This window comes from Eschrichtius robustus, chromosome 3 (assembly GCF_028021215.1).
Source record: "Eschrichtius robustus isolate mEscRob2 chromosome 3, mEscRob2.pri, whole genome shotgun sequence".
Taxonomy (NCBI): Eukaryota; Metazoa; Chordata; class Mammalia; order Artiodactyla; family Eschrichtiidae; genus Eschrichtius; species Eschrichtius robustus.
The window spans coordinates 115,484,731-115,556,819 of NC_090826.1; the positions used below are offsets into that span (position 1 = coordinate 115,484,731).

At 38.8% G+C, this 72,089-nt stretch overlaps 2 protein-coding genes and 2 pseudogenes across 2 annotated transcripts; 3 read left to right on the top strand and 1 right to left on the bottom strand.

Moving 5' to 3' along the window:
- The first annotated feature begins 12,102 nt into the window (after positions 1 to 12,102).
- Positions 12,103 to 12,690, top strand: LOC137761352 (large ribosomal subunit protein eL19-like; annotated as a pseudogene).
- Positions 12,691 to 32,464: 19,774 nt separating this feature from the next.
- LOC137761353 (T-cell surface glycoprotein CD1b-2-like) lies at positions 32,465 to 34,511 on the top strand. The gene is made up of 4 exons (XM_068538269.1): positions 32,465 to 32,525; positions 32,780 to 33,046; positions 33,726 to 34,004; positions 34,225 to 34,511. The coding sequence occupies exons 1-4, from the start codon at positions 32,465 to 32,467 to the stop codon at positions 34,509 to 34,511; spliced, it is 894 nt and encodes a 297-aa protein (XP_068394370.1).
- A 4,089-nt stretch (positions 34,512 to 38,600) lies between these two features.
- On the bottom strand, positions 38,601 to 38,957 carry LOC137761354 (signal transducer CD24-like). The gene has a single exon (XM_068538270.1). It carries the CDS (start codon positions 38,955 to 38,957, stop codon positions 38,721 to 38,723), a length of 237 nt encoding a protein of 78 aa, XP_068394371.1. The 3' UTR covers positions 38,601 to 38,720.
- An 8,904-nt stretch (positions 38,958 to 47,861) lies between these two features.
- On the top strand, positions 47,862 to 51,785 carry LOC137760673 (T-cell surface glycoprotein CD1b-1-like; annotated as a pseudogene).
- Positions 51,786 to 72,089: the final 20,304 nt, after the last annotated feature.

The following is a 72,089-nucleotide window of genomic DNA, read 5'->3' on the forward strand; positions in this document are numbered from 1 at the left end:
GTTGTTTGAGTCACTCAGTCTGTGGTAGTTGTTACGGCAACACTAGCCAACTAATACATCCCATGTTGGCAAAGTTTCTTTTAGGTGATTAGCCATTAAGCAAGGTAGACAAGTAAACAAGCATATAACGACCATAGCAGGATAATAATTAAACTTTTAGGCAGCATTTTCAGAACATATGAGGGAAAATCAAAGTCTTCTTAAAATAGTTTTCGTAGAGGATGCTCTTAAGGAGAACTCTTGAGTAAACGTATAGCAAAGAATGGTTTCACCTACTTTCTATCTGATTATGTGTCCCTACAAAATAAACTGGGAAAAAACGATATTAAATGTAATTGGCATGAGAAGAGGCACCTAATAGATGTGTTGACTATTATCCTTCTTATGTAGTGATTCTGAAACAGGTAAGAACCATTAAGCAGCGTGGCCAAGAAAATGTTCTCTGACTGTCCAAGATTCTCATCGGCTTCTTATGGAAGAGTTAAAGTTGATATCTAACACACAAGGTGTTATATGGGTGCTCATTATGTAGGTTCAACCTTCTTGATATCTTCATCAATTTCTGAATTAAAAACCACTTGAAATATTCTCATGGATATATAGTCTCAATGCCTCAGTCCTACGTGATTATTGAAGCCAATATTTGGAGGTCTGAGTGAGCAAGGCCATGTAAGCAGTACAAATATAGATAAAGTGGATTTAATGAGGCTCATTCCACCCCTGTACTTTCTCTCACAGTAGAATCATCAACCTCTACATTTATGGTTGGTTCACAACACTCTACATTTATGGTTGGTTCACATGTTTCTTTTTCTAGAGTGTGAGCTTCTGTCTTCTACTTTTTCTCATCTTAGTGTTCAGCATGTCCCTTGGTATTTATTAAATATTGATTAAATTATTAAGAAAAAACTGAAATCTAAGAGAAAGGAACTTTGCTTTAAATTGATTTATATTCTAAGTTACTTACATCTTTGAGCTGCTTTCTTCACTATAAAAAATTAAGATTATTTTTCAAATCATTAATTTGGAGCTTTTGTTTTTAATGAATCTAAAGATTTATGTCTTTTATTAATTCTGGAAAATTCCCAGCCATTACTTCTTCAAATATTTCCTCTTCTCATTATGTGTTTTGTCTCCTAATGAAATTTCTATTGGGCTTATATTGGATTTCATGTTAGTCTTCATATCTCTTAACTTCTTTTTTTCATATTCAAGTCTTTAGTTCTGTATTGCATTGTGGGAAATTCTTCAGATATCCCAATCTAGATATATTTTAAAATTGCTTTCTCTCTCTTTCTTTTTTTTTTTGGCTGTGTTGGGTCTTTGTTGCTGTGCATGGGCTTTCTCTAGTTGTGGCAAGCAGGGGCTACTCTTCATTGCGGTGCGCGGGCTTCTCATGCGGTGGCTTCTCTTGTTGCAGAGCCCGGGCTCTAGGTGTGGGGGCTTCAGCAGTTGTGGCTCACGGGCTCTAGAGCGCAAGCTCAGTAGTTGTGGTGCATGGGCTTAGTTGCTCTGCAGCATATGGGATCTTCCCAGACCAGGGATTGGACCTGAATCCTCTGCATTGGTAAGCAGATTCTTAACCACTGTGCAACATGGGAAATCCAAAATTGCTTTCTCTTTTTGTTGCTTAATCCATGCATTGAGTTTTTAATTAAAGTGTTCAGAATATTTATTTCTGGAGGCTTAATCTGCCTGGTAGTTTTTGGTAATGTCTCTTTCTCTTCTGGTATTATTCCTTTTATATCTTTAAGCTTTTAAAATAGAATTTCCTCTATGTGTGATTTCTTGAGGGATTTAAACTGTTCTTTGTTTGTTTGCCTACCATCCTTCATGATGGAATATTTCTTTCTGTGTTCTCTAATTTTGGATTGTGGCCTCATGTTAGGAAATGCTTTATGTGTGGGAATCCTTTGCAGCTTGTGTTGAAGGTGCTTCTCTTGAGATCATCTTTTCTTTAAATTTCACCAAGTATCACAGAATATTACAAACTTGAAATCACCTTTTATTTTAATTTGTTGGATTTTGTATTCCAGGATCACACAAGCAGAATATTTTTGAGTTCCTATCTCAGATTTGTGATCAGTAATTCTCAGAATGAGAAACAAACAAACAAGCCAATATTCAGTAAATACACAGGTAAGCTTTCTTCCCTGTATATTTAGGTGTAAATCTTTTCACTGAGATGAGAGTACAGCAGGAAACTCAGCTGCAAATTTCATTTTGTTTGCCTGGTCTCAAGGCCTTGTCTCCTGATCCAAGTAACCACAATAACCAAACCCCTATGGAACCCGCACGATGTCTTATATGCCCAAGTATCGTTTCCTGTTTGCATCTCTGGGTTTCCATTTTTTCTATTTTTTGTTCCCTTATTTCATCGTGAATGCAGCTATGTATTCAAAAAAGAATTAAAAGGCATTTTTTATCTTGAATTTCTGGCTCTTTTCAAGTTGTAATGTGACATTTTGCCAAAAATAGAATCCATAACTGTGTATTATGTATTTATACACAGGAATTCAAGAATCATATGGTAAAACAAGGCTTTAGATTTGCAAGTGAGGCAGAAAGAAAGGACTGAGATTAGATTGAATAGGTAGGGACTATGAGAAGATGGAGAGGAGATCCTGGGAGCTGAGATAAAGGCTTAGTGGAGAATGGCTGGGAAGACACGGAAGAGTGAGAAAGAAGGAGGGAGAAGCAGAGCGGGGAAGGAGGAGAACACACAGGTGGGAAGGAGCAGGAGCACAGTAAGGCACAAAAATGTTAGAGCCATTTCCAACGTTTAGAAATTCTAATATGAATTTCTAATTCATATTAGAAAATACTCAGTTCTTTCTACTCAGTCATTTTACAGATAAGGAAACTAAGGCCAGAATGCTGATATGATTTCTCCAATTCACTGTATCCAGCAGTTGTCCATCCAGGAGTTCATTTTGACTTTCAGACCAAAGCTCCTTTTAGTGGAAAAGATTTGCTGTGAGGGGCGAGAAGCACACAGACCAGATTCATGAAGCCAGAAAGGCAAGCGAAAAACTTGAAGCAGAGAGGGAGAGAAAATGAGGCCAGTAAAAGGCAAATGGTTATAAGAGGCAGTGGATTTCTCTAGCAGGGAAGTTGAAGTTTCTCTTGGTGGGGAGGGGAATGCAAGATGACTGTGTGAGACCATGTGGGGAGGGGAGCTCACATCTGTGTCCTGGGGAGGCAGGAATTCAAGAGCTGTGATGGTGTTTGGAGGAGCACCAAGTAAGAGCTGTTAGAAAGAACATGAGAATGCTGGTGGCCCAAGCACCAATGAGTCAAGTCTTGACCAATGAGTCAAGAAGGATCCCCAGGCTGTCTGGTGACCCAGGGAAGAATGCTGGACTCCCCTAGGATAGCTAGGGTATCCTGCCATCTTGAGTTCTTTTTTTTTTTTTTTATTAGTTTTTATTGGAATATAGTTGCTTTACAATGTTGTGTTAGTTTCTGCTGTACAGCAAAGTGAATCAGCTATACGTATACATATATCCCCTCTTTTTTGGATTTCCTTCCCATTTAGGTCACCACAGAGCAGAGTTCTCTGTGCTATACAGTATGTTCTCGTTAGTTATCTATCTTATACATAGTATTAACAGTGTATATAGGTCAATCTCAATCTCCCAATCCATCCCACCTCCCCTCCCCCTTGGTATCCATATGTTTGTTCTCTACGTCTGTTTCTCTATTTCTGCTTTGCAAATAAGATCATCTGTACCACTCTTCTAGATTCTACACATACGCATTAATATACAACCCATCCCAGTTTTCTCCTCTGGGGTTTCCTGATACAGGGAGCACATAATTATCAGTGACCTGTATAACAACTTCCTTCTCTCCCAATTCTTTTCTTTTTTTTTTCCTGGTCATGGTCACCTTCCCCCTGCCCACATTTTATCCCTTGATGTTGGCATCCAGTTCTGCTCTTTCTCAGCTCCCCGTGTTCTCAGTATTCCTCAGCCAGCTCCTGAGAAGGCCCTGTCTTCCCCTCCTTCAGATCTGTCATTTTCCTACATAGCTGAGTGTACATTCAGGAGTGGAGCTGCCTGGGACGCTGCAAATCCACAGTGGGGTCACGACTCAAGTACCAGCTGCTTCCTGCTCCCTGATGAGGATCAACTCTGCCCACAGGAGCTGAGCTGAACAGCTTGTGGCTCTGCTCCACTTCTCTTTCCAGTCCTCCTCCCCCTCCCCTCCCAGCCTCTTCCCCTCCTCCTCTTCCTCTCCCGTGCTTCCTCCTCTCCTCCTCCGTCTGTTATGTCCCTTGGTGTCTCTGCCCAGCTCCCAACCTCTTGGTCCCAGACTCCATTCCTCGGTTAGTTAACTCTCTTTTCTCTTCTTCCCACTCAAACTCAAACTGCCTTCTCTTCACTTTTCCCCAGTCATGGTGAAGGGTATAAGCACTGGTGGCTACATAATTTTGGGGACCTGTACAAAATGTAAATGTGGGGCCTCATATTTAAAAAGCAAGAAAAAGTGCTTTCAATGGTTCTAAAATATAAACCTATTTCCTTTCTTTTGAAGTCAGCTCCCTTCTCTCTCTCTCTCTCTTTTTCAACCTATCTTAGTGTACTTTTTTTCATTTGTTTGTTTTAATTGGCTAGTGTCACTGTCTCTTGGGCAAAAGAATTCATAGGGCAAGTGCAGACCCTCTGAGGCACCTGGGGGCTTCCCTCTCCTTGCTTTTTTTGTGTGTTTTTAATAACTTTTCATCCAAATGCAGACATCTTGTGTGCAACAATAGACACTGAGGTAAAGAGTGTTTTTATCTTTATTTTCTTGGCCTCAAAATGAACCTGTCTTTTTTTTTTTTTTTGCTAAGCATCGAGTGTGTCGATTTCAGTCAATGAGTTAGGAGTTAACTGGGTTTGAGTGTTTTGTTGTTGTTTCAACAGCCTTCAAATTCCTCTGGCATTACCTTGTTTGTATAGCAGCGTTACTTGCTAAAGAGTTTTTCTTAATGTCTGCTTCACTCTCAGGCTTTGATATTTCCTTTGTGAGGTGCCTCAAGAAGATTTATGGTCATACTGCTGCTTCTCTTGCAGCAGTAGAATGCTCCTATTACTCTATGCTTGCTCACCTGCTTGGGACGGGAAGTGGGAGCATTATCTTTATTCTCACTCAGTCTCATTATTAGGCATTGTCTTTCAGTTTTAGGGCTTGGGCCTCCTAAGTGTTCCTGCCTTCCTCTCAGCAGTATGGAACCTCTAATAGTTGAAGACAGGATGTTTCAGTGTCCCTTCCCCACTTTTTCCTCTTCCTCTAATTGCTGTGTGTCTTCACCTGTGTCCTGAAGACAATAGAGCTTTTTGCCCTCCCCCACTGTCCTCCCCTCCCTCACCAGGTTAAGGTTTTTTTCTGTGTGGGAGATAGTGGAGAAAGATCTGGTTGGGACTTCCTCCCTTTCTCAGATCTCAGGCCTGTACCACGAGGAAGGATTTCTTTGGCCTATATCCTTGTTTCCAATCTTTCAGGAGCCCCTGGTGAGGTCCATGGAAAAATCCTAGAGATATAAGTGAATTTCCCTTGTCTGTGACTCTTAGGGGTTCTGTATACTTATGCTAGCCTTTAGGAATTTATTAACAATTTTAGCTGAATTATTCTTGCTGGCTTATATAGCATCTGGCATCTGTCCCAAGTAAGCAAGGGTTTGCAAATCCTATTTCCTTGGAGGAATCTGTCTTTCCTTAAATTTTGGGTTAATTGGTTGCCCTGATACTTCAGTGCTGTGATGGTTTCAAGAAAAGTTGTGATTTTGGTTATCCAGCTTTTAAAATTACAAGTATTCAAGTGAAGCTCTTTCCAGCTTTCTATGTTCTAATTTTAACTTCCCCCCAATTTTTCCCCCTTGAATTAGCCTGAGATAATTTCTGTTTACTTATACACCAATAAATAACAAAATAAGTAGCCTAAATACATTTATCCGGGTGATAAATAGAATAAAAAAATATTTAAGACACTTTAAACAGTTATAAACACCATGAAAGAGGAAGGTCAGCATGTCCAGCAGAGACCAGTGTACGGTAAGGCAGGCATGGAACATTCAAGCAGGACCAATAAGAAGAGAATCTTGGATAAATAACCCCAGAATATTCTATTAACTTCACTTCCCACATATTCTCACTGGTTTCTTACTATAAATGTTGACCTAAAACAAATAGATGACCAGATATTTCTCCAGCAAAATTGGGTTTATTCAGGATGAGCAGAGAATTGCAGTCCAGCATCTGCAATAATGGCGAGCCACATAAAAGCTTGAGAGCCCCCACTTGGGGCCTCTGACACTATTCAATTGAGGTTTTTATTTATTAATTTTTTACATTAGTAATAGGACATTTACAGCAGGACCCTTTGTAAGCTTCATGCTTATTAGCATATATTTTAATTCTAAGTAAAACTCTAAAGTTTCTCATTTCATCAAATAGGGTTACAAGTAATGCTTTCTGATTTTTTTAATCATCTTTATTGGAGTATAATTGTGTTACAATGGTGTGTTAGTTTCTGCTTTATAACAAAGTGAATCAGTTATACATATACATATGTCCCCATATCTCTTCCTTCTTGCATCTCCCTCCCTCCCTCCCTCCCTATCCCACCCCTCTAGGTGGTCACAAAGCACTGAGCTGATCTCCCTGTACTATGCAGCTGCTTCCCACAAGCTATCGGTTTTACATTTGGTAGTGTATATACGTCCATGCCACTCTCTCACTTTGTCCCAGCTTACACTCCCCCCCCCGCCCCGTGTCCTCAAGTCCATTCTCTAGTAGGTCTGCGTCTTTATTCCTGTCTTGCCCCTAGGTTCTTCATGACCTTTTTTTTTTTTTTTTTTAGATTCCATATATATGTGTTAGCATACGGTATTTGTTTTTCTCTTTCTGACTTACTTCACTCTGTATGACAGACTCTAGGTCCATCCTCCTCACTACAGATAACTCCATTTCATTTCTTTTTATGGCTGAGTGATATTCCATTGTATATATGTGCCACATCTTCTTTATCCATTCATCTGTTGACGGACACTTAGGTTACTTCCATGTCCTGGCTATTGTAAATAGAGCTGCAATAAGATTGTGGTACATGACTCTTTTTGAATTATGGTTTTCTCAGGGTATATGCCCAGTAGTGGGATTGCTGGGTAGTATGGTAGTTCTATTTTTAGTTTTTCAAGGAACCTCCATACTGTTCTCCATAGTGGCTGTATCAATTTACATTCCCACCAACAGTGCAAGAGGGTTCCCTTTTCTCCACACCTTCTCCAGCATTTATTGTTTGTAGATTTTTTGATGATGGCCATTCTGACTGGTGTGAGGTGATACCTCATTGTAGTTTTGATTTGCATTTCTCTAATGATTAGTGATGTTGAGCATCCTTTCATGTGTTTGTTGGCAATCCCAACTAATTTTAGGAGGCACTGTTTTCATTACACCAAAGCCAGCAAGAATTTTTCCAGGAAAAAAACCAAACCAAATATTAAAATAGTAGCCATTAGCAAATTTCATTTATGTATATTTACTCAGAAGTATCTATAACTGACTCAAATAAAATACTTACAAACAGAAACAAGCACCACATAAAGTGGGATTTATCCAGAGAATGCAAGGTTTGTTTACCAATAAAAGTCACTTGATAGAATCCCTTACTTTAAAAGATTAAGGAAATAAAACCATGAAATCATCTCTAGAGTTATAGAAAAAGCATTTGATATATTTAAATATCCATTCTGATAAAACATTACTAACTCAGAACAAAAGGAAACTTCCACTGTATGGTCAAATGTAGCTACACACAGCCTGCTTGAGGTAAATCTAATTGTGAATGTTTAAAAGCATTCCAGTGAAAATCAAATACAAGTTGTCTGCCTACTATAATCTTCACCATTCAAAAGAATACTGAGTCCTAGTTAATCCAGTAAGGCAAGAAAAATAAGGAGGGATTAAAAGAGAAATTAAAGAAAATATATTATTTGAAGGTCATGTGATTGTATATAAGAAAATAAAAAAATAAGTAAAATGTTGGGAATAAAAAGAGAGCTCAGGAATTATCTAGATAAAAATTAACATAAATAAAAACTGAAAGGATTTCAAGAGAATAGGTATTCTTTCAGATGGTATGATTTCTACCTATAAAACTAGTAGAATAAAAAGGAAACCATTAGCGCTAACATGAAAGTTTAGCAACGAATGTAGACACAAAATAAATATTAAAAAATCAACAAACTTTTAAAAAATGTAAGTAACAAACAAATAAAATAAGATACCATTTATAATAGCATCAAAAGCTATAAAATAGCTAAAAATTAGCAAAAGAGAGAATATACAAGTATTCTGCAGAGAGATTTTAAAAACTATTAAGATTATGAAAATATTTCTGATTAATAGGAGTTGTATGGAAGAAATTATTATTATAGGAAATTACAGTTCTCTTTATTCTATAACTTCAGTAAATTCCTAGTTAAACTTCTAGCTGAATTTTTCTAGGTACTTAGTAAACTTGTTTTTTTATATTGTATGGAAGAATAAATGACTACATAGATCTAAATTATTTTTGAAAGAGAAGAGTAAAGGCTTATTCACAATGGAATAAAGTCTTAAATGCAAAAGGCAATACTAGAAAGCCAGCAGCATATAATATGGCAGAATATTGTTATGATCTATTAGTGCAGATAATTATTTCTTAAATTAAATTTCCAAACTGGAAAATCTAGAGCCTTGGGAGAATTGGCCTATGGTGGGTTGTCCCACCCCATTCCCCATCCCATGTATACATGCACAGTTCCAGTTAACCAGTGGGCCCTCGAGGGGGCCTAAGTGCTGGTGTCTTTCCCTCCCAGCCTTGACCCCTAAGGGCTTAGTCCCTCCCAGAGCCTGTAACTAAGTTAGGTCTTGCTGGGCAGGGGTCCTGTGTTCTCCACCTCTTGGGGGACAGGAATGGGCATGCCCAGGGTGGGTGGGGAGAGCATAGATGTTCCACTGTTTTGCCTATTGTTACTTCTGTATCACAAGCTGTATAAAATTGATGTTTTTTTGAAAAAAAAAAAAAAGATTAATTTAAACGTAAAAATTGTTGAATTTTACTTTCTAAAATTAAGGCTTTCTCTTCAATAAAGTATACACCTAACAAAATTAATGGGTGAAAAACTGAAGGAAGTATTTGAAATTTTTAAAACAAAATGTGTGTATGTATTTTGTACATATATAAAAAGAGTAATATGGGAAGCTCTTTAAAAGAATGCTGAGTGAACTACATTAACAAATAAAGAACACATATAATACTATTTGTTGAAATTAAAGTTACACTTAAACTCATTGATAGAGAAATGCAAATTAAAACAAGATCTCATTTTATACCCCTAAATTTATAAAATTAAAAAGCTGCAGCAGCCCGGTCTTTGCAGGGTTGTGAAATAGATGGAAGTCTCCATACATTGATGGTGATGACGTAATTCTGAAGAGTTTGCAGTAGCAACTTGTCTAATGACATACATATTGACCCTGCAATCCCACTTCTGAATATGTGTAATGCGAAATGTTTACCCAGCTCTAAGAGAGAACATATGTAGAAATGGTTATCACAGAGTTTTTATGGTACTGAGGGGTTGGAAGCATGCTAGCTGTTCATCTCAATGGAAACACCTAAGTAAAATGCAGTATATGCACACTATGAGATTTTATGTAACAGGTATTGATAGAAACAAAAACTTGACACAGAATAATAGGGGAAGGTCTTTAAAAGAGTGCTGAATGAAATAATGTTAATAGGTGAAGCATATACAGTATAATACCATCTGTAGAAATTAAAGTTATAGACATCAAACAATACCACATTTTATAAGAGCACCTAGCAGGATAACATATTTATACATTAGAATGTGGGGAAAGAAGGATATGGGGATAAATAAATAAATATTTCACAAAGGAAGTCTGCTTGAACAAATGGTGTCCACGAGCCATAATGGAGGAGAATGATTAAGTCAACAATCTGCACTTAAGATTCCGAAGGCAAAACACAGCATAACAAAATAAATATTGGAAAATGTTTAATGAGTGAATTGGGATGATGGGTTGCACCGTGAGTAGTTCCTTCTCAGGGAAAAAACATAAAAAATGTAATATCCTATAAAATACTTGTTTGTCTAAGAACAGAATCAAAATATCTGCAACATTAAAACACTGAAAACATGAGTTTTTGTAAGCATCAAAGGCTACAGGATTGGGATAAGTTTCTATACTTTACCGCTGGGTGGCAATAGAGACTAAAACAGTTTCAGCATCCTCATTATTATTCAAAAATTAGAAGTGTTAAGGCCCCGAAATCATCAAACAGCTTACAAATCCATGCTTAAATTCACAATAACATGTTATCTCTAAAACGAATTGAAAACCACTTACAAAAACATGCACATAATATTAAAGACATATCAATGAAAATATAGGAATTGAATCCAAAGGAAGATATGGCCAGTAAGTAAGATGAAATCAAGAATGGAGTAAATTAAAAAAGAAAGTGTCATGACACCCTATACACCCTATACATGTGGGTCATGAATTATTGGAGGACTATAAAATGATTAAGGCAGGATCAATTACACATTCACAGTGTCTAGAAGAAACAGACAAACAAGTTGTTCAGGGAAGGTATCACTCTTCCTGGTCCTGAGGCCACAAGGAAAATTCTCCCATCAGTTCTTATAGAGAATAAACTATTTGGTGCAGTGAAAAATGTTCTCAAGGAGTATTCTTTCAGTAAATTTTATGGGGTTCACAGGCCCGTTTTAAGTCCCTTAAAGTAAGGTGATCATGCCAGCCTAAAACAAAAAGTGGGGAAAGTAACTCTACACAACACGCAGGATCTGGTCCACCTGTGCAGCTCTCTGATGTTCTGGCAAACTCGATGGCAGATCTTATATAATCTACAGGAATGAGTAGACTCTAAGCCTCCCATAAATATTGTTTATGTTGAACTAATTTGAGTTTTTTTTTAGCAGCAGAGACTTTCAGATTATGTACTCTAACATACACCATATATATGACAGTTTTATATTATCTGTTAAATGCAGAGCAATAACTTTAATAATCAGTGGAGTTGTAGGTGGAATTTGCAATTGCAAATTTCTTGTGGCTTTTGGAGATCTACTCATGGACCGTTGTTTGAATCTTAGGTTTGCTCCCGGGAGGCTGATAATATCTGCAGTGAGGACCAAGATTCTTCCTGAGATATAATTTAGTTCTGCTCTAATACAGAGGCACTTGTTGGCCTACCTACAACTCCATCCATCCTCAATGCACAACCTATTCTACTTCAGAGAGAATGCCAGATACAACTTTAGAAGGGAAATATTTAAAATGAGTATGAGCCCTAATTTGGGTATAAAGTGTCCTAAGAGAAACACTCATGGGCTTTGAACAATGTTATTTCCAGGTGACCTATTCAAGTTACCAACTATACATTTATGTACCTAAATAGACAGATGAATTACCAAATGGTGTTATATAGCACAGACAACTGGTTGTCTCCCAGAATCTATTTTGCACTTCTTCTAGAATAAATTAGCAACCAATTATTAGCTGGGCAGAATAAAACTACATCTCATAGGGACCCTCTTAGCTGGCTGTGGTTATGTGACTGAGGTCTGATCAATGCAATGTACAGCTCCTGCAAAGTGGATCTGAGCAGTGGGGGGGGGGGCCGGTGAGTGTGCCTGGCTTATTCCTTTTTCCTTACTGTCAGCTAAAAGGTGGATTTGATGGAAGGACCTCTTGCAACCAACTCAGAGAACAGGATGACCTTTGGAATGAGGACCAAGCACGGCAAAGACCAAAAGAAAACAAAAAAAAGCAAAGACAACACCCCCTAAACAAAAGAGGAAACTGGAACCAAATCCCGGACACAATGAGATGCCATAACAACCCTGAATTGCCTTCTTCTAGTCTTTTCACAAGAGAGAGAAATATAACTACATGTTTTTAAAGATATTGTTCATTTGAATTTTCTGTCACTTGCAGCCACATTTGATCCTAACTAATCCAGGATGTTAGCTGAATATCAATTGATAACTTTGGCTTTCCTTTTGCCACTGTGGCCGTGAGTATGCTCAGGCTTCAGAAGAGGCTTGCTTCCAGTGTCCTTTGCAGCAGCAAAAAGAAGGTCTGGTTGGACCCCGTTGAGACTAGTGAAATCTTCAATGCTAACTCCCGTCAGCAGATCTGGAAGCTGATCAAAGATAGGCTGATCATCCAGAAGCCCGTGACTGTCCATTCCCAGGCTTGAAGCTGGAAAAATACCTCGGCCTGCCAGAAGGGCAGGCTTATGGGCCTAGGTAAGTGAAAGTGTACTGCCAATGCTCGAATGCCCAAGAAGGTAACCTAGATGAGGAGAAGGATAAGCATTCCACGCCGGTTGCTCAGAAGATACCGTGAATCTAAGAAGATTGACAGCCACATGTATCACAGCCTGTACCTGAAAGTGAAGGGTAATGTGTTCAAAAACAAGCGGGTTCTCACGGAACATATCCACAAGCTGAAGTTAGACAAAGCTTGCAAGAAGTTTCAGGCCGACTAGGCTGAGGCCCACAGGTCTAAGACCAGGGAAGCACGAGAGCAACGTGAAGACGGGTTCCAGGCCAAGAAGGGGGAAATCATCAAGGCTCTGTCCAAGGAGGAAGAGACCAAGAAATAGGTTCTCCCCCTCTCGTCTGTACATAGTGGCCTCAGCAATTACATAGACCACTCATTCAATAAAATGAGACTTTAACTGCCTAAAAAAGTGTTGATAGCTTTGGTTTATTTATTTTTTGCTAAGGCTAAATCAAAATTTTCACAGTAACACCCATGTTATCTGTATCTAGTTTTATTTTTATCTGTATATTTTTTAAGGCAAAGGAGAAAATGCAACCAGTCATTCCAAAATTTATACAAAAAGAAACATGTTAAAAATCAGAGTGAACTTCTGGGAAAATAGTAGAGAGAAATATTTCATAATTCATCTCACTGAAATAAATCCAAAATAGAAAAAGGAACTTCCTCTGTTCTGAACCTAGAGAAGAACTGTAACCTAAAACAAAACCAAGGAAAGTCTATAACTTATAAACAAGGTTGGAATAAATTTTTAGCATACATTTTCACTCATTTTAAATGAAATGGAAGGTCGGTGGATGCCTGTAGTTTAGGATAATAAGTTGAATTCATAAGAGAATTAATAAGGGCTGCTGGGGCCTTTGTTAGAAGACAAGTACAGAGGGAAAAATTGTTATGGAAATGGAGAACAAATTAATCTGTGAGAAACCTTTGGCTTTAGAAATTAGGGAATGCCCACGTGAGTCTCTGGCCTCGTTAGTGTGTAGTGACCCATATGGTTCAACATGGAGCTTTTTTTTAATTTTTAATTTTTTAAAACATATTATTGGAGTATAGTTGATTTACAGTGTTGTGTTAGTTTCAGGTGCACAGCAAGGTGACTCTGTTATACATATATATATCTCCACTCTTTTTTAGATTCTTTTGCCATATAGGTCATTACAGAGTATTGAATATAGTTCCCTGTGCTATACAATAGGTCCTTATTAGTTATCTATTTTATATATAGTAGTGTGTATATGTCAACCTCAATCTCCCAATTTATCCCCCCTCACCCTTACTGCCTGGTGACCATAAGTTTGTTTTCTACACTTTTGACTCTATTTCCATCCTGTAATTAAGTTCATTTGTACCATTTTTTTAGGTTCCACATATAAGCGATATCATATGATATTTGTCTTTCTCTGTCTGACTTACTTCACTCAATATGACAGTCTCTAAGTCCATCCATGTTGCTGCAAATGACATTATTCCGTTCCTTTTTATGGCTGAGTAATATTTCATTGTATATATGTACCACATCTTCTTTATCCATTCTCTACATGGAGCTTTTTGTATGCCATGTAGTTGCCTTTTTATTGTTGTGGCCTGGGCAGGTTGTTGTAGGACTTTGCTTCTCATGTCCATTTGAGGGTTTACTGTGGCAATTTGCTGCTACTTAGGATGGATACTTTGTCCAAGTCAAGTGGCTATTTTTATACAGATGAGTGTCATAGGTCAGTTTCTAAGGAAACATACTCAGGTAGATGTCTGCATGCAGAAAGCTTGCTGGGGGTGCTTTCAGGAACAGCAGGACTGAGGAGAGGGGGAGGTTGAGCTGTGATGTAGTTTCAGTAGAGGATTTAGTCAAACTCACAGAGAGTTCTGGAGCAAGGATGACCCTTCAGAGACTTCCTAAAACTAGGTAATGGGACTTAACTTTTTACTCACACATTTGGTATGTGCTCTCAGGGAAGGGATGTCCCCTTGGACAAAGCAACTCTCCCACTGAAGGCAATGCCTGGAGAGGGACATGTCTGTGAGCAGTCAGCAGCCAACGCTCCCTCAGGCTGAGGGAAACACTCATGTTTGTCCTGAAGGGGGTACACTGGTGGCTCCATAGCATCCACTAGAGCAAGAGCGTGTTTCTATGGAAGTAGAGATTTACTTGCTAAGACTTAAGTAAACACACAGGCCTCACAAACAAAGTTAGTGTTGAAAACACAGGCCACAAAGCAAATCTTAGGAAATGTGCATGAGATTCTATGAGCAATGACCTTCACCTAGGCTGCCTCAGGAGGAATGGCTGAGACAAATTATCTGTTAAAGGAATCAGAGACTCTTAGATATAGATTATTTTAAAGCATTAGGCAACAAAACAATTAGTGCCAGTTTTTGCCTTGGTTTTCAGTCTGGACTAGGTGTGCAGCTTAGATAAGATGCCTCAAATTTGGTTCCTCTCCTATATTATTTTGAACTGGCTTCATGGTCAAGGAGACCTGTAAAGAAATTCACCTTGAATTCACATGTTTTATACACATGCTCAGGGGTCACTTCCCACTATAGAGTCTCAACTTGCCTATACCAGCTTTGTTGTTGCCTAGATTTCTGAGACATAAATTGAGGCTCCACACATGAACGGATGGTAGGGTTTATTAATGAACAATTAAAAAAAAAAGTAGAGGCCTTCTGCTTCTAGAAATGGTGGACTATCTAATTTGAACCAACTCTCTTGTCAAGGACAAGTAGAAAACGCGAGAAAATATAAAATAAAATCCGCCTGAAGACGTTGAAGAACAAACAAAGGAGAAATAAATTACTGGGTCAATATCTAGGAGAAGACAGAAATTCATAGAATGAGCCCTGTAGTTGGGGCTGCTTTTCCAGTAAGAGCATCTGCTGATTCCATGAGAGGCAGATAAAAACACTGAGAAGCTCAGCAAAGCTTTCACCAGACTTGCAAATCTTCAAAGATATCACTGGAGCCTGAACTTTACGTTATCATCTTAAAGGGCTGCATCTGAAGTAAGTGTGAAGCAGAAGGACAGCAACTTTGCATTCTATATACTTTGATCTGTGCACATTCTTTTTAAAATTTTGGTAGTAAAATATATAGTAAAAGCCTATCTATAAATAGTTTTAAAATATCATACAAGAATGGTACTATTACTTTTCAGTCTCCAACAAAACATTGGAGTGTATTGAAAATATAAATATGAAATTAAAACCATTGTTAAATATAAGAGAAGAAGTGCTAATGCCTTCATGGGATTAGGAATTCAATTTGTGGTAATCTTCAATACTTCTTTGGAAAATTTGAAGATATTAATAAAATTATGGGTTCCAGAAAACAAGCCAAATGTATACTTCCAAAAATATCCTTTAAGTTGATGGACTTAGTACTAGTTTGGCATGGTATTTTAGTAAAATTAATACCATAAGCAGAATGATATTAGAATCCCAATCCAATGTACTTAATTCCTTCCAAGCTTCAAAGGATTAAGGCATTCTTTAAAGAAAAATGAAGTGATATGTCAATAAGAAGATATTATGGATGTTAACAAATTATAATTTTTAAAATTTGACTCCAAATCTTACAATATAAGGTCAGTCTTTGCTTTGCATAGTAGTGTGGGACTCTAAAAGATGATCATGCAAGGTGAAACCAAGCAAAAGACCTAAATAATCAATGGGAAAATTATGATCATTCCATCACCTTTAAAAATTTTTGTCAAAACATTAAAAAACCCTCTTACTGTTGGTTATAAATACACAGTTGACCCTTGAGCAATGTGAGGGTCGCAGTCATAAAATCTGTGTATAACTGTACAGCTGGCCCTCTGTGTCTGTGGTTCCATATCTGTGGATTTAACCAACTGTGGATTGTGTGGTACTGTATTTATTCAAAAAAATCCATGTAAAAGTGGACTCACGTAGTTTCAACCTATGTTGTTCAGGGGTCAACTGTATAGGGATATTGAAAAACAATAGTAACACTAGCATGAATTTAACATGTTGTCACTGAAAACGATAAAAATGTCCAGACTTTAAATGTTTTATCTTCCTGTAAATATTTACCAAGAGCGGTTTGAACCGTGCTTGCCTTATTCTCATTCTATAACTTATAGATATGGAGTATCTTTTCTATGCCTTGGTGAATTTTCATAATTCTTTCTAAGATTGGGCCAGCTTCCAATTTACACTTTGAGTTTTTGATACATTGAGAGTTCTTTAAATGTGAAGTTTTCTGTAGGCGTCACTTCATCTGCGACACCTTCATCCTTCTCATCACAATTATCTTCCTCATTTATATTGATAAGTTTGCCTTCACTAAGTTCCTCTAGGTTCATATCCATAATTTCTCAACCAGTGGTAGCATCAACATTTCCCAGGTCTGCTATTTCTTCTATGACTTCATTTACATTCAATTCAAATCTCACTTCCAGCATTTTCATTTTCATCTTTCTTGGCCGATCCCCTCTTTCTATTATTCTTCATTTAAATGTCACATGGATTTATTATTGGAATACAAGGAGATAGCGCAAGTACGGTTGACCCTGGAACAACGTGGGGTTAGGGGGGCCAACTCTTTGTGCAATTGAAAATCCACATGTAACTTTACAGTTAGCCCTCTGAACCCACAGTTCTGCATGTGCAGATTCAGCCAACCTCTGATCGTGTAGTACTGTGACTGTATTTACTGAAAAAAAAAAAAAAAAAATTCACGTATAAGTGGACTCATGCAGTTCAAACCATATTGTTCAAGGGTCAACTGTACACATTTTGCTGTCCACGCGTGGAACAGAATTAACAGCCACTGACAAACTGTGAAAGAAGTGTTGTGATTGGTCACTGATGTCATTGGTTACTGATTGCACTTTTATTATTTCCATAGTCATTCATAGAATGAAGAGTTACTAGTAAAGTTTGTGCTTTGTTCAATTACTAATCTTTAGTGTACTGTGGCAACTGAAATTGAGCCATGTTGTTGGGGGATTGGCATTATTTAAATAAACCATGGTAACTGAAATTTGTGTATACTGAAATTGTGCAAAGCAAGGACTGCCTATATTAGAAAAAAGAAGATTGTATTGGTCTTGGATCCCTAGAATTCAGGTTTGTGTTTGCTTCTGCCAAGTAACCAGTTTGAAACCAATTTTCTTTTTCAGTTGTAAGATACTTAGTATTTAAAAGACACAACAGAAATGACAATAAATTTCACTTTTTAAAAAGCTGACAAACAAGGATATATTGTACAACACAGGGAATATAGCCAATATTTTATAATAACTATAAATGGAGTGTAACCTATAAAAATTGTGAATCATTATGCTGTATACCTGTAATTTATATAAAATTGTACATCAACTATAGTTCAATTTAAAAAAGCTGACAAAATTCTAGAAATAACACATCATCCAGAGAAATAATTTAAAAATGATCATTTTATTTAGAGAACATGGAAAGATGATCCAGTCTGTTGTCTAGCATAAGTTGATCAGAATTGTTTTTCTTTTTTACTGATTGCTTAGAAAAAAATTTTATGTATTCTATGGGTTTGGGCAAATATAGAGTGGCATATATCCATCATTATAATATCATTTAGAGTATTTTCACCATCCTAAAATTCCTCTGTGCCCTACCTATTCATGCCTCCTCTCCTGGAACCACCTTTTTGATATTAATTTCTTGGATTGGGCATTCCAAATTAATTAGAGTATTTTCAATGCCAAACTCATGTGAGGCAAACCCGTGATTAAGAAATTTCATAAGAATAATTTAAAAAATTCCTAGGCAGAGCATAAGGCAACCATAAGTTTCCTTGTTATTTCCCTGTTCAGTTGGATGGATTTTTTTTTTTTTTTTATTTCTTCTGGTCCAGTTTCACTGAGGGTGTAGTAGAAAGTCTCATGACAACTTGCATTTTTTTTTTTTTTTTTTGGTGAGGGGGGTGATCTCAAGACATTACCTCTTCACCTATGTTGCTACTGTAGACAAAAGCCTTGGGAACCAACCCTCGACAATGCCCTGGGAAGCTTCTATTTCCCACTCTTGTTTTCAATGTCTTATTTGATTTGCTTCTTGAAGACTTTCTTATCATCTTGTAAGGTCAGCATATGCATGTGTAAATAATTTATAAAACTATAGCTTACCTGGTATATCTCTGTTTTGTGGTAGTTTTTTCTTGTTCATTTCTTGGCTTCTATTTTGCAAAAAAAAAAATGCATCTTGCCTGTTGTTAATATATTTACGCAAAGAAATCTAATGGTCTAATGATAAGGCAATGCTTTATGTTTCAAAATTTAGCCAAGGTGGTGAGCAGCACTTAGAATGAATGGATAAATTAGGGAGCAGTGGTGACAAAATAGAGATGAGACCTTGGGGACTCAGATTAAGGGTAAATAGAGAACATTATGGAGCCATAGAAAAGTAAGAAATGAGGCCCAGGAGGCACCGAAAGAAAAGACTATGTAAATAAAAATGAATGTGAACACAGACCGAGTCAAAGAATGTTAAAGTTGAAGCAGAATTGGAGAATGTCAAGTTCTTTTCGTCCAGTCATTTTACAGTGGGAGAAATTGAGACCCAGGGCAGTGATCAGTGCATTCTAGTAAGTGATTTACCCTAGATCTCAGGGTGAGACCCTTCCTACTGCTGTAGGTGTGAGATGGGGGAGGACACAGAACAGAGGCAGGGACTGCTGCTGGGAGCCAGAAAGTGGAGAGAATAGCTTGAAGACGTGCTAATGGGGAAATGAAAGCCCCAGTAAAAGGCGTGTGGTTGTGGAAGGCAGTGGGGTTTCTGGAATAGGGAAGTGTGCAGAGGGTGAGGTTTCTGCTGGCAGAGAGGGGATGAGGGGGTAGAGTGTGACACTGGGGCAGGGACAGGACACTGGAGTGCTGAGGACGGCGCTCTCTAGCAGGAAAACCACCCACTGAGGTGACCTTGAGGGAGGGCCAGTTAAGAGCCCAGGGAAAGGCAAGCATGAGGATGCCTGTGGCCTGAGCACCAATGGGGTGAGAAGAGGGAACTTGGGGAAGACTGGTGACAGAGGAAGAGCACTGGGCTTCCACAGGACAGCCAGGACCCTCAGCCAGGCTGGATTCTAATCAGAGAATGTCCCACCCAACTCAGATTATTCTTTGGGGGTCGTGTGTCTCTAGAGGGCCTATATAAGGGCCATCTCCTTCTCTCTCTATTGCATTTCATACAGATTTCAGACTCTTGCATTTATGTTCATAAGTGTTCACTGGTACAAATAGTCTTGTCAGTTTCCCTTTTTTCACAGATCCCACTCCTTTCACCTCCCCCACCCTTTTTCTTGTGGAATGATATATGTATATATATATATATATATGAGCCTTTTTATATAAAATTGACATACATAGTAGGAGTTTGGATTATTTTTCATGAAAGTAATTGAAATATTTTAAGCATGAGCTTGACATGATCAGGTGTACATTTTTATAGCAATTCTGAACCAGAGTGCTGAACAGATAGGGAGAGGGTTTGGATTGCGTTGCACAGATAAGGGATTGTGGCAGTGACCTGGGTCACATATGATGAAAGCAGAACTAAATGATAGTGAGGTTAGAGAGGAAGAGGAGGATTTTATAAATTATGGAGAGAAATGCTGTGGTGACTATGAGGAGTAAAGGAAATTTAAGTTTGCAAAGAATGCAGGTTTCTAGGTTTCTGCTTGGATGATTGGATGGGTATTACTCTGTCAGGGGATGGGGCTGATACCTTCTAGTTCCCCTGAAGGAGAATTTTCCCTCCATATTTTTTGTTTCTTTTCTCAGTCTTATTCTTTCCCCTGAAAATAGAGTGAATTAGCTCACTGGTGAGTCCAGGAGAGAAACTGGGTTTGTGATATGTCTCAACAGTTTCTTCCTGCCCTTGGCCTCTGGAGCCAAGCTGGTCTCAGAAGTGTCAGTTCTGATCTCCTCCTCCATCCCCTGACTCAACCAGAAACAGGCCCTCCGGTGGGGTGCTTAGAAGTTTTCTAGTACTGCCCGGACTAGGTGAGTGTATTAGTCTGCCTGGGCTGCATAGCAAAATACACAGCCTGGGTGGCGTAAACCACAGACACATTATCTCACAGTTTTTGAGACTAGAAGTCCAAGACAATTTGATTTCTGGCGAAGGCTGGCTTGCAGACAGCCACCTCTTTATGTGTCCTCATATGACCTTTCCTCAGTGCATGTGGAGAGAGAGAAAGAGGGAGAGAGGGAGAGAGTTCTCTGGCGTCTCCTTATAAATTCCCACACTTAGGACATCATTTAACCTCAGTTACTTTCTTAGAGGCTTCATCTCCGAATATAACCCCACTGGGATTTAGGGCTTTAACATATGTACTTTGGGGCTCGCACAAAAAAATCAGTTTATAACAGTGAGTAAGACCACTTCGATATTCAATACCAGCAAGATTACTTGGATTACACACTTAAGGGAAATTCTCTAGAAACTTTATCAGAAATAAAGTTGAATATTTGATCCATACGTCTTATGCTCTATATCTTTATCTCATCTGGTTCTGAATTCAGGAGGTTGGAACTGAGCAGGACTCTGCAGGGCCTTTCTGGGGACAAACCCCCAGTGTTCTCTGCCTCTTGTTTGTAGAAAAACTTTAGCCTTCTAGGTCTCCCCCAAATTCCAAGGGACAAATTTAATCAGAAAAGTGAGAAAATGCAGAAACAAAGGAAAATAGTCAAGAAAGACAAGATAATAATAGTTTAGCCATAAAATGAAGTCAAGGACCTTTAATTCCTCCTCAAGGGACACAGATAATATCCTGAGCCATACATATCCTTGTGCTGTTTTGCAGATACTAAAACCTCTGTCAGGTGGAATAAGTTAACTGCATGCTGACCACCAGCACGTTAACCCCAGACTGGTTGGAACCAGATGGTTGATGATTTTTAACTCCTGAAATACCACCCAGTTATTTCACTGCCAACCCATCAGAAGGATGTGCACAAGCTGATGATGCACTTGGAGACCCTCTCCCTCACCTTGTCTTTAAAAACCCTTCCCTGAATGCCGTCAGGGAGTTCAGGTCTTTTGAGCATGAGTTGCCCATTCTCCTTGCTCAGCCCCATGTTGGGCACCTTACAATAAACACTGTACTTTCCTTCACCACAACCTGCTGCTGGTAGATTGGCTTTACTGCGAGTTGGGCAAGTGGACCCAAGTTCGATCTGGTAACAATATTAACCAGTATAGCTAGTTGTGTTGCAGTTATAAATAAACTTGAGAATCTTAGAGGCTAAATACAACACAGTATATTTCTCACGTGGGCAAACTTCATGTAGGCCAGGCAGCCCTTCTCTGCCTGTATCTGCCATCTGGAACAGGTGACCTCCAGGGTGGCACTGCATGGCAAGATGATCAGTTGCAATAGTTTACATGATTAGGCCTGGAGGAGGCTTACGTCTCCAGCACAACACATTCCATTGTCCAGAACTTAGTCACATGGCCCTGACCCAATTACAAGGGAGAAAGACTATAGCATTTTTAAAATAGGCCCATGGGCAAAAAAATGTGATAAACATGTAGCATTATATCAGCCATAGCTTCCTAAAACCACAAACTAAGTGTTTGCCATTGGCAAGAAGATTCAGTAAAGATGAGATCTGGTGCCTGTGAGTGATTTGGATGGGGCTTAAACTGTGTATGGTTCTTGGATGAGTTTGTAGCTCATGGAAATTGCCAAATATCTGTGGCCATAACAGAAAGAGCTCATTGAGCGTAACTTTGAATTTCATTATTAATGTTGACAAATTTGAAAGACTAATACGTTCACCAAATACATTTTTGACCCCTTTCACTTTCTCTTCTCCTTCTGGGACACCTACAGTGCAAATGTTGGTACACTTGATGTCTCAGAGGTCACTTAAACTATTCTCATTTTTTATTTGTTTTTCTTTTTGCTATTCTGATTTGGTAATTTTATTATTCTATCTTCCAGATCACATATGCATTCTCTCTCACCTAGTCTGCTGTTAATCCCTTCTAGCATGTTTTTCATTTCAGTTATTGCATTTTTCAGCTCTGACAGGTTCTTTTTAATAATTTTTAGTCCTTGTTAAAATTCTCACTGTGTTCATCTATTCTTTCCCCAAGTTCAGTCAGCATTTTTATTACTAAGGCCTTGAAATTTCTATCTGGTAAATTATTTATCTCTGTTTCATTAGTTGTTTTTTCAGGTTTTTTTTTTTTTTTTCTTATTCTTTCAATTGAAACAAATTCCTCTGTCTTCTCATTTTGTTTAGCTTTCTCTGTCCTTATGAAATTAAGTGAACCAGTTACCTATTCTGGTCTTGAAGGGGTGTCCTTATATGGGAACATCCCTGTGCAGTTTGAATGTGCCCAGTGGCTTTGGTGGGAGAGCTTGATCTGAAGTGAGCATGGGTCACATCTCCCCCGAGGGTGTGCTGGCAGCTGTCACATTTTTGGGAGGTTGGGCTGGAGATGGAGGGGCTAGAGCCAAAGCCAGGTGTGGGCTGTGGCTTCTCTTATGTTCAGTGGCTGTTACCTCCCTATGGGGAGTGGGGTTAGGTTCCAAGGTGCTGGAGCAGAAGTTTTAAGTTTAGGGTCCCAGCTGGTTCTCTTCCCTCTAAATGTGCACTTCTCCCCTTCCAGCAAGGTTAACTTTGCCTCAGAGGGGAGTGGCGCTAGAACAAGTGTGCACACAGTGGGGGCTTGGGCGTGTGCCAGGATGGTCCTGGCACGCCAGTCAGAGCTCGAGACAGCTCTTGATCCACCACCTCTGTGAGTGCCAGCAATGACTGCCTGTGCAGATGCAGTGGCGGTCAGAGCCGGCTCTGTTCCCCTCATCTGCATACTCTCCCCAGCAAAGGCACTGACAGCCTTCATCCTAGTGGGGAGCTGTGCTGGAGCTAGAGGGGCTGGGGTGCACGATGGGGCAGTTGCAGGAAACTGGCCAGAGCCCTAGGTGTTTCAATCTGCTTCCGCCACCTTGTTCCTGAGAGTAAGCAAGCATGCTTGAGCTCTTCATGAGCAGAGCCTAGGTTTCTCACAGCCCTCCTCTAAGTCCCAGTGGTTTTCACATCATTTAAGAGCACTGGTGTTCCTGGTGTCAGACCCCAGGGCTGGGGCGCCCAGTATGTGGTTCCAACCTCTCCCTCCCAGGGAAGATCTCTGAGCCTGTGCAATCACCCTCCTTTCCTGTGTGCCCTCTTAGGGGCTTAGGTCCTGACCTGATCACTTCTCTTCCCTTTCTACCTGATTTCGTGTGGATTTTGTTTTACAGCCTTGGTTGTAGAAGAGTCTTTCCGCCCATCTCCAATTTGTTTTCAGTGAGAACTGCTCCACATGTAGATGTATTTTCAATGTGTTCTTGGGGGGGAGGTGAGCTCAGCGTTCTCCTACTCTGCCACCTTGATCTCCTCCCCTGTATGTACTCTTTGTATTTGCCCTTTCCCCACTCCAGCATATGGTTATAAGTCACCCATGTTGTTTATCAGTGTATCAGCAGTCTATTCCTTTTTATTACTGAACAGAATTCCATGTATGTATATACTGTATTTTGTTTTTTTATCCATCCACTCTTTGCTAGTCATATGGTTTGTTTCTTGTTTGAGGCTTTTCAAATCCAGCCATCATTGTTTTGTTTGTTTTACTTTTTGTGTTTTTTTGTTTGTTTATTTTGTTTAGTTACCTGCCTGGACTAATTCTGTAGATTCTGGCTGCTCTACAGCCAGAATGCTGATGTCTCTGCTCATTTTTAAAAGATATCTTTTCTTTCCTTTCTTCCTTCTTTTCTCCTCCTCCTCCTCCTCCTCTCCCTCTCTCCTTCTATGTATCTTTCTGTCACCCTTCCTGTCTCCCCTTTCTTTCTCCTTCCTAGTCTTCTAGGAGTCATTCTTTTTTTGTTTTTGTCTTTTTTTCAGTTATCTGTGAGATATACATTTTAAAGTAATAACTGGAATTATTACTTATAACATTATACCAGAACATGTAAGATTTTCAGAAATTTCATGTAATGTCTGAAACATTTATATTAACATATTTCCATACAAATAACCCAAAGAAAGTTTAGGATTAGTTGGTTTTTTTTTTGTTTGTTTGTTTGTACTTCAGGTTCTTATCAGTCATCAATTTTATACACGTCAGTGTATACATGTCAATCCCAATCGCCCAATTCAGCACACCACCATCCCCACCCCACCACGGTTTTCCCCCCTTGGTGTCCATACGTTTGTTCTCTACATCAGTGTCTCAACTTCTGCCCTGCAAACCGGTTCATCTGTACCATTTTTCTAGGTTCCACATACATGCATTAATATACGATATTTGTTTTTCTCATTCTGACTTACTTCACTCTGTATGACAGTCTCTAGATCCATCCACGTTTCAACAAATGACTCAATTTCATTCCTTTTTATGGCTGAGTAATATTCCATTGTATATATGTACCACATCTTCTTTATCCACTCATCTGTCGATGGGCATTTAGGTTGCTTCCATGACCTGGCTATTGTAAATAGTGCTGCAATGAACATTGGGGTGCATGTGTCTTTTTGAATTATGGTTTTCTCTGGGTATATGCCCAGTAGTGGGATTGCTGGGTCATACGGTAATTCTATTTTTAGTTTTTTTTGTTTTTTGTTTTTTATATTTTTAGTTTTTTAAGGAACCTCCATAATGTTCTCGATAGTGGCTGTATCAATTTACATTCCCACCAACAGTGCAAGAGGGTTGCCTTTTCTCCACACCCTCTCCAGCATTTGTTCTTTGTAGATTTTCTGATGATGCCCATTCTAACTGGTGTGAGGTGATACCTCATTGTAGTTTTGATTTGCATTTCTCTAATAATTAGTGATGTTGAGCAGCTTCTCATGTGCTTCTCGGCCATCTGTATGTCTTCTTTGGAGGCTAGGAGTCATTCTTAAGTCAAAACAGCTTAGTGGTAGCCAATGATTAATCAGAGGTAGTGCCTTTACATTTTAATCAGTAAGGCTTCCACATTTTACTGAGGGGATGTGTGTGGACTGGAGCACACATTTACCATTCAAGCAGTTTACAAATCTACCCTGGCTTCTACTTTTTCTTTGCGCAAGGTGTCATGTTTGGTGGGGGAGAAGTAGTTAACTGTGGTCCTTTTTAGTCTCTCCTTAGTTTGTGTGCAGCTTCCAAACCTCTGGGAATAAGTGGGAACTTATCAAAGTCCACTATGGCTGTCTCACTTCCCAAGTGTCTTTGTTAAATTTTGTTTGGTCTCTTCTTTGCCTCAACCATCATTGCAGCCTCAGGCAGCTGTACTGTTGACCTTTGATTTTTGCCACCAACTGCTGTTTTCTACATCGTACCTGGGCATGGGTCTCTCTATGGAGTTCTAAATCAGGTGTACCCTTCTGGTGACAGCAAGACTACTGGTCCTCAGCCTATGGCATCACCAAGTCAAGGGAAGTATGGGAATAGCCCCATGTTAATTTGTCCCCATAGTTCTTGCTGAAGTTCAAGTAGTTCTTCTTGAATAAGCACTTCTCAATCTGTTGTATGCCTTTGGTCATTTTTCCAGAATTCTGAAATTGATTATTTTGAAAATTTTGTCCAGTATTATCATTGATATTTGGAGAAAGGATTTGCTGAGATCATTACTCTGACATTCAGGATGTCCTGCTGCATGTAGACATTTCATAACATTATAAAGCAAACAAACAAGAGTTTCAATTCCTAAAAATTAAAGCAAAATGCAGCAAGGAGCTTAACCACTTATAAAGTTTGTGACACACCAGAAGTCAGGGACGATTTCAAGTGACTGTAAAGCTTAGAAATTTGCTTGTCTCCAGGGGATATACTGTAGGGTAAGAAAACAAATCTTAAACTACCAAAAATTATATTGTTACTGGTAGTGTTTTTATTGTTATTCTAAGACTATTATGTGTGTATAGTCCAGTGAGATACAGTGTATAGTGGGATAGGTGGATAGTATAGAGTATACTGTACAGTAGGTTAGGTGAATACATAATTTTGTTGATTCATTGGGAACCAGGATTTTCTGTGTGGGAGAAGGGAAGTTGATGTGAGACAGATGAGTAAAACTCTGTAGTTTTTTTTTTTTTTTTTTAATTTTATTTATTTATTTATTTATTTATTTATGGCTGTGTTGGGTCTTCGTTTCTGTGTGAGGGCTTTCTCTAGTTGTGGCAAGTGGGGACCATTCTTCATCGCGGTGCGCAGGCCTCTCACTATCGTGGCCTCTCCCGTTGCGGAGCACAGGCTCCAGACACGCAGGCTCAGCAATTGTGGCTCACGGGCTTAGTTGCTCTGCGGCATGTGGGATCTTCCCAGACCAGGGCTGGAACCCGTGTCCCCTGCATTGGCAGGCAGACTCTCAACCACTGCGCCACCAGGGAAGCCCAAAACTCTGTAGTTTTAAACTAGAATTAAAAGTATAAATATCAAATCATGATATTTAGCCTTAAAAAAAAAAAAGGTCCTGATTACTTAAAAAGCCCAGAAACCAAGACTTAGGACTCAGATTATGGCTTCCACATAGTATTTTCCCACTAAAAGGAAGCAAAGCACCTTGGAGAAATGGCTAATTTCTAGTTCGGGGCAGGAAGTTTCTACAAGAGTCTGGAACAACTTTGCCATGTCAGAAGGTAAAGGAAAGCTCAACGATAAAGGCATGTTGAAAGAATTCATAAGCAACTGGCTTGAAAGGATCCCGTGTCACAGATGGGACAATTTCAGCCTCAAGAAAAACAATGGTTAGGATAGATTCAAGCGTTTCTAATATGCTGAAATTCATGAGTATGCAATAATGCAAAAACTAACTCATTGGAAGCTGTATAAACAATTCATTCTCTCAAAAACTGGTAAATATATGGAAATAATCAAGTACTTATTCTGTCTTTGGTTATCTCAGGGTAATGAGATAGTTATTTAGGAGAATGTATCTTTTTTAGAAATATTCTAACTTAGAAAGAAGATGTGATACCTTTACATATCCCCTAAAGAAGTACCAGATCTAGGCCAGTTGTTCTCAGGGTGTTTTCAGGGATACCTGTGGATTTCTAGAACCCTTTCTGAGGGTCAATGAGTTCAAAGCTATTCTTATAACAATATCAAAATGTTATATTTTAGTGTACAGTGTTTTCCAGAGACTATATGACATGTAAAGTTTGCATGAGATTGTATTTGGAAGCAGATATGAAAATATAGCTTTCTTCTACTAAGTCAAATGTTAAGGAGAAATGCAAAAATATTTAAAACATTCTCTATTATTAGTTTATTTTTAAGTAGTTAATAATACGTGTTTAAAAATACTAGTTTCTACTTCTAATATAGCATGTGCCTATCTCTCTATCTATCTATCTAGAATTCCATCCCTCACATATTGCTTGTGGGAATGTACAACTGTACAGGTGCTATGGAAATCTGTTTGGATGTTACTCAAAGTTAAACACTGAGGTAACCATTTGACTCAGCAATTCCACTTCTAGGTATAACACCCATTACGGTTGAATATAGATGTTCAAACAAATATTTGTACATGGATATACATAGAAGCCCTATTCACAATAGTGAATAGTGAATAGTAAATAAGAGGAAACACACAAATGTCCTTTCATTAATAAATGAATAAACAAAAGGTGGCATATACTTACAATGGACTATTATTCAGCCAAAAAAGGAACAAAGGAGTAATACATAATGCAAACTTGACGTACCCCCAAAACCGTATGCTAAGTGAAAGAAACCAGACACTAAAGGACACACAATGCATGATTCCATTTATATAAAGTATTCTAAATAGGTAAATCCAGAAAGAAGATTATTGGCTAGTAGGGGTCTTAGGTGAAGGAGAAATGGAAGGTGATGACTACTTAATGGGTATGGGATATTTTTGGGGTGATAAAAATGTTGTGGAAGTTGTTAGAGCTGGTGGTTGCACAACATAGTAATGTACTACATGCCACTGAATTGCACACTTTAAAATGGTTAATTTTTTGTTATGTTTCACCTCAGTAAAAAAAATGGATAAGCAATTATGAGATACTCACACTATAATATGAAACTCCAGAGTCTAAGATGTTCCATTATAAAAGAATGGAAGAAAAGATGGAAAACCTTTAGAGAGAAAAAATTGCCTGCAAAGTAGTAACAAATAGATTGGCAGAAGTTTCCTCATCAATAGCAGATACAAGCAAACAATAAAATAGAATTTGATACTAGAACTTGAAATCCAGATTTACCTGAATGTGTATCTATTATTCAGCTATAAGGATCATATGGACCTCTCTCTATGCACTCTTAAAAGATAGAGAACAGCAAGAAGAACAGTAAATGCACAGGAACAATGTCATATTAAAAAAAAACAAAAAACTGAAACCCAAAATCATCCAGTTTGGATTGAATGGTCAATAAGGCAAAAATGCAGTGGGTTTGCCAATCAGTCTGTGTCAGAAGTTTAAATCTCTCTGTGTCCAAGTAACTGGGAAAGCAGGTAAATTTTCACTGAAAAGATGTCCCTTACATATCAACTTTGAGGTTTTCCCAACATTTAAGAATCTATGGATCCTAGGGCTTCCCTCGTGTCGCAGTGATTGAGAACCCGCCTGCCAATGCAGGGGACGTGGGTTCGAGCCCTGGTCCGGGAAGATCCCACATGCCACAGAGCAGCTGGGCCCGTGGGCCACAGCTGCTGAGCCTGCGCTCTGGAGCCTGCGAGCCACAACTACTGAGCCCACGTGCCACAACTACGGAAGCCCGCATGCCTAGAGCCCATGCTCTGCAACAAGAGAAGCCACTGCAATGAGAAGCCCACGCACCACAACGAAGAGTAGCCCCCACTTGCTGCAACTAGAGAAAGCCCGCAAGCAGCAATGAAGACCCAGTGCAGCCAAAAATAAATAAATAAAATAAATAAATTTATTAAAAGAAAAAAGAATCTATGTATCCTGGACAAGACTAAGCCAAGCAAGGTTCCTGAGCTAAAAGGAAGTCTGTGAACTCACTTCCAATTTTGGAACAAGGTAGGATGGGTGATGACAATTTGAATGGTGAAGAGGTAGTTCAGAGCTACTGCAGGTGCAAACAGTAGGCACTCAGTAAATACTTGTTAAAAAATGAATGCGTGTATAAATAAATAAGTAGGTCAAAATATACTTGTCATTTTTGGGTCTATTGTTAACTATTAGCACTTGGTTAAAATCACAAAATTAAAAACAAAAAGTAATACCACAGGCTACTCATGTGCTTCAGTTTTCTCTCTTTAGTTTAACATCTTGTCAAAAATCCAGAAATAGCAAAATTAAACCCACCAAATCAATAAGTAATATTTAGTAAGAGTTTATTGTACATATAAAAACAGTTCACAAACTGGGAGCTTTCAAATTCAAAGCTCGGGAGCGTGAAGTTATAGGATGACTTACAGAGTAAAAATGAGGAAGTTATTAATTTTTACAATGATTGGTTATTACAGTGGAGGTTTCCAGATGGCAGGGGATTGGTTAAAAGTGATAACCTCATGCCATTTTTAGGAAGATGACTTATGTTTCTTTTATGATTGTCAGAGCCATTTACAAAAAATAAACTAGGTTGAGCTTCATGAAATGAAATACTTTCATTTACATTCATGAAGTAAGCTGGATTTAGTTTTTCTTACATGGCTTAAATATTTTTGTCTGTTCAGGAAATTCTTAAATCCAGGCTCCATTTGTATTTAATTTTAATAATCTTAGGTACTGTGACCACCACTCAGACTGTATAGGATTGCACAGAGTAGCAGCTCTCAGGCAACCGTTAGATACCAGCTCACTTGGGCAGCTGCCTTGTACTTCAGTGGAAGGTCCTCTGTCATCCTGCAGAAATCTTACTTCTGGGCCTGATGTGTGTCTTCCTTGCTTTTGGAGTAGACTTAGGATATTTGTTGTATTTATTTTTGTAGGGAACTTAGGGAAATCAGAGGTAAATTTTCACATTTTCAACCCTATCCTCTCACTCTACTTTTCACCAATAAAGGCAGGACCTTTTCTTCTGAGCCTCTTCATTGGAATAATTGGGATTTTGAAATATTTGTTTCCACCCAGGCTTTTGTTTTGGCGGCGTGGGCCGTTGAGAGAGGAGTCTTTATAGTATTAGTGTGGAGTGGCTTGTGAAAAAATTAAGTTCTGAGTGCCCCTTTTCCTGGCTATCATCTTCATGTCCCAGGGAGTGTTTCAGTACCTTTAGTCAAGTTTCAGCCAAGCAGGGGATAATAATGGTGATGGCAACAATGGTATGAAGAGCACAAGTGCCCTTTTTCATTGTCGGACTCCCTGAAATGGGGGCTGGAGTTCTCAGAATCTCCCTTTCTCTGGTGCTTTTCAATTCTCAGATCATGTCTCTCTGTGAACGTACACCAAAATAGTGTGGGCACTCACACTGATCCATTTGGTATTCTTTCCAAGGCTACCTGCACAACCTCTCTTTTGCTGCCACACACTGTCAGTGCTATATTTGCTGTGTGAGAGAATTAATCTACTCATTATGGCTGCACATCGCCAAGTTCTTAAAATTTGTTCTTGCCAGTGAATGTACAGTATATCGTATAAACTGAATCTTGGGTGTCCTACCCCAAACTCAAAGCTTACAAAGTAAAAAAAAATGATACAATGTCATGATGTACAGGCAATTAATATTATGTCTCTGCTGTTGTCTGTGGCCGTTACACAAGAAGTGGATTAGATTATACTATGTACTGGATTCTGGGAATATTGTTCAAACTTGAATACTTTGGAATTTGGAGAGTTATTCTGGAGCTTACAATTAGTCAGTGATAATCTTAAATGAAGTCTATTCTGATTTGTTTCTAGGAATAAAGAATGTTACATTACTCATTTTGCATTTTCTTATCTATGTAAATAGGATCAATTAGTGAAAACCTCTTACACTTAAGATGTTTTACTATCACATTTCTGCTAGATGATACATATCTGCAAATTTGGAATTCTTTTCCTGAGTGGAGAAATCCAAGAATTTTCCTTAACGCTAACATATTGCTTAGAGTCCAATTGTTTCACTCAGTGAATGCTAAATATATTGCTAAAACATGCAAAGGGCATACAAAGAGAAGATAAGAGATAACATCTTAGGACAAACATCTCTGAACTTTTGGTGAAAAAATGCCAGGCTACTTGCTCACCTAGCAATGCTTTATTTGGTGATAGGAAAGACCAAAATGTAGATCGAGATTATAAAATAATACAAAAGAAGAAGGAGGTCCTACCGCCTACTACAAAAATTATCTTTGACTTGGGCTGGAGCCACACATAACTCCTGAAGTTTTACTTGTCTCATGAAGATTTGTTACTGAAAGACCCAAAGGTCAAGAACTACTGAAAAGAAGTTCATATACCAGTAGCAAATGTAATTTTCATCTTCAAAAATTGCTATGGTGTAAGAGAATTTTGCTCAGAATATAAACTGCAGTATTTATCATATTTAATTCTGGCATTTGGGTCCCAGAATCAAATACGATAAAGCAGTGATTTAAATGCTTTGCCTGCATGTAAATGATTGTCAACACACACCCACACTCAGAAACCATAATGTGGGTTAGAGAGACCAGGTAAGAGGGATGAGATAAGAAAGAGGGGCCATTGAGAACGTTGGGAAGAGGTAATGACAAAGTGCCAGAGGAAAAGGGCAGTGAGGAGGGAGGTCCAGTTAGGTGTATAAACCAAAGGAATTCTTCTAGATTAAAAGAGACTGGAAGCAGAGCAATTGTTTAATATTACCCTCTTATTTAACAGATGTGGAAATAAAGGATTAGGGAGGTGAAATAACCTTTTAACATCACACGGGAGCTTTTCCGAAGTAATAAAAATGAAGGAAGCTGAGGTCAAGGAGAACAGCCGGAAGCCAGAGACATTAAAAAAAATCTACAAGTCAAGGGCTGGAGCGGAAATGAGAGGCAGAGTGGGAGCACAGAGCTGTAGAAAACACAGTATTTCTGTGACGTGCGGGTGTGGGTGTGGGTGAGGAAGAGATTTGTCAGTTGAAAGAGAGAGGAAGTCACTATAGAGTACTGAGAAAAAGGTTTGCTGAAATTAGAGATCAAACACCAGCTCTGAGGGTCAGAAGTTCTACTTCCCAATGAAATGCTGCTTCTGCCACTTCTATTGCTAGCAGTTGTCGTCCCAGGTGGTGACAATGAAGACGGTAAGAGTAACTCTGGCAGTTCCCAGAACAGGTGCAGGGGGTCTGGATGAAAGCATGCTGCACCTATCACTAAGGGTCAGGGCCCTCCTGTCTCCAGCCCTCTCCCCCAGTTCTGGAGGTTGGGGATGGAGCTAGAAGCCTTGGGGCAGGCAAATGTCTTAGGCTCTGTGTTGTTGTTCAGACTCTGGGTTCTTTATCATTTCATCCTGATTCTCTCTTCCTCCTCACTCTTCTTATGCTTCCACCACCCACAGCCTTTCAGGGGCCAACCTCTTACCATGTTATCCAGATTTCGACCTTTGCCAACAGCACCTGGGCACAAAATCAAGGCTCAGGCTGGTTGGATGATTTTCAGATTCATGGCTGGGATAGTGACTCGGGCACTGCCATTTTCCTGAAGCCCTGGTCCAAGGGCAACTTCAGTGATGCGGAGTTGATTGAGCTGGAGGACCTATTCCGAGCCTACTACATTGGATTCACTCAGGAAGTGCAGGACTGTGCCAGTAAATTCCAGATTGAATGTGAGTACAGTCCTCTGCTCCGGGGAGATTCTCAACGGCTTTTCTCTCTCCTGGTTAAGGCTATTACTCTCTTGGATCTTGGTCCCGTCCTCCCACTTTACCCAACTGCATGCACACACTTCTCCAGAGTAGTCTCCAACTCTGACTCCACACCTCCACTAAGTATCCCAGATTCTTCCTGTTTCTTGCACTCCAGTGTGATAAATGAAGGTCCCCCTTTGTAACCATCTCCTGGTTTGTTTGTGCATAACTGGCTTCTCTCTAACCCCAAGGACAAAGCCCTCACTTCTCCACTCTGTGCCTGAGTGAACTGAAGTGTGACTTCCTCCTCCTCCAATCCATCTCCTCAAGCATCTCCTGCCTGATCCCTTCTCTCAATGTAACTCTCCCCTTCACCCTGGAATGCTGCACTCCTGATTCCATCACATGCTGCTCTCCTTCTCTCCTCATGCCCACCCTACAGCCTTACAACAGACCATCTCCACCAGTTATGACATGCATACCTCTCCCCAGTGCTCTTCTTTCTGAAAAGGCTCTGAATACTGCAATTGGTTTTTGAGTCATCTCACATCTCAGACCTTTCTCCCACCCCCCAAATCCAAAGCCCCACATCCTCTCCCCATACCTTTCTTTCTTGTTTGCTTTTTAGTAACTTTGTCCCTGTTTTCCTTGTATCCAGACCCCTTTGTGATCCAGGGTATAGCAGGTTGTGAGCTGCATTCTGGGAAGTCCATAAGAAGCTTTTTGAGGGGAGCTTTAGGAGGACTGGATTTCATGAGCATTAAGAATCATTCATGTGCACCTGCCCCAGAGGGCAGCAGCAGGGCGCAGCAGTTCTGTGCACTCATCACTCAGTACCAAGGCATCTTGGGTATCATAGAGACGCTCCTCTCAGAAACCTGCCCTCGGTATCTCCTTGGTGTCCTCGATGCAGGGAAAACTGAACTACAGAGGCAAGGTTTGTTCTTTTCTCTCCACAAGACTTTTCTATTTCACGTCCTGCCACCTTCTTTGAATTCAAGAGTAGGAGGTACCTAAGGAGAGAGGGGTTTAATCAATAAATGATTTGGTTCCCATAGGAGTAGAAGAGGTCACTGTCCAAACTTGTGGGTTTCTGAATGCCTATGCTCTAGGTTAGAGTCATAATCTCACAGTCTCCCTGCCTCTTCCTGCCCCAGTGAAGCCTGAGGCCTGGCTGTCCAGTGGCCCCAGTCCTGGGCCTGGCCGTCTGCTGCTGGTGTGCCATGTCTCAGGATTCTACCCAAAACCCGTGTGGGTGATGTGGATGAGGGGCGAGCAGGAGCAGTCTGGCACTCAGCAAGGAGATGTCTTGCCCAATGTTGACTGGACTTGGTATCTCCAAGTAACCCTGAATGTGACGGCTGGGGAGGAGACTGGCCTGGGTTGCCGAGTGAAGCACAGCAGTCTAGGAGACCAGGACATCATCCTCTACTGGGGTGAGTAAGGCATGGGTCCCAGCTGGGAATGGGAGGAGATGGTCCTCAAGCACAGAGGGAGGGACTGGGAAAAAGGAGGGATTTGATGGATGAGATAGGGAGGGACAGGGGGAGAAAGGAATGGAGAGAGGGAAGGAGAGAGAGACAGAGAGTCAGAGAGAGAAAAAGAGACAGAGAGACAGAGGTTGAGATTTATTCCTTGGGACTACAGTTCCAAGAGGAATGAAAATAGATGATCTAAGGTATAGAAGAGATAAGAATGAAGGACTTATAGACTGGGTAGGATGGGGTAAGAGGGAGAGACAAAGGATGGCTGTGAATATATGATATCCAGGAATATGAGAGAGAGAATCACAGATGCCTATGCATCAGAAGCAGGTAATGGTGGTGCTGACACTCAGGTGGGTAACAAAGCCAGGAGAACTAAAGAATGGGTTTGAAGTGACATCCCTGTGTCCTCTCCCAATTGCCAGGTCACCGCACCTCCGTCAGCTTGGTATTTTTGGCAATATTAGTGCCCTCCTTGGTCCTTTTGATATGTCTTGCATTATGGTTTTTGAGGCGCTGGTGAGTTTTCCTTTCTAATCTTTCTTTTTTGTTCATCCTCTCACTCTTTCCCTCCATTTTATCTATTACATACTTTAGCCTCCGTATTTCCAACAGACCCTTTCCCCTTTCTTCCCCACTCCCATCTTTAGGTAAATCTATTTTTAAAAAATATTTATTTATTTATTTGGTTGTGCTGGGTCTTAGTTGCAGCAGGCGGGCTCCTTAGTTGCAGAATGTGGATTCCTTAATTGATGCAGGTGGGCTCCCCAATTGCGGCTCATGGGCTCCTTAGTTGTGACATACAAACTCTTAGTTGTGGCATGCGTGTGGGATCCAGTTCCCTGACCAGGGATCGAACCCAGGCCTGCTGCATTGGGAGCACAGAGTCTTATCCACTGCGCCTCCAGGGAAGTCCCGATAAATCTATTTTTAAAAAGTCGTGGTAAAATATACATGACATAAAAACTTACTGCATTAGCCATTTTTAAACGTACAGTTTAGTAGTATTAAGTACATTCACTTTTTGTGCAACCCATCTCTAGAACTTTTTTATCTTGTAAACTAAAACTCTGCCCATTAAACCACATTCCCCATTCCTTGCTCCCCTAGTCCCTGGCAACCACTATGCTACTTTCTGTCTATATGAATCTGATTACTCTAGGTACCTCATATAAGTGGAATCATCACTATTTGTCTTTTTGTGACTGGCTCATTCCACTTAGCATAATGTCCTCATAATTCATCATGTGATGGCACGTATTAGAATTTCTTTCCTTTTTAAGGCTGTTTTGTTTATCCGTTCATCTGTCAAGGGACATTTGGGTTGATTCTACCTTTTGGCTATTGTGAATAATGCTGCTATGAACATGGTGTACAAATATCTCTTATGTAGAACAATTTTTTGCTTGTGATCTTAACAGGTCCTATCAGAATATCTCATGAGCCCTCATCATGTCTCCATTTCCATTTGGGATCAGTAACCAGGAGTCCAGAAACTCAATTTGTCAGCCCAGGAGTCAATCTCATCATATTTCATCAAATAATCATCAGATTTGGACAAATCAGAGTGCCCATAGTTTGTAAGATAAATCATAATTTATACACTAGCAGAAAAATAATTAAAAATTGTTATTATGAGACAATATCAATAGTAGGATCCACTCAGATTTCATAGATGTGAGGTGAGAAAGAATGTACCTCGGAATAAGTGAAATGATGTCCATGACTTAACAGTGACATCCCTTTGGCTTCTTATTTGAACTCTTTTTTTGTGATTCTGCTGAAATATCATTTGTTAAAGTGAGCTAGATATAATTATGCCGAGATAATTGTATTTGCAGAGATGCTGAACAATTTTAACATAATATCTCTGTCTCTGCTTGGATGATTTTCTAACCATGAGGGCCAGCTGAGCAGCTTCTTTCTCCAGGAAGCCTTCTTTAGTGCTACAGTGGAAGTAACCCTCCCTTGTGTGGTGTCATGCTGAGATCCACATTACTCTGTACCCACAACATTGCAGGTCTTTTTGTTTTTCTTTTCTTTCTACTTATAAGTTCCTTGAGAGAAAGGCTTGCTCTAGGTGGATCCCAGGCAAGATCTCTCACTCGCATATGTATTTGTTTAGTAAAATAATCTAAGTTGCTATAACTGCCACATTAATGGTCTTTTTTTTTCCTTTTTCAAAATTATCTCCTTCCTTTTTTTCCTCTTTAGTTGATATTCTAGATTTTCCTCTTATTGAGATATTCTCACATAGCAAAAAATATCATACTCTCCTTGTTTCTGCCCTGAACTCCTCTGGAGAAAACCACTTCTGCCCATATTATAACTATAGTTTACATATAAAGATTAATCAGAAAAGGATCCTGTTTCTCATTTTCCAGTGAGAATGCATGAGAGGCAGGATGGGTGAGGGATAATAGTGCAGATGGGTTGTTAAATATTCAAGCAAAGAGTCAAGAGGGTTTTTCTTGCTCTCAGGGACTTTGATATCTGTGGTTTATCAAGTTAGTTATATTGTTGACTCTTGTTTACATTTATTGATTCTTTTGCTTATTCCACAGTTTTCTAGAAACCTCATTAAAAAAATCCAAACTCATTTAATTAAAAGAGTAGGAAGGGGGAAGAGGGGAGAATTTGGGTATATATATATATATATATATTTTTTTTTTTAATTTACTGTTTGTGTTTAATACACATCAATTCCATAACATGAGAAGTTACTATGAACCAAAGCATAAATACACAAACACAATATACAATCCAAAATAGATGTACAGCATTCAGGTATGAAACAAAAGAGAAGGTTCATTCACACACATAGTAGCTTGAGATCTGTTGGATATGGTTGTTCCAGTGTAGATTTCTAAAGATGGAAAAAAAATGACTTTGGTTATCAAGACTATTGTGGCCATATTAGATTTGGAACATCTAAGAATCAGTGTGTGATCATGCGAACAAAAGACGTAGACAGTGTCTATTTTTAAAAAGGTTTCCGTGCATCAAGGCAGTTGTGAAAAGATTTACTTTCCAAAATCAAACCCACTTTAGGCTTAGGACCAGATTCTAACTATCTAAAAATATTGATTGATAACAGAAAGTGTTCCAAATGTGGCTATTCTGATTCAGTTTAAAAAAAAGTATTTACAGAAAAGAGTATAAAAGTTTTTCTGAATTTAATGTAAGCAAGCTTCCAGTCTTCCCTTGCCAAATATATTTGATTTATAGTTTAGCTCCTTCACATATTTGCTTTTTTAATTTCAAGATTTGTCAATCTTACCTGCAAAACAGATCATTTTTTAAACTGTAAAAAGTATTCGACATATGCAGAAATAAAAAGCATTTTGAAATTAGTTGAGATCCATGTAATTCTACTCTTTGTTATCTGTTTAGCTAAATGAATCTAGTGCTCTTTTTGAATAAGAATAGTTGATAAGTATAGAAGCAAAATGTACTCATTATGCTTGGATTTGGGGTAGATTCCAATCCATCATTGCCCTGGTACATATCAATGACTATATAAAAATTCAAAGGCAATGTCAAACCCAAACCCCAAGGGAAAGATTTCAGTTCCCAAGAGAACAGTGATAGCTTAACATAAAATTTTCTCTAGGGTACACCAGCATTAAATTAGTACTGCTGAAACAACACATTGAGGATTTACAGTAGCACCTGGAAGTTCCTTCTAATGTACATATAAATAGAATCACAGAAGCTTTCTGTTTTACCTCATTGTTTTATGGCCCTATAAATTTAATGAGCCAAATGAAAACTGAATCTCTGTTCTGCATCCCATTCTTTATCTCTAAGTAAGATAAAATCTATTCTCGCTTTCAAGGTAGAGTTTTATGTGTCCATACTTCTTAAGCCACATTTAAGGAAAACATCTCTTAACTAATTTTGGATGTTGTCTCTCTTCATCTTGTACAGGAAACTCCAGCAGATTTAATATTAGCATTCATCATCTAGTCGAACGCTTCACATGCTCTTCAAACCAATCAAATTTGGGATCCTCAACAGTTTCTGTCAATAAAATAAGGTGTGGAACTAGCAGATTAATTCAATGAAGACCTGTTTTTTTTTTTTCCCTTGTCACACTGGATGTCTGGATGCCATCTGAATTGGGTTTAGAGGATGGGGAAGTGTAGATGTTTCTTGGCCTGAGTCTCTTAACAGTAGAGATGTAGAAGGGAGACGGAGATCTCCAAGAGACTGGCTGTTGACTGCAGAGCACAGTCATTTGCTTTGGTGGTGGCGTTCGCTGGATTGGGGGCAGCTGAGGTATGCTGGGAGGAGTTACTTGAAGGTGTTACAACAGTTGTTTGACTTGAATAAATCTGCGTAGGTAAGAGCAGTGTCAGAAGCAGCAGCCCCAGTCTGAGCCTGGCCACCATCTCTCTGCCCATGTCCACTCTGCCGGTGCGCAGCGCATCTCACTGGATGCGGGGTGCGTGGAGGACCGCTGGCTCCAGGCGGGCGCAGGCAAGGTCTGGGTATGTTTTTTGAAGGATTTAGGAAGGGAGGTCAGAGCAAGTGGAATTTTTCAGAAGCCAGGAGTACTAGAAGCGGTTCTCCCACCTGGACATTTTAGAACAACATGGACTTTAGGATTTGGGCAGGGTAGGAAATGACTGAAGACATAGTTTTTTTCTCTCTGCATTAACACAGCTGGTTATTTCTCCAGGATGCATTAAACTCCAACTCATAGAGCCGACATGCTGTCCTATGCTTCACTGCACCCTCAGCTACAGGCCAGGACCCTGATTAGAATGTTTCTTGGAGTGTTGACTATGGACCACCAGCAGGAGTAGTACCTGTGAGCTTGTTAGATGAAGACATTTTCAGGCCCCACTCTAGACTTACTGAATCAGAAAATCCTGGAATGGGAACTAGAATGCTGTGTTTTAATTAGCCTTTTAGGTTATTCAGATGAACATTCAATTTTAAGAAACTCTTGTGTAAAGATTTCTCAGGCTTTGGACTGTTGACACTTTGGGATGCATAATTCTTTGTTATGGAAGGTTGTTCAATGCACTGCAGGATTTTTAGCAGAATCCCTGGCCACTACTCACTGGATGCCAATAGTACCTCCCCAGTTACAATAACCAAATATATCTTCAGACATTTCCAAATGTCCCTCAGGGGCAAAATTGACCCCAGATGAGAACCAAGGTCTAAGATAATGAACAGAATTTCACCTCCCACCTCAGCACTTAGTTGGAATAATTGGTGATCCCACTTAAATAAAGCAATAGTTTATAATTGGTGGTTGAGGAAGGAGGGACTCTGTCTCAGGGGTATGATGCCTTCAAAACTCCAAGTTGCTATAGAATTTTGTTCCAGAGGTAAAGCTGGCCCAGGAATGAAGTTCACAAATAGAACAGAATGATGACAGAGCCAAAGACCACATGTGGAGACTGACCTACCTCTGGATATTTTAGTTATATGAGCACAACAGATTTCATTCTTCCTTTTAAAAGAACTGAGTTAGAATATTTACTTGCTTAAAAATTCTGATATTACTATGCTTTCTGATGTCTTGTAACAGCTTTTCCACATTGTTATTATCTTTCCTTGTTTTCTTTACTCTTCTTATTCTCTTTCCTCCCCCAAGTCATCATCCCTCAAAGGTGGTTTCTTGGACTTGTGATTTTCCTCTGTGTCCTTACCTTGGAAAACCTTAATTTACCCATGACTTTAACTATGACCTCTGGATGATTGACTTTCAAAAACAGATCTTCAGTCTCAGAATATAAGGGCTTTTCAACTCTTTTTATATGAGAGTTTGTGTGCATGTGTATGTGTTTGTGTGGTTTTTGCTAATCTATAGGAATATGTTAAAAAATATTTTGTCCTTGTTTCCAGTATCTGTGTTAAATTAACTTATTAAGTTTAATATTTTATCTGTAGGTCCTTTTGGATTTTCTATGCATACTATCATGACAGCTCTAGGTATGAAAATTCCAGTTGTTTCTTTTCAATCCTCATGATCTCTTTTATTGCATTTTCTTGCCCAATGGCACTTGTTATGAACAGCAGTACACTGTTGAATAGAATTGACATCTGGCATTCTTATCTTTTTACTTGTATTGGATAAGAATTATTCAAGAGTTAATATTAGCTATGATAATTGCTGCAAGTGTTTCATGTATACTTTTTATTAGATTAAGAACACTTTCAAAGTTGCTAAATGTTTTTTATTATCATTATTATTATGGATGGCTACTGAATTTCATTAGGGCTTATAATGAAATGACAAAATCTTTTACATATTTTTTTTTCCTTTTAATGTTGTGAGTCACACTTATTGACTCTCAAATGGTAAAACAAAATTGTGTTTCTGCCATTTATCTGTCTTGTTCATAAAGTATTATGTGGATTCAGTTTGCTAATATTTTGTTTATAATGTTTTTTAGTTCTTATAATTTCTTTGGTATCTTGAGGGTTTTTAACCTCCTAAAACAAGTCAAGAAATCTTTCCTCTGTTTTTATTCTCTGGGAGAGTTTCTGTTATATATTTATTTTTAAAATAAATATTTGGTAAAATTCAGTAGTGAAGACTTATGTGTTGGGAGTTTTTTGGGGGGGAGGGAGTTTTAAATTTCACAGTTAATTTTTAAAAATAAAAATAATGGGGCTTCCCTGGTGACACAGTGGTTACGAATCTGCCTGCCAATGCAGGAGATACAGGTAAAAGCCCTGGTCCAGGAAGATCCCACATGCCGCGGAGCAACTAAGCCCGTACGCCACAACTACTGAGCCTGCTCTCTAGAGCCCACGAGCCACAACTACTAAGCCCGTGTGCCACAGCTACTGAAGTCCGCATGCCTAGACCCTGTGCTCCCAAGAAGAGAAGCCACCACAATGAGAAGCCTGTGCACCACAATGAAGAGTAGCCCCTGCTCGCGGCAACCAGAGAAAAGTCCACGTGCAGCAACGAAGACCCAACGTAGCCAAAAAAAAAGTAAATAAAATAAAATAAATAAATTTATAAAAAATAAATAAATAAAAATAACTCTTCAAATTGTCTATTTCTTTGTGTCCTCTTTGGTAAGTTATGTTTTTAAAGGATTTGTCCATGTTGTTCAGATTTCTAATTTACTGTTGGCTTGTGCATAATATCTTCTTTTTATCATGTTAATGTCTATAGGGTTCATAATTATGTACCCTGCCTTTTTTAACCAGATCTTAGAAATCGGTTCTCTCTCTCTTCTTTGTTTTCTCTCTCTGATCTTGACAGGAGATTATCAATTTTATAATTTTTTCAAAAACTATGTTTTGAGTCATTGATTATTTCTATGATCATATCATTTTCTTTATTATCTCCTTCCTTCTACTCTCTTTGCATTTATTCTGTTGTGATATAAGGACTCTGATCACCCAGTTCCAATGTGTGAGGGAGGGGGTTTCCCCACACATCCAAGAAGCAACACTTTGGACCAGCTTGGGTGTCTTATAATTCAATTCAATTCTGACACTATCTACCTGGATATAGCATCAGGTTCCACAGTTTAAGGGTTCAGACCTACAAGACCGTGGCGGGCAATCAGGCTTGCCAGTCACAAATAGATTGGAGGTTCCCATGACCTCCTTCTTAGATTTGATTAATTTTCTAGAGTGGCTTACAGAATTTAGAGAAACATTTACTTATTAGATCACCTCTTATAAAAGGATAGTTAAGAGCTAGATGGATGAGATGCAAAGGGCAAGAAATGGGGCAAGGTGGTGGCGCTTCCATGCCACTCTAAGCCTGCTGTTCTCCTGACCTCGATGTGTTCACCAAACTGAAAGCTCTTAAAGCACCATTCTTTTGGGTTATTTTTGGAGACTTCATTACATAGGTAAATTGATCAAATCATTGGCTATAGGGTTAAATTCAACTGCTAGTCCCTCTTACCTCCCTGGATGTCAGAGGGTGGGACTGGAAGTTCCAACCCTCCAATCACATGATTGTCTCCACTGACAACCAGCACCCACCCTTAGGTTATATAGGGGTTTTCCAAAGTCACTTCATTAACTAACAAACGATATCTTGATTGCTTTCAAAAGTAAGGAAATTCCAAATGTTTTAAGAACTCTCTGCCAGTAGTGGCAGCTCCAAAGGTCAAGAACTACTGAAAAGAAGGTCATATACCAGTAGTGTTACAGAACACAAGTTTGTGTGCCTGATGCACAGTGAGGCCGAACAAACTGAAACATCAGAGTTCGGAGCAGAGAAAGATTTATGCAGGGCCAAGCAAGGAGAATGGGTGGCTCATGCTGAAAAACCCCAAACTACCTGATGGTTTTTGGGGGAAAGTTTTTATAGGCAAAATTTGGGATGCAGGGTGTGTGACTTTCTTCTGTTCAGTGGTGAGGTAACAGGGCAGTGTTCCAGGAATCTTGTGCTCAGTCTGAAGTTGCCATCCTCCACCTGGGGTGGGGGCCTTGCAGAAGAACTTAAAGATATTTTTATGTATATTACTTGAGGCAGAACCAGGACACTTTCCCAAGGCTGCCCTATTGTTTCTTGCTTGCTCCTCCTTTGTTTCTGAATTCTATCCTTTCCCTGATTAACAACTGTTTGAATCTGCTTTCTGGAATTCATCGAGGGTCAAGGAGCTGAATGAAACGTAATTTCTACAAACAAGAAATGGGGGCCAGAAAGGCTTTCATGCCCAAGAGGCCCAGGGTCCTGCTCAGTTTCAATCCCCCTTTTCTTTGATACTTCTCAATCTTGAAAAGAACAGGTGTTGGATAAGAAAGGGAATAACATATTGGGTATAGAGGTTAATCATAAACTCAGCAGAGGAACTCAGGTGTAGGGGGACTTGGTTTCAATCCCACCTTGTCTTTCAACCTTCCCCAAATCTTTCAGAGAACATGAGGACAACCACTCTGGGTACTTCCTGCTGAAATGGGGCGTGGTCCTGCCTCAGTTTGGGGAAGGGACACCAAATTATAAATATCCCTGAGTTCCAAGTCCTGGATTTGAGTTTGGTATGATTAAGAACTCAATCCCTTGGCCCGCCAGTTTGGTGCAACAGACCCAATTCAAACTAACTTTAAGAGAGAAAACAGATCTCATTCCCTGAGGAAATCAGGAGAATAAACCTGAAACCTAGTCTGGACCCAGCACCTTGGGGAGACTTGTAGCCAGATAGCCAGTCTTTTATCTAAGTAGGTTTTAACTTCTGATGTTGTATTAACATATACACAATAGGAGCTATTGGCCACTACACAGTCTCCTTTTTTTCTGCCAACATCTGATCTACAGAATCTTATTGTCTAAAAATTTAATTGTTACAAGAGGAAACCTTGAAAATGTAAAGTTGCAGCTACTAGCTGCCAGCAGACACTGCTTTGAGAATGGCTAGTGGTGTCCCCTAGTCTGACACAGCTCAGAAAATTCAGCAACCCAGGAACATATCTGAGGTCACATCCACAATGGCCACCTAGTATTACCTTGGATGTCTGAACCATGGTTACTCTATTTTGACTTTCAAATGCACTTTTATCCTCAATGGCCAAAGTAGGTGTACAATGCATGTCTGAAAGGTCACAAAACAGGCCACTTTGGTCAGTAAAGTTTAAGTTAAACCATATATAAGCCAGAATGACTTCCCCATACTTCAATGTGTGCAGACTCTTCCATCATTTTAACTTTTGATTGTAAGTCTTTCAGTAGAAAACTTTGATGATCAAAATATCCATTCCTCAATGCTGGGGTGACTCAGCTGCTTGCCCCAGCCAGCAGCTGGGGTCCTAGGCCTCCTTTATATTTGCCTAGTTATCCACATTGGGGGAAAACTGATCAGATATTGTGAACAATCTCAGAGGTATGTTAATAGGGAAACATTTTAGAGGCCCTATATATATATATATATATATATATATATATATATATATATACACATATATATATATATACATATATACATATATGTATATATATATATATATTTTATCTATTACACCCATTTGTCACACAAGCATTTGTACATGTGCTTTTAGCAATAGACTTAAAGCAAGCAGTGTCATACATCATGAGTAGTTATACTCTGTGATAACTCTACTAGGTAATTTTCTTGTCCTCCTGAATATTAAGGCAAAAGTGTGCTTAACACAATAGCTTTAAGAGAACTAGAATTTAATATCTATTGAAACATATTATTTTTCTCCCTAATTACCCTCATCTCCAACAAACACAGCCAAATCAAGACTAATTTGTTTCCAAAATAAGTCCAGTCTATTGACCACATAGGCTCCTCCACACTGGCTTTGGTGGAACTCCTCAGGAGTCTCAGACTGAATTCCCACAAAGGCCTCTCAAGGCCAGGAAATCCATGCCAAAGGCCTGCCATCAGATTCTGCCTCAGTGGACTTCTCTTTTCTAGAGGTCTCCAAAATATCAAAATTCTTGCACATGCCAGGAGATAGTTTTTCCCATTCACTTGATAAGCCTCCTCAGAACCCAAGACTCTCCTATTTCTGGAGAGACCAGGCAGAGAGAAAAGAATAGCATTTCAATTCTATCCATAGAGGTGTAATTTACCCAATTGCTGTTAAGTCATAGTAGCTTGAAGGGAAGGGCTTCCCTATATCTGGAAAACATAGATCAAAACCTGTAATATTCCAGACAAAAACCCATAAACATTATAACTATATTCACCAGTTCACTCAGTAACTAATCCTTTTGTTAACTTTTTATGAAGCCACCAGGTTTTCCATCAGGATTCTTTAATTTCTTACCCAGTTCAGTGGTATAATCTGAAACTTATCAGAGACTTGTACTTGTCAAAATTTCCTTCCTATGAATCTTCTTGAAGATAAAGCACTTTGGCAAAAGCATCAGAGTACAATAATAACTGTCTTTAAATGACAGAAAGATTTAAAAGTCATGGTTAAACACCTGATTATGATGTAATCAGTAAAGAAACTTGGCTACAATAATCAGAATTATGACTGGTAACATTTTATCAGGACATACCAGATTTTTAGGAATTTCATGTAATTTTTAGAATATCTGTATTAATAACATTTATCCATACAGTATAACCTGAGAAGGCTTATCATTCATTTGACAATGCTTTCCCTGTAATTTAACATACCATGTAATCATAGTTAATTTAATATTTCTCTGAGATGCCTCAGGGCTACTTTGAAGCATCTCAAAAGTAGCTGGAGGTCAAACTTTTAGAATCTGGCAGACAATACTTATTCACTTAACCAAAGTGAAAAGATGTCAAAAGCAAATACAGATCACTTAAAGGCAAAGAAATTCACACAATTTGTTATCAAAAGCAGCATTCCAAGAAAACTTTGTTCTCTTAACAGAGAAACCAAATCCAAATAGCCCACTTACAACAAAATCCATTTACCCAACTAAATTTAATCCAATCTTAGAGAAACCTGAGATTCACAGCTCTTCTCAGTATTCCCTTTCACAAACATTCTACAAATTTCTGTATCCATATCACCTTGTCCCTTATTTTCTTTTCCATTCAGAAACCACCAGCTGTAGGAGAAAATTGCCCTTTTTCCCTTTAACAAAATGCAGTTCCATTCCTCATACCTTCTTTTATTGAAAACATGAATCTTCCTTTCCTGGCACACTGAAATATTTCCCTTATTTAGTAGCTTTAATTACATGTTTAAATTAGAATCCTCAACTCTAAAAACCTTAATTTCTAGTGAAAACTAACAAGTAAGCAATTATGAACTGTCTTTCATATTAGCATTCTGTAGATTGCTAAACATAAATACCAACAATAATTTCTCAAAATGTGCTTTCTTATAGAGAATATCTCAGGGTGGCACCAAACATATTCATCAATTGTCCCTTATTTTCTCTGCAAAGGGAAACCAATGTTTGTTATTAATGTTTCAGTATCTTATTTTATTTGGAAGTGATCTAGCTATTCAATAAACTTCCATCATTTAAACTCAATGTGGGTCCAGAAGCAACCCAAACAGTAAGATTCCTTCCTCTCTTCATACCATTTACCCTGTTTTTTACATCAACAAGAAGATCCCTTCCTTGTTTCTGAACATCCATGCTGTCTTTCTATAGCAAACCATGCCTACTTGCCATCATTTCTCTGGTCTGGACCTAGGTTTCTGATCAGAGCCCTGAAGCATTAAGGGTTGACTGGCCTGCCAAAAATGGGCAAACTTTGGTTGAGCAAAAGTTTTATAGGCAAAATCTGGGGGGAGGGATGCAGGGTGTGTGACTTTCTTCTGTTTGGTTGTGAGGTAGCAGGGCGGTGTTCCAAGAATCTTGTACTCAGCCTGAAGTTGCCATCCTCCACCTGGGGTGGTGGCCTTATTTCCTGCAGAAGAAGTCAAAGATATTATTATGTATATTCTTTGAGGTGGAACCAGGACACTTCCCCAGGGCTGCTCTATTGTTTCTTGGCTGCTCCTCCTTTTTCTGCATTCCCTCCCTTCCCTGATTAGCAATGATTTGAATCTGCCTTTTGGAACTCTGGGAAGGTAAAGGAGGCTGAATGAAGCCTATTTTCTACAAACAAGAAACATGGGACGAAAAGGATTTTGTGCTCAGGAGGGTATCACAGTGTCCTGCTCAGTTTCAGTAGAATGTAATTTTCAACCTCAAAAATAGCTATGGTATGAGAGAACTTTTCTCGGAATATAAACTGCAGTATTTGTCATATTTAATTCCGGCATTTGGTTTCCAGAACCAAATACACTAAAGCAGTGATTTAAATGCTTTGCATGCATGTAAATGATTGTCAACACACAACCACACTCAGCAACCATTAATGTGGGTTAGAGAGAAAAGTTAAGAGGGATGAGATAAGAAAGAGGGGCCATTGAGAACGTTGGGAAGAGGTCATGACAAAGTGCCAGAGGAAAGGGGCAGTGAGGAGGGAGGTCCAGTTAGGTGTATAAACCAAAGGAATTCTTCTAGATTGAAAGAGACTCGAAGCAGAACAATTGTTTAATATTACCCTCTTATTTAACAGATGTGGAAATAAAGGATTGGGGAGGTGAAATAACCTTTTAATATCACACGGGAGCTTTTCCAAGGTAATAAATATGAAGGAAGCTGAGGTCAAGGAGAACAGCCGGAAGCCAGAGACATTAAAAAAAATCTACAAGTCAAGGGCTGGAGTGGAAATGAGAGGCAGAGTGGGAGCACAGAGCTGTGGAAGACACAGTATTTCTGTGACGTGCTGGTGTGGGTGAGGAAGAGATTTGTCAGTTGGAAGAGAGAGGAAATCATTATAGAGTATTGAGAAAAAGGTTTGCTGAAATTAGAGATCAAACACCAGCTCTGAGAGTCAGAAGTTCTACTTCCCAATGAAATGCTGCTTCTGCCACTTCTATTGCTAGCAGTTGTTGTCCCAGGTGGTGACAATGAAGACGGTAAGAGTAACTCTGGCAGTTCCCAGAACAGGTGCAGGGGGTCTGGATGAAAGCATGCTGCACCTATCACTAAGGGTCAGGGCCCTCCTGTCTCCAGCCCTCTCCCCCAGTTCTGGAGGTTGGGGATGGAGCTAGAAGCCTTGGGGCAGGCAAATGTCTTAAGCTCTGTGTTGTTGTTCAGACTCTGGGTTCTTTATCATTTCATCCTGATTCTCTCTTTCTCCTCACACTTCATATGCTTCCACCACCCACAGCCTTTCAGGGGCCAACCTCTTACCATGTTATCCAGATTTCGACCTTTGCCAACAGCACCTGGGCACAAACTCAAGGCTCAGGCTGGTTGGATGATTTTCAGATTCAAGGCCCTGGACAGTGACTTGGACACTGCCATTTTCCTGAAGCCCTGGTCCAAGGGCAACTTCAGTGATGTGGAGTTGATTGAGCTGGAGGACCTATTCCGAGCCTACTACATTGGATTCACTCAGGAAGTGCAGGACTATGCCAGTAAATTCCAGATTGAATGTGAGTACAGTCCTCTGCTCCGGGGAGATTCTCAACGGCTTTTCTCTCTCCTGGTTAAGGCTATTACTCTCTTGGATCTTGGTCCCGTCCTCCCACTTTACCCAACTGCATGCACACACTTCTCCAGAGTAGTCTCCAACTCTGACTCCACACCTCCACTAAGTATCCCAGATTCTTCCTGTTTCTTGCACTCCAGTGTGATAAATGAAGGTCCCCCTTTGTAACCATCTCCTGGTTTGTTTGTGCATAACTGGCTTCTCTCTAACCCCAAGGACAAAGCCCTCACTTCTCCACTCTGTGCCTGAGTGAACTGAAGTGTGACTTCCTCCTCCTCCAATCCGTCTCCTCAAGCATCTCCTGCCTGATCCCTTCTCTCAATGTAACTCTCCCCTTCACCCTGGAATGCTGCACTCCTGATTCCATCACATGCTGCTCCCCTTCTCTCCTCATGCCCACCCTACAGCCTTACAACAGACCATCTCCACCATTTATGACATGCATACCTCTCCCCAATGCTCTTCTTTCTGAAAAGGCTCTGAATACTGCAATTGGTTTTTGAGTCATCTCACATCTCAGACCTTTCTCCCATCCCTCAAATCCAAAGCCCCACGTCCTTTCTTCATCCTTTTCTTTTTAAGCAATATTTTAAAATATAAAGTTATTTATTTATGTATTTATATATTTTTATTTTTGGCTGTGTTGGGTCTTCGTTGCTGAGCGTTGGCTTTCTCTAGTTGCAGAGAGTGGGCGCTACTCTTCGTTGCTGGTGCCTGGGTTTCTCACTGTGGTGGCTTCTCTTGTTGTGGAGCATGGGCTTTAGGCATGCAGGTTTCAGTAGTTGTGACATATGGGCTCAGTAGTTGTGGCTCACGGGCTCTAGAGCGCAGGCTCAGTAGTTTTGGCGAACTGGATCAGCTGCTCTGCAGCATGTGGGATCTTCCCGGATCAGGGCTCGAACCCGTGTCCCCTGCATTGGCAGGCAGATTCTTAACCACTGTGCCACCAGGGAAGCCCCCTCATCCCTTTCTTTCTTGCTTGCTTTTTAATAACTTTGTCTCTGTTTTTGTTGTATCTAGACCCCTTTGTGATCCAGGGCATAGTAGGCTGTGAGCTGCATTTCTGAGAAGTCCATAGGAAGCTTCTTGAGGGGAGCTTTAGGAGGACTGAATTTCATGAAAATAAAGAATCATTCATGTGTGCCTGCACCAGCGGGCAGCAGCAAGGCACAGTGGTTTTGCACACTCATTACTCAGTACCATTGATCTGGGGTACCATAGTGATGCTCCTCTCAGAAACCTGCCCTCGATATCTCCTGGGTGTCCTCGATGCAGGGAAGGTGGAACTGCAGAGGCAAGGTTAGTCCTATTCTCTCCCCAGAACTTTTCTATTTCACTTCCCACCACTTTCTTTAAATTCAAGAGTAGGAGGTATCTAAGGGAGGGGCTTAATCAATAAATTATTTGGTTTCCAAAGGAGTGGAAGAGGTCACTGTCCAAACTTGTGAGTTTCTGAGTTCCTATCCTCTAGATTAGAGTCATAACCTGACACACTTCCTACCCCTTCCTGCCCCAGTGAAGCCTGAGGCCTGGCTGTCCAGTGACCCCAGTCCTGGGCCTGGCCATGTGCTGTTGGTGTGCCATGTCTCTGGATTCTACCCAAAACCCGTGTGGGTGATGTGGATGAGGGGCGAGCGGGAGCAGTCTGGCACTCAGCAAGGAGATGTCTTGAGGGAGGGAGGGAGGAAAGGAGAGGGGAAGATTGAGATTTATTCCTTGGGACTACAGTTCCAAGAGGAATGAAAATAGATGATCTAAGGTATAGAAGAGGTAAGAATGAATGACCTATAGACTGGGTGGGATGGGGCAAGAGGGAGAGACAAAGGGTGGCTGTGAATAGATCATGCTCGGGAATATGAGAGAGAGAATCACAGATGCCTATGCATCAGAAGCAGGTAATGGTGGTGCTGACACTCAGGTGGGTAACAAAGCCAGGAGAACTAGAGAATGTGTTTGAAATGACATCCCTGTGTCTTCTCTCAATTGTCAGAACACCTCCCTTCCCTCAGCTTGATATTTTTGGCAATATCAGTGCCCTCCTTGGTCCTTTTGTTATGTCTTGCATTATGGTTTTTGAGGCACTGGTGAGTTTTCCTTTTTAATCTTTCTTTTTTGTCCATCCTCTCACTCTTTCTGTTAATTTTATATTACATCCCTTTAGCCTCAATGTTTCCACCAGAACCTTTCCCCTTTCTTCCCAACTCACATCTTTATGTAAATCTATTTTTTAAAAATTGTAATATATGCATGACATAAAACTTAACCATGTTAGCCATTTAAACGTACAGTTTAGTAGTAGTACGTACATTCACATTTTGTGAACCAATCTCTAGAACTCTTTTCATCTTGAAAAACTAAAACTGTATACTTGTTAGACCACATTCCCCATTCCTTGTTCCCCCAGATCCTGGCAACCACCATGCTACTTTCTGTCTATATGAATCTCACTAGTCTAGTTACCTCATATAAGTGGAATCATCACTATTTGTCTTTTTGTGACTGGTTATTCCACTTAGCATAATGTCCTTATAATTCATTCATGTGGTGGTATGTATTAGAATTTCTCTCCTTTTTAAGACTGTATAACACATTTTGTTTATCCATTCATCTGCCAGTGGGAACTTGGGTTGATTCCACCTTTTGGCTATTGTGAATAATGCTGCTACGGACATGGGTGTACAAATATCGCTTATGTAGAACGATGTTTTTTTTGCTCGTGCTATTTTTTAAAATTTTATTTTATTTTTAAAATTTTTATTGGAGTATAGTTGATTTACAATGTTGTTTTACTTTCTGCTGTACAGCAAAGTGAATCTGTCATATATATATATATATATATATATATATATATATATATATATATATCTCCACTCTTTTTTTGATCCTTTTCCCATGTAGGTCATTACAGAATATTGCGTAGGATTCTCTGTTGTATATAGTAAGTCCTTATTTTATATATAATAGTGTGTATATGTCAATCTCAGTCTCCCAATTTATCCCTCCCTCCCTTTCCCCCTAGTAACCATAAGATTGTTGTCTACATCTGTAACTCTATTTCTGTTTTGTAAATAAGTTTATTTGTACCACTTATTTAGATTCCACACATAAGTGATATCATACGATATTTGTCCTTCTCTGTCTGACTGCTTGTGTTCTTAACAGGTCATATCAGACTATCTTGTGAGCCCTCACCATGTCTCCTTTTCCATTTGGAATAAGTATCCAGGAGCCCAGAAGCTCAAGCTGTCAGCCCAGGAGTCAATTTCATCATCTTCCATCAAATAATCATCAGATTTGATCAAATCAGAGTTCCTATAGGTTGTAAGATAAATCATAATTTATATACCAGCGGAAAAATAAATAAAAATCATATGTTTATTATGAGACAATATCAGTAGTAGGATCCACTCAGATTTCTTGGATGTGAGACGTGAGAAAGAATGTACCTCGGAATAAATGAAATGATGTACATGACTTAACAGTGACATCATTTTGGCTTCTTACTTTAAAACTTTTTTTTCTCCTTCTACTGAAATATCATTTGTCAAAGTGAGCTAACTATAATTATGTTGAGGTAATTGTATTTGCAGAGATGCTGAGTATATTTAACATAATTTCTCTGTCTCTGCTGGGATGATTTTCTAACCGTGAGCATCAGCTGAGCAGCTTCTTTCTCCAGGAAGCCTTCCATAGTGCTGCAGTGGAAGTAACCCTCCCTCGACTGGTGTTATGCTGAAGTCCACTTTATTCTGTACCCGCAACATTGCAGTTCTTTTTGTTTTTCGTTTCCTTCTACTTATAAGTTCCTTGAGAGAAGAGCTAGCTCTAGGTGGATCCCAGGCAAGATCTCTTACTTGCATATGTAGTTGTTTAGTAAAATAATGTGAGTTGATATAACTGCCACATTAGTGGTCTTTTTTCCAAAATCATCTCCTTCCTTCTTTTTTCCTCTTTCGATATTCTAGATTTTCCTCTTACTAAAATATTCTCACATAGAAAAACATATCATGCTCTCCTTGTTTCTGCCCTGAACTCCTCTGGAGAAAACCACTTGTGCCCATACTGTAACTATAGTTTACCTATAAAAACTCATCCATAAAGGATCTTGTTCCTCATATTTCAGTGAGAATGAATGAAAGGCAGGATGGGTGAGGGGTGATAGTGCAGGTGGGTTGTTAAATATTCAAGCAAATGAGTCAAGAGGGCTGTTCTTGCTCTCAGAATCTTTGATATCTGTGCTTTATCAATTCAATTATATCTTTGACTTTCATTTACACTTATTCATTCTTTTGCTTATTCCATAGTTTTATAGAAACTCCGTTTAAAAAAATCCAAACTCATTTTAGTTAAAACATCAGAGGGTGAGAATTTGAGTATATTTTTTGTTGGACTTAGAAGGGGAAGTCAGAGTAAGCGGAAGTTTTGGAGAAGCCAGTGGTACTGGAAGCCGTTCTGCCACCTGGACATTTTAGGACAATATTGACTTTAGGATTTGGGCAGGGTAGGAAATGACTGAAAACATAGTTTTTTCTCCTCTGCATTGGCACAGCTGGTTATTTCTCCAGGAGGCCTTAAACTCCAACTCATCTTATAGGGTAGGCATGCTTTTCTGTGCTTCACTGCACCCTCAGCTACAGGCCAGGGCCCTGATTGATACGTTTCTTGGAGTGTGGACTATGAATCAGCAGCAGCAGTAGTACCTGTGAGCTTGTTACACGAAGACATTTTCAGGCCCTACTCTAGACCTATTGAATCAGGAAATCCTGGAATGGGAACTAGAATGCTGTGTTTTAATAAGCCTTTTAAGTTATTTGGATGCACATTTAATTTTAAGAACCCCTCATCTAAAAATTTCTCAAGTTTTGCAGTATTGACAATTTGGGCTGGATAAATCTTTGTTATGGAGTGTTGTCCACTGCTTTGTAGGATTTTTAGCAGCGTCACCAACCTCTACTCATTAGATGCCAGTAACACCTCCCCAGTTGTAATAACCAATATATCAATATCTTCAGACATTTCCAAATGTCCTCTAAGGAACATGTCGTCTTTTTAGCGTTATTGAGGTATAACTGATGTACAAAAAACTGCACAAATTTAAAGTAGACATCTTGATGAGTTTGGACATGCATCCATGCATCCACGATACCACCACCACAACCAGGGTACTAAATATATCCTTCACCTCCAAATAGTTCCTGTGTTGCTATGTGTGTGTTTTTGTTTGGTAAGAACACTTAACATGAAATCTATCCTCTTAGCATAAAGTGCACAATACCATACTGTTAACTATAGATACTATATTATACAGCAGATCTCTAAAACTTATTCATCTTGCTAACAGAAAATTTATATATCCATTAGAAGACAATTTCCCATTTCTCCCTTCGTCTGTCCCTGGCAACTACCATCTGATTCTCTGCTTCTATGGATTTGACTATTTTAGATATTTCATATAAGTGGAATCATGCAACATTTGTCCTTCTGTAATTAGCTTCTCCCACTAAGCATAATGTCTTCCAGGATTTAGTCATGTTGTTGCAAATTGCAGGATTTCCTTCTTTGTAAAGGCTGAATAATATTCCATTGTATGGATATACCGCATTTCTTTATGCATTCATCTGAATAAATGTTTCATGTGTACTTAAAAATTATACATATTTTTCTGTTGGTAAATTTAAAAAATGTGAGTATGTCAATTGTCTTATTTATTAATTTTCATTTATTCATTTATTTTAACATCTTTATTGGAGTATAATTGCTTTACAGTGGTGTGTTACTTTCTGCTTTATAACAAAGTGAATCAGTTATACATACACATATATCCCCATACCTCTTCCCTCTTGCGTCTCCCTCCCTCCCACCCTCCCTATCCCAACCCTCTAGGTGGTCACAAAGCACTGAGCTGATCTCCCTGTGCTATGCGGCTGCTTCCCACTAGCCATCTATTTTACATTGGGTAATGTATATATGTCCATGCCACTCTTTCACTTTGTCCCAGCTTACACTTCCCCCTCCCTGTGTCCTCAAGTCCATTCTCTAGTAGGTCTGCGTCTTTATTCCCCTCTTGCCCCTAGGTTCTTCATGACCATTTTTGTTTGTTTGTTTTTTTAGATTCCATATATATGGGTTAGCACACAGTATTTGTTTTTCTCTTTCTGACTTACTTCACTCTGTATGACAGACTCTAGGTCCATCCGCCTCACTACAAATGACTCAATTTCGTTTCTTTTTATGGCTGAGTAATATTCCATTGTATATATATGCCACATCTTATTTATCCATTCATCTGTTGATGGGCACTTAAGTTGCTTCCATGTCCTGGCTATTGTAAACAGAGCTGCAATAAACATTGTGGTACATGACTCTTTTTGAATTATGGTTTTCTCAGGGTATATGCCCAGTAGTGGGATTGCTGGGTTGTATGGTAGTCCTATTTTTAGCTTTTTAAGGAACCTCCATACTGTTCTCCATAGTTGCTGTATCAAAGTACATTCCCACCAACAGTGCAAGAGGGTTTGCTTTTCTCCACACCCCCTCCAGCATTTATTGTAGATTTTTTGATCATGGCCATTCTGACCAGTGTGAGAGGATATCTCATTGTAGTTTTGATTTGCATTTCTCTAATGATTAATGATGTTGAGATTTCTTTCACGTGTTTGTTGGCAATCTGTATATCTTCTTTGGAGAAATGTCTATTTAGGTCTTCTGCCCATTTTTGGTTAGGGTTGTTTGTTTTTTGATACTGAGCTGCATGAGCTGCTTGTAAATTTTGGAGATTAATCCTTTGTCAGTTGCTTCATTGGCAAATATTTTCTCAAGGAGCTGGGTCAAAAAGGATCTTGCTGTGATCTATGTCATAGCGTGTTCTGCCTATGTATTCCTCTAAGAGTTTGAGAGTGTCCGGCCTTATGTTTAGGTCTTTAATCCATTTTGAGTTTATTTTTTGTGTATGGTGTTAGGGAGTGTTCTAATTTCATTATTTTACATGTAGATGTCCAGTTTTCCCAGCACCACTTATTGAAGAGACTGTCTTTTCTTCACTGTATAGTCTTGCCTCCTGTATCAAAGATAAGATGACCGTATGTACGTGGGTTTATCTCTGAGCTTTCTATCCTGTTCCATTGATCTGTATTTCTGTTTTTGGGCCAGTACCATACTGTCTTGATTACCGTAGCTTTGTAGTATAGTCTAATGTCAGGGAGACTGATTCCTCCAGCTCCGTTTTTCTTTTTCAAGATTGCTTTGGCTCTTTGGGGTCTTTTGTGTTTCCATACAAATTGTGAAATTTTTTGTTCTAGGTCTGTGAAAAATACCAGTGGTAGTTTGATAGGGATTGCACTGAATCTGTAGATTGCATTGGGTTGTATAGTCATTTTCACAACGTTGATTCTTCCAATCCAAGAACATGGTATATCTCTCCATCTGTTTGTATCATCTTTAATTTCTTTCATCAGTGTCTTATAATTTTCTGCATACAGGTCTTTGTCTCTCTAGGTAGGTTTATTCCTAGATATTTTATTCTTTTTGTTGCAATGGTAAACGGGAGTGTTTTCTTAATTTCACTTTCAGATTTTTCATCATTAGTGTATAGGAATGCAAGAGATTTCTGTGCATTAATTTTGTATCCTGCTACTTTACCAAATTCATTGATTAGCTCTAGTAGTTTTCTGGTAGCATCTTTAGGATTCTCTATGTATAGTATCATGTCATCTGCAAACAGTGACAGCTTTACTTCTTCTTTTCCAATTTGGATTTCTTTTTCTTCTCTGATTGCTGTGGCTAACACTTCCAAAACTATGTTGAATAATAGTGGTGAGAGTGGGCAACCTTGTCTTGTTCCTGATCTTAGTTGAAATGGTTTCAGTTTTTCACCATTGAGGACAATGTTGGCTGTGGGTTTGTCATATATGGCCTTTATTATGTTGAGGAAAGTTCCCTCTATGCCTACTTTCTGCAGGGCTTTTATCATAAATGGGTGTTGAATTTTGTCGAAAGCTTTCTCTGCATCTATTGAGATGATCATATGGTTTTTCTCCTTCAATTTGTTAATATGGTGTATCATGTTGATTGATTTGCGTATATTGAAGAATCCTTGCATTCCTGGAATAAACTCCACTTGATCATGCTGTATGATCCTTTTAATGTGCTGTTGGGTTCTGTTTGCTAGTATTTTGTTAAGGATTTTTGCATCTATGTTCATCAGTGATATTGGCCTGTTGTTTTCTTTCTTTGTGACATCTTTGTCTGGTTTTGGTATCAGGCTGATGGTGTCCTCATAGAATGAGTTGGGGAGTGTTCCTCCCTCTGCGATATTTTGGAAGAGTTTGAGAAGGATAGGTGTTAGCTCTTCTCTAAATGTTTCATAGAATTCACCTGTGAACCCATCTGGTGCTGGGCTTTTGTTTGTTGGAAGATTTTTAATCACAGTTTCAATTTCAGTGCTTGTGATTGGTCTGTTCATATTTTCTATTTCTTCCTCGTTCAGTCTCGGCAGGTTGTGCATTTCTAAGAATTTGTCCATTTCTTCCATGTTGTCCATTTTATTGGCATAGAGTTGCTTGTAGTAATCTCTCATGATCGTTTGTATTTCTGCAGTGTCAGTTGTTACTTCTCCTTTTTCATTTCTAATTCTATTGATTTGAGTCTTCTCCCTTTTTTTCTTGATGAGTCTGGCTAATTGTTTAACAATTTTGTTTATCTTCCCAAAGAACCAGCTTTTAGTTTTATTGATCTTTGCTATCGTTTCCTTCATTTCTTTTTCATTTATTTCTGATCTGATCTTTATGATTTCCTTCCTTCTGCTAACTTTCCGGTTTATTTTGTTCTTCTTTTCTAATTGCTTTAGGTGCAAGGTTAGATTGTTTATTTGAGATGTTTCCTGTTTCTTAAGGTAGGATTGTATTGCTATAAACTTCCCTCTTAGAACTGCTTTTGCTGCATTCCATAGGTTTTGGGTCATCGTGTTTTCATTGTCATTTGTTTCTAGGTACTTTTTGATTTCCTCTTTGATTTCTTCAGTGATCTCTTGTTTATTAAGTAGTGTATTGTTTAGCCTCCACGTGTTTGTATTTTTTACATATTTTTTCCTGTAATTTATATCTAGTCTCATAGCGTTGTGGTTGGAAAAGATACCTGATACGATTTCAATTTTCTTAAATGTACCAAGGCTTGGTTTGTGACACAAAATATGATCTATCATGGAGAATGTTCCATGAGCACTTGAGATAAAAGTGTATTCTTTTGTTGTTGGATGGAATGTCCTATAAATATCAATTAAGTCCATCATGTTTAATGTATCATTTAAACCTTGTGTTTCCTTATTTATTTTCATTTTGGATGATCTGTCCATTGGTGAAAGTGGGGTGTTAAGGTTCCCTACTATGATTGTGTTAGTGTCGATTTCCCCTTTTATGGCTGTTAGTATTTGCCTTATATATTGAGGTGCTCCTATGTTGGGTGCATAAATATTTACAATTGTTATATCTTCTTCTTTGATTGATCCCTTGATCATTATGTAGTGTCCTTCTTTGTCTTGTAATAGTCTTTGTTTTAAATTCTATTTTGTCTGATATGAGAATTGCTACTCCAGTTTTCTTTTGATTTCCATTTGCATGGAATATCTTTTTCCATCCCCTCACTTTCAGTCTGTATGTGTCCCTAGGTCTGAAGTGGGTCTCTTGTAGACAGCATATATATGGGTCTTGTTTTTGTATCCATTCAGCCAGTCTATGTCTTTTGGTTGGAGCATTTAATCCATTCACGTTTAAGGTAATTATCGATATGTATGTTCCTATTACCATTTTCTTAATTGTTTTGGGTTTGTTATTGTAGATCTTTACCTTCTCTTGTGTTTCCTACCTAGAGAAGATCCTTTAGCATTTATTGTAAAGCCCTTTTGGTGGTGCTGAATTCTCTTAGCTTTTGCTTGTCTGTAAAGGTTTTAATTTCTCCATCAAATGTGAATGAGATCCTTGCTGGGTAGAGTAATCTTGGTTGTAGGTTTTTCCCCTTCATCACTTTATGTATGTCCTGACACTCCCTTCTGGCTTGCAGAGTTTCTGCTGAAAGATCAGCTGTTATCCTTATGGGGATTCCCTTGTGTGTTATTTGTTGTTTTTCCCTTGCTGCTTTTAATATATTTCTTTGTATTTAATTTTTGATAGTTTGATTAATATGTGTCTTGGCATGTTTCTCCTTGGATTTATCTTGTATGGGACTCTGTGCTTCCTGGACTTGATTAACTATTTCGTTTCCCATATTAGAGAAGTTTCAACTATAATCTCTTCAAATATTTTCTCAATCCCTTTCTTTTTCTCTTCTTCTTCTGGGACCCCTATAATTCGAATGTTCGTTTCTTTAATTTTGTCCCAGAGGTCTCTGAGCCTGTCCTCAATTCTTTTAATTCTTTTTTCTTTATTCTTCTCTGCAGTAGTTATTTCCACTATTTTATCTTCCAGGTCACTTATCCGTTCTTCCAACTCAGTTATTCTGCTATTGATCCCTTCTAGAGAATTTTTAATTTCATTTATTGTGTTTTTCATCACTGTTTGTTTGTTCTTTAGCTCTTCTTAGTCCTTGTTAAAGTTTTTTTGTATTTTCTCCATTCTATTTCCAAGATTTTGGATCATCTTTACTATCGTTATTCTGAATTGTTTTTCAGGTAGACTGCCTATTTCCTCTTCATTTGTTAGGTCTGGTGGGTTTTTACCTTGCTCCTTCAACTGCTGTGTGTTTCTCTGTCTTCTTATTTTGCTTAACTTACTGTGGTTGTGGTCTCCTTTTCACCAGCTGCAAGTTCGTAATTTCCGTTATTCTTGGTGTCTGCCCCAGTGGCTAAGGTTGGTTAGTGGGTTGTGTAGTCTTCCTGATGGAGGGGACTAGTGCCTGTGTTCTGGTGGATGAGGCTGGATCTTGTCTTTCTGGTGGGCAGGTCCACGTCTAGTGGTGTGTTTTGGAGTGTCTGTGGCCTTATTATGATTTTAGGCAGCCTCTCTGCTAATGGATGGTGTTGTGTTCCTGTCTTGTTAGTTGTTTGGCATAGGGTGTCCAGCACTGTAGCTTGCTGGTGATTGAGTGGAGCTGGGTCTTGGCGTTGAGAAGGAGATCTCTGGGAGATTTTCGCAGTTTGATATTATGTGGAGCTGGGAGGTGTCTTGTCGACCAATGTCCTGAACTTGGCTCTCCCACCTCTGAGGCACAGCCCTGACGTCTGGCTGGAGCACCAAGAACCTGTCATCCACATGGCTCTGAATAAAAGGGAGAAAAAAAAAAGAAAGAAAGAAAGAAAGAGAAGATAAAGTAGAATAAAATAAAATAAAAAGTTATTAAAATAAAAAATAGAAAATAATTATTAAAAAATGTTTTTAAAGTAATAAAAAAAAAGAAAGAAAGAAGAGAGCAACCAAACCAAAAAACAAATCCACCAATGATAACAAGTGCTAAGAACTATACTAAAAATAAAAAATTTAAAAAAAAAAATGGAGAGACAGAACCCAAGACAAATTGTAAAAGCAAAGCTATAGAGACAAAATCACACACAGTAGCATACACATACACACTCACAAAAAGAGAAAAAGGGAAAAAAATATATATATCATTGCTCCCAAATTTGGGATGATTCGTTGTCTATTCAGGTATTCCACAGATGCAGGGTACATCAAGTTGATTGTGGAGATTTAATCCGCTGTTCTTGAGGCTGCTGGGAGAAATTTCCCTTTCTCTTCTTTGTTCGCACATCTCCTGAGGTTTAGCTTTGGATTTGGCCCTGCCTCTCCGTGTAGGTAGCCTGAGGGCCTCTGTTTCCACCCAGACTGGATGGGGTTAAAGGAGCAGCTGATTTGGGGGCTCTGGCTCACTCTGGTCAGGGGGCGGGAGGGGTACAGCATGTGGGTTGAGCCTGCGGCAGCAGAGGCCAGCGTGACGTTGCAACAGCCTGAGGTGTACCATGTGTTCTCCCAGGGAAGCTGTGCCTGGATCATGGGACCCTGGCAGTGGCGGGATGCACAGGTTCCTGGGAGGGGAGGTGTGGATAGTGATCTGTGCTTGCACACAGGCTTCTTGGTGGCTGTAGCAGCAGTCTCAGCATCTCATGCCCGTGTCTAGGGTCCATGCTGATAGCTGCCGCTCGCACCCGTCTCTGGAGATCCTTTAAGCTGCGCTCTTAATCCCCTCTCCTCACGCACCAGGAAACAAAGAGGCAAGAAAAAGTCTCTTGCCTCTTTGGCAGCTCCAGACTTTTTCCTGGACTCCCTCCTGGCTAGCTGTGGCACACTAGCCCCCTTCAGGCTGTGTTCACGCAACCAACCCCAGTCCTCTCCCTGAGGTCTGACCTCCAAAGCCCGAGTCTCAGCTCCCAGACCTGGCCAACCCCGGCGGGTGAGCAGACAAGCTTCTCGGACTGGTGAGTGCTGGTCGGTGCTGATCCTCTGTGCGGGAATCTCTCCACTTTGCCCTCTGCACCCCTGTTGCTGCGCTCTCCTCCGTGGCTCTGAAGATTCCCCCCTCCGCCACCCGCAGTCTCCGTCAGTGAAGGGGCTTCCTAGTGTGTGGAAACTTTTCCTCCTTCACAGCTCCCTCCCAGAGGGGCAGGTCCCATCCTTATTCTTTCGTCTCTGTTTTTTCTTTTTTCTTTTGCCCTACCCAGTTACATGGGGAGTTTCTTGCCTTTTGGGAGGTCTGAGGTCTTCTGTCAGCGTTCAGTAGGTGTTCTGTAGGAGTTGTTCCACATGTAGATGTATTTCTGATGTATTTGTGGGGAGGAAGGTGATCTCCACGTCTTAGTCTTCTGCCATCTTCAATTGTCTTATTTATTAATTATGTTGTTCAAATCTTATGCATACTTGTAAATTTGCCTTTTCTATCACTCAGAGAGGAATATTAAAAGAAATCTCCACCATTCTTTTTTTTTAAATAAATTTATTCATTTATTTATATATATATATATTTTTAGCTGTGTTCGGTCTTCGTTGCTGCGTGCGGGCTTTCTCTAGTTGTGGCCAGTGGGGGCTGCTCTTCATTGTGGTGCATGGGCTTCTCATTGTGGTGACTTCTCTAGTTGTGGAGCATGGGCTCTAGGTGTGTGGGCTCAGTAGCTGTGGCTCACAGGCTCTAGAACGTAGGCTCAGTAGTTGTGGTGCACGGGCTTAGTTGCTCTGCAACATGTGGGATCTTCCTGGACCATGGCTCTAACTCTTGTCCCCTGCATTGGCAGGCGGATTCTTAACCACTGCACCAGCAGGGAAGTCCTCCACCATTCTTAAACTTAAAAAAAAAGATTTAAAAAAAATCAGGTTTCACTTTATAATTTTGAGAATATATTCCTAGACGCATAAATGTTTGCAATGTTATAGCTTCTTTGTGATTCATTTCCTCCTTTATACCTTATAATGCTTCCTTATCTCTAAGGCTACTTTGTCATAACTTAGTATATCCATACCAGTTTCCTTTTGGCTAGTGTTTTCATAGTATATCTTTTTCATTGTTTCATTTTTATATCTTCTGTTTACATACATGTATGCTATTTCTCTTGTGAGCATAATATAGTTAAGTCGTTTTCTATTTGGTTTAGCAACTTTTGCCTTTTAATTATTTAGTTTACATATCTTCAGCATAATTACTGATATTTTGGGTTTAAATATACCATCTATCATCTTACTATTACTTCCTTCTTTTCCTGTCTCTTTTATATTCTTTCCCCTTCCTGAGTTTCTGCCTGTTTTTTGGGTTAAATATTTTTAATTATTTCATTTTCCCATTTATTAACTTGTTGGTTTCATGATCTTTTACTATTTTATTGTTTATCCCAGAAAGTTTTACATGCTTCCTAAGCTTATTAAATTCTAATATAAATTAGTATTTTACCACTTTATGCTAGTGCAGTGATCCTAGAGCACTTTAATCCATTTATCCTTCTCCCGACTTATATGCTACAGTTCTCATATATTTTAATTTATTTTATACAGCAAATTTTAAATGAATTTAAATTTAAATTTATTTAACACAGCTAATATTGATTTTGATTTATTTACCCTTTCCATTGCTTAACTTGAAGTTAGGGTTGGGGGTTAGCAATGTCAGTTGACCTAATCAAATCAGGAATTGCAATTATTTGAGTGTGAATTTCAGTCCCTGTGAGGGCTGCTCTATCTTTTCTATTTCTGATTTACTTTTACTATTAAGGTACAGGGCTTTAGAATGCCAAGTTTTAGAGTTTTAACTGAAAGCTTGTGGTGTCTACCAGGGCTTCTGTTTCCATGTAGGCCCCCAACTCCAATTTTTGTCTCCTTAGCCCCATGACTCTGGAAGGTTCTGCTCAGCCTCTTGGTTTCTCAGGCACCACTTTTGGAGGTAATGGATGCCTGTGGGTGAAGGGAATGTGGTCCCAAATGCTGGGTTCCACCTCTCAGGACTTCCTTCCTTTTCTGGATCATGGCCTCTAATTCCTCACTGTCTTCACAGTTCTCAGACATCTTCAAATGGATGATGTTTTTCAAAATCTATCTAGCTGATCTCAGCAGGATAGTTTTTCCTAAAGGATCTAATGTACCATTGCAAAACTGAAATTCCAGTGTTATTTTAAAAGTCAATAAAATTGGTTAAGATCATGATCTTGAAAGTTCAAAGATTTATTAGTAATTCAGGGAGGCAGATGGAAACTTTAACCCATGACATTAGCACATTCAGGATCCATTACGAGGGAGACATTATTGTTTCCTCAAGTTACAGAGGTCATCTGTGATAATAATAGTAATGATGATGATGGTGGTGGTGGTAGTGATTCTAATGATACAAGGAGTTAATAATGTTTAAATGTTTCTTGTGTGCTTTTTTATACATTTCTCATTTAATTCTCACAATAATCACATGAGGAAGGTAATATAGTTGTTCTCATTTCACAGCTGTGGCTGCCACAGCTCACAGAATTGTGCCATTTGTTCAAGCAATATCCACATAAAGCAAGATGGCCTAATAATACTCTTGTTTCAATTCTTCTTTTTTGTGTGATTCTAAGGGAAAATAAGAAGTTAGAATATTTTCCATATAGTATTAGAACAGGGATACAGATGACTTTGGAGTTTGAAAGTGGGCCTTAATTTGGAGAGCTTATTTACAAGGAAAAGTTAAGGAAATGAATGGCAGAGTTAGGAGTGGTCACTGAAATGGTTAGGAGAAGAGATGATAGCAGGTCCTAAAAATCTTAGTAAAATCAAAAGTATAAATGAAACAAACATAAGCCCACACAAGTATAATAAATAATGAATAAATTAAAAATGGGGGAAAGGGACAAATCTTCCTTACAGAAGAATTCCAGACTATCTATGTAGGAACTCCCCTTCCAGGATGTGGAGTTTGATTCCCTGCCCTTGAACGTGGGCTGGACTAATTGTCTCACTTCTGGTGCATAGAGTGTGAGAAGTAAAGTAGTAACTTTAGTGGAAAAACCTGGCAGACACAAGCTTAGCATAGTGATCTGGATTATTACCAGTTATAAATCATGTTGCTATCATGTGCCTCTAACATGATGTGATGAGAAGGGCGTGTCACATCTGTAGTATTCTTGCCTCAAACTCACAACCCCAAACTAATCATGAGAAAAATATCAGACAAACCCAAAGTGAGGGAAAGTCTACAAAATATGTGGCCAGTGCTCTTCAAAATTGTTCAGGTCATGAAAACAAGGAAAGATGGAGAATCTGTCACAGATTGGAGAAGACTAAAGGCCTTATCGTGTCTCTTTAGAGACACGATAATTAAATGCAGTGTGATATGATCTGACCAGCAAGCTGGTAAAAGAACTAAGTTGGCCCCTGTAGCAGTCATGGACAGAGTCTCCTTAACCATCTCAAGTCCCAAGCTGGCCCCTTTTCCTGCTTTACCAACAGAAAAATTCACATCATCCTATTGTCAACATTGACATAGTCCAACAAGTTGCCTTCATTTAGAGAGCTGAGAGAAAAAATGATAAGCACTTAAAAAAAAAATGCAGTGTGATATCCTGGATGGGAACTTTGAAGAGGAAACATGAATTAGTGGAAAAATTGGTGAAATCTGAACAAATCTGTACTTTAATGATGATGTACCAGTATTAATTTCTTAGTTTTGGCAAATTTACCACAGTTATGTAAGATGTTAACTTTAGGAGAAACTGTGTAGAACTTTCTATACTATCTTGCATCTTTTCCCTAAATCTAAAATTATTCCCAAATAAAAAATTATCTTAAAAAGTCCTAGTAAAGTCTAAAAACAAACAAAAAATCCCAAAAAAGTAGCCAGAGTTCATAAAGTATGTAAACTGTTAAGATGGCCTACACAGTGTGTGCCACATGAAATAGTGCTTAATCTGAGGGTCTACACTCTATGAAATAAACTAAGAACGACTAAAAAGAAATTCATCTGGGTGAGAGCAGTGAAAGAAAAATTTAATTTAGGAATGCATGGACAAGATGTCAATTTAATAAGAATGAAAAATGTAAAAGCTGAAATTCAGTATTACATCTTCTATTCAAATATTTTTCATTGAAAGCCTTCATGAACCTATTAAGAAGGGTTAACTATCCTGGCTGGAGATGATCAGCGTAAAGATCCTCAGGCTAATGAGAAACCAGCCTTATGCAATGACCACTCCATCTTCTGCTGTACTTCACTAATCAGTGCAAAGAATTAAGAAACAGTGATCTTTAGCCATAGAATATAAGGTATCATGAACTCGGTAGTGTGGATGCAGAAGGGTAGGTTGTTGTGATGATGGATCCTCCAGACTCCCTAAATGAAGCACTGAGGTCAGCATGCAGGTGTGTCAGGGGTTCCAGCCTGGGCTGAACCAGGATTCAGACATGAGTGGAAGGTTTGGCAAATTTGTGGGCTGAACACATTTGAATCACAGAAAGCCATAGGGATATGGATAAAAATAGAAAGTTACTGTTTTCAGTTTCAACACTAAAACTGCTCTTTCCAAAATTAAACTAAATTAAATTAAATTAATTACTATACCAAACATCACAGAATAGAACATTTCTATCATACAGGTAGTTTTGTTAGGCAGCACTATTTTAAGATGTGGTTAGCATAACTCAAAACTCCTTAAGCTATATAACAAAAATGTAACCAAAAGGGGGGATAAAGACATGGATTTCCATTTGGAATTAGCACTTTGAGGGCCTCAGAGCATACTGTACTACTTTAGATCATACGGACCCAGTTCATATCAATAGCCATAAATATAGTGGTGCATGACACACAATGACTGAGGACATGGAAGACAGAGCTGAGAAACTTGCACACAGGTTTTCAAAAGGTGGGAGCTGGATGGACTCATTGGTAAGTTCATGGAAGAATCACAAAGGTGCTCTTAGAAATAATTATTTAAGACTTTGGGGAGTCTGAAGGTAATCCAATAAGAGGTTAAGGACAATGATCAGAGCAATGTGGATTAGTGTTCTAATCCAAAGAGACCTTTTTTAAAAATTTTTTAATTTATTATTTATTTACTATTTTTATTTTTGGCTGTGTTGGGTCTTCGTTTCTGTGTGAGGGCTTTCTCCAGTTGCGGCGAGTGGGGGCCACTCTTCATCACGGTGCGCGGGCCTCTCACTATCGCGGCCTCTCTTGTTGCGGAGCAGAGGCTCCAGACGCTCAGGCTCAGTAGTTGTGGCTCACGGGCCCAGTTGCTCCGCGGCATGTGGGATCTTCCCAGACCAGGGCTCGAACCCGTGTCCCCTGCATTGGCAGGCAGATTCTCAACCACTGCGCCACCAGGGAAGCCCGCAAAGAGACCTTTTTGTACCCTGTTATTGTGGTTATCTGGGACAACATTGGCTTCATAAATTCACACGAATGGAATTGTTATCTAAATGGAAATCTCTCTGAAAAAGAATGAGACCTCAGAGAGAAAATGTCACTGAGCTTTAGAATTAGATTTGGAAGGAAAAGAGCTGGAATATATAAACCTCCTGGAAATTAACCATAGGCAGGAGTTGGCTGTGTGGGCAGATTTGGAAGATTAAACAATTGCTGAGTAGATGAATGAAGCTTAGAAATGGCCCGTGTGATCATATTGGACTGTCTGTGAATATTCTCTCCTTTTTCCTGCACCTTTGAAAAAAGGGCAACATGTTCAAATTGAAAGATGAGATTTTATTATATGGTTGAATATTGAATGCTTGTAGATATAATAGAAGTTGATGTTACTTTATACCTTCTGTTAACATTTTATTAAATTGGTACTGCTTATTCTAATATCATTAAACTTGTAAACCAGACTTCATTGGAGGAAATACAGGAAGGTCCCTAGATGATTACAGAGTTTTCAATAGCAGCAGATTGAATACTTCCTTACATTTATACAAATGTGTTCAAGGATTTTAAATCATTTCTAGGCAATTTCTCCCCATCATTTCCTCGCTTAGGAAGATTTCTTTGTCTAAAGCGACATCTTGTCATATGTTTCCAGTGAATTTTTCAGTTTTGGCAAGAAGGAAAACAAAAGGAGATCTGTGAGTGTGATTGTGGGCCAGCCCCTGAGCGAAGCAGAGGACGGAGAATTTCTTCTTAAAAGAGACCTGGCCACAAACAGTAAACAAGAAAGGAGGAAGCAATTATACCATATTAAGTACCAAAAATTAAAGTTAGTTAAATATTTTTTCCTTTGGAATTTATCTTCAGGATTTTAATTTAGAAGAAATGTTATGATTTTTTAAATTGTTGTGGGGCTGTTATCAGAAATTTCTTGCTGCTTTGCTCAGTCATTGTTGTCACTTGTGGCTTCAGTAACCTCAAAATTGAAAACTGGTGTGTGGTTATTTCACCCATGTGACAGTGCAATTTCTTGTGAAATAGTAAAATTACTTTCTTCTCCAACATTTTTGCTTTATTTTATTTTGTGAATGATTCTACAGTTCTCCAAATTAGTAAGTTACTTGTAGTATGTTTAGCATATGCCATTTGAATCTTTCGATGATGTATTATGTTTTTTTTGTAGGATAGTATGTATTCTCTTCAGTATCTATCTGTGTCTATAGACCATAATGGTATTATGAAACCAAGGTAGATTTACGGAGCTATATATAGCTTTAAATGTATTTATAGAGAAGAAGAAATGTTGAAAATAAGTGATCTAGACATTCACTCAATGACCAAGTAAAGTGAATCAAAAAGTGAGGAAGAAAGGAAGTAAATATAAAGGCTGTATCATTAAAATAGAAATTAAAACATATTATAATAGAAACTACCAAATGAGACATAGACAGCTTTTTTGAAAAAAAAATTAATAAAATATAAAAGTAAACTCTAGAAGGAATGATAAAAAAGATAATACACAAATAAAGAACACTGGGATTGAAAAAGTGGGTGTTAATGGATGCAGTAAAGAGTAAAAATTAATAAGAGGAAACTATGTACAACTTCATTTCAGGTCATTTGAAGTCAAAATGAGATGAAAAATTTTACTGAAAGTTATAAATGATTCAAATAAGACCCAAAAGAAAAAGAAACCCTAAGTATATCAGTTACCATAAAAATTGAAACTGATGGCAAATTTGTGACTAATCCAAAAGGCTTCAGGCTCTTAATGATGTTTCAAGATATATAAAATAATGGAAAACAACGGAAGTTATTTCATGAGGCTAGAATATCACAACACAAAAACTCAGCAACCTGACAAGAATACTTGAAGATAAATAAAGCAAACAAAAAAACAAAGCAAACAATGGAACCGAACACCCAATAGCTATTATCCAATTTCACTTAGGAATTTAAGTAAATTTAGATACAACATGTAGAGTTTTTACCAGGAGTGTAAGAATAATTGAACATTAGAAAATCGATTAATGTGGTTGTCTATATCATCTTACTACAAGTCTGATAAAACCCTCAATAAAGTTAAACATACACTGATGAAAAAATATGTTACCAGTTTTGGAATAAAAGAGAACTTCCTTCATATGGCTTAGTTTAGCTATAACCAACGTGTAGCAAATATAAGAGTAACAAAAATGTATAAGGTTTAACATTAAAATTAGGAAAAGGACAAGAGTGTCTGCTATTGCCATTGTTATTCAAAGTGGTATTAAAGTGGTAATTTCTAATCCAGTGTGTAAATAAAAATAAAAGGTATAAAGAAACATGAGATTGTCATTATTTGTATGTGATATGATTTTCTCTACAGAAAAATTAAACAATAGAGAAATTAACTTAAAAAAAGAATTCAGTGATTTATCTGGACAAAAAAATCAACAGGCTAAATTAATATAATACTAAAGTACAAATTTTTCCATTGAGTCCCACTTATCCAAAATGATATGCAGCAAAAACAGAACAAAAAATAAACAGAAAAACACTTTATTGGCAAGAAAAACAAGATGAATTGTTTATGACACATGTAGATCTAAAATGAATACAGGTGTTACATTTTTGCTAATTATATTCTTTTATTTGTTATTAATTATTTTTGATGTTACTGTGAATGCATGAAATGTTTCTCCATTTATTTAAATCATTAATTTCTTTTTTGGCCATTAAAAATGAATTTAATTTGCAAGCCATCATTACTAGATAATAAAGACCCATTGCAAAATGTACAACAATATTTTGTGAACATGTGAAAAAAACTAGTTATAAATCTCATTGAGCAGATGAGTTTCTGTTACATTAGCGGATAAAAATGTTGAATGCATGTTTCAGGATATAACGAAAACCAGCAAGTAATGGAACAATTGGTTTGCTTAATTTTTTTGGGGAGGGAGGGGGCGTCATAAATTTTTTTTGTTTGTTTTTTTAAGTGGGGGTATAGTTGTTTTACAATGTTGTGTTAGTTTCTACTGTACAGCGAAGTAGAGTTCCCTGTGTTACACAGCAGGTTCTCATTAGTTATCTATTTTATACATAGTAGTGTATATATGTCAATCCCAATCTCCCAGTTTATCCCATTCTCTCTTTCCCCCCTTGGTGCCCATATGTTTGTTCTCTATGTCTGTGTCTGTATCTCTGCCTTGCAAACAGGTTCATCTGTAACATTTTTCAAGATTCCACATAAGTACGTTAATATACGATATTTGTTTTTCTATTTCTGACTTACTTCACTCTGTATGACAGTCTCTAGGTCCATCCACATCTCTACAAATGACCAAATTTCATTCCTTTTTATGGCTGAGTAACAGTCCATTGTATACATGTACCACATCTTTATCCATTCATTTGTCGATGGGCATTTAGGTTGCTTCCATGACCTGGCTATTGTAAATAGTGCTGCAATGAACATTGGGGTGCATGTGTCGTTTTGAATTATGGTTTTCTCTGGGTATAGGCCCAGTAGTGGGATTGTTGGGTCATATGATAATTCTATTTTTACTTTTTTAAGGAACTTCCATACTGTTCTCCATAGTGGCTGTATCAATTTACATTCCCACCAACAGTGCAAGAGGGTTCCCTTTTCTCCACACCCTCTCCAAATTTATTGTTTGTAGATTTTTTGATAATGGTCATTCTGACTGGTGTGAGGTGATACCTCATTGTAGTTTTGATATGCATTTCTCTAATAATGTGTCTCTTGGCCATCTGTATGTCTTATTTGGAGAAATGTCTATTTAGATCTTCTGCCCATTTTTTAATTTAATTAAATTAATTAATTAATTAATTAATTAATTAATGGCTGTGTTAGGTCTTCGTTTCTGTGTGAGGGCTTTCTCTAGTTGCAGCAAGTGGGGGCCACTCTTCATCGCGGTGTGCGGGCCTCTTGCTATTGCGGCCTCTCTTGTTGCAGAGCACAGGCTCCAGATGCACAGGCTCAGCAATTGTGGCTCACGGGCCTAGTTGCTCCGCGGCATGTGGGATCTTCCCAGACCAGGGCTCGAACCCGTGTCCCCTGCATTGGCAGGCAGATTCTCAACCACTGCACCACCAGGGAAGCCCTTCTGCCCATTTTTTGATTGAGTTGTTTGTTTTTTGGATATTGAGCTGCATGAGTTGTTTCTATATTTTGGAGATTAATCCTTTGTCAGCTGATTTGTTGGCAAATATTTTCTCCCACTCTGAGGGTTGTCTTTTCATCTTGTTTATGGTTTCCTTTGCTGTGCAAAAGCTTTTAAGTTTCGTAGGTCCCATATGTTTATTTTTGTTTTTATTTCCATTACTCTAGGAGGTGGGTCAGAAAAGATCTTGCTGTGATTTATGTCAAAGAGTGTTCTGCCTATGTTTTCCTCTAAGAGTTTTATAGTATCTGGTCTTACATTTAGGTCTTTAATCCCTTTTGAGTTTATTTTTGTGTATGGTGTTAGGGAGTGTTCTAATTTCATTCTTTTACATGCAGCTGTCCAGTTTTCCCAGCACGACTTATTGAAGAGACAATCTTTTCTCCACTGTATAGTCTTGCCTCCTTTGTCATAGATTAGTTGACCATAGGTGTGTGGGTTTATCTCTGGGCTTTCTTAGATCATTAATTTCTCTTGACAATGTTTTTTGGTTTTCAGTCTATATGACTTGCATTTCTTTTATTAAATTTGTTCCTATGTATTTTATTCTTTTTGAGGCTTTTGTAAATGAAATTGTTTTCCTAACTTCATTTTTGGATTATTTATTGTTAGTATATTTTGGTATATTTATATTTTGTCCTGCTAGGAATTTATTGTACAGTTTCAGAATTTCCATTTAGTTTTTTTAAAATTTTCTATTTCTTTAATGATATTCTCTACTTGATGCCTCATTTTTGTCATACTCTCCTTAATTCTTAAACATGAGCTTTACTCCTTGAACTTATTTAATGTTCATTGTTTACCAGTTTGAAGTTTTTCTATGTCTAGAACTTGAGCAACATGAAAGACAATTTCTGTTGATTTCTTTTTTTCCGCTGTGTGTAGTCACACTTCCCTCTTCTTTTCATGTTTCCTTTTTTGTGTTGAAAAATGGATATTATACATTATATATGGGTTCTGATCACCCCATGTTATTCCATCAACTCTTTGTTTCTTCATATTTTTGTTTAATGACTTGCCTGTGCTAATCTATACAATCTGACTCTTCCATAGTATTCGGCCACAGATTTCTCTAATTTTCTTTTCTCTTTCTTTATTTTATTTTATTATTATTATTATTATTATTTTTGGTTACTCTTGTTTTTCTTTTTAAGCCTGGTTTCTTAGAGTTCCCTCCTATGTCAGCATACTTAATAAGGTCGTGCTCAAATACATTGAGCCAATATATCTTCTACTCTTTGCCAACGGATCTCTGTTTGAACTGGGGAGTGTACTCAAATTTCAGGAAGTTTGCAAGTCAGCCCTGACTTTCACTTTCCCCTCCACTTTCTTGTGTCTCCTCACAGCATGTGTACAAGCCTCATCTTCATCCAGGGACCTGCAGAACATTGGGGTTGGTTGTTTCTGGCTCCTTTTGAGCGTGCATGCAGTGTTGCACGTGTGTGCATCCTTCCAGACCAAGGATATGTGGCAGATTATCCATGCCCAATAAGGACATCTTACTCATTGGTATCTTTTAAAATTTTCTGGCTAAAGTGCGGGTTTGTTGCTCTACCTAGTGTTATATCCTTAGACTAACTGAGAAGTTAACATTTTCCATCTGTTTGCTTTTGAATTTGCTATTTCA

Excerpts from the sequence above, each read along its gene's own strand:
- LOC137761353 (XM_068538269.1), top strand. The coding sequence starts at position 32,465 with ATGCTGCTTCTGCCACTTCTATTGCTAGCAGTTGTCGTCCCAGGTGGT. Across the intron at positions 32,526-32,779 it reads AGGTGGTGACAATGAAGACG|CCTTTCAGGGGCCAACCTCT; the intron begins GTAAGAGTAACT and ends CACCACCCACAG. Across the intron at positions 34,005-34,224 it reads AACTGAACTACAGAGGCAAG|TGAAGCCTGAGGCCTGGCTG; the intron begins GTTTGTTCTTTT and ends TTCCTGCCCCAG.
- LOC137761354 (XM_068538270.1), bottom strand. The coding sequence starts at position 38,957 with ATGGGCAGAGAGATGGTGGCCAGGCTCAGACTGGGGCTGCTGCTTCTG.